The sequence below is a fragment of the Meles meles genome, chromosome 16 (genome assembly GCF_922984935.1).
Source record: "Meles meles chromosome 16, mMelMel3.1 paternal haplotype, whole genome shotgun sequence".
Classification (NCBI taxonomy): domain Eukaryota; kingdom Metazoa; phylum Chordata; class Mammalia; order Carnivora; family Mustelidae; genus Meles; species Meles meles.
In genome coordinates this window covers 98,159-170,247 of record NC_060081.1, presented here as the reverse complement: position 1 = coordinate 170,247, position 72,089 = coordinate 98,159, and positions in this window count along the sequence as shown.

Below are 72,089 nucleotides of genomic sequence, written 5' to 3'. Positions count from 1 at the left end.
TCAAATGTCTGTCTGACGTGAATTTGCACTGACCTTGCTGGGAGCCAGGGTATGTAATCTGCTTGGGTTTGTTCTCAGTAGATTTTGTTCCCTGAAAACTGTCCATACATCTTTGGAGGATAGGAATGAAAATGGTACCCTCCAAATCTCCAGCCCCAGAGGAGCTGAGATCTCAGGGCTCTACTCCTCAGTAAGCCCTCAGAGAAAAGCAATCACTCTTGTCTCCCTCATCTCTGGCAACTGTCTGCACAAACCCAGCCTGTGACTGAGCATTTCTTTTTTCTTTCTTTCTTTTTTTTTAAAGATTTTACTTATTTATTTATTTATTTATTTATTTATTTAACACACACACAAGGAGAGAGAGAGAGAGAGATCACAAGTACCAAAGAGGCAGACAGAGAGAGAGGGAGAAGCAGGCACCTCACTGTGCAGAGAGCCTGATGTGAGGTTCAATCCCAGTACCCCAAGATCATGACCTGAGCTGAAGGCAGAGTCTTAACTCACTGAACCACCCAGGCATTCCCGTGAATGAGCATTTCTATATTTGGCACACAGCCCCATTTGGTGTCTCCAAACCCAGCAGATTCTTTCAGTATGGTTCAGCCCCCCATCCTCCCTGTGGAGGAAGGGGTTATCTCCCCAGATATGCCACTTATGGGGTCCATGCTCAAAGAGAGGTGGCCCGACTTTGCCTTTGATCATTGTTTATGGCAACCCCAAGCTGAGAGCCCACTTCTCTGCTCTGTCTTTGCAGACAGCTTCCCCACTTTGACATCTGGGAGATCTGCAACACTCAGGCACCCCCAGTGACCCCAAGGGTCCTGAGATCACCTTGACCCAGCTAGTATTCCACCACCTGCTCTGCCACTGGAGTGTTGTCCCTCAGCAGAACAGACTTCAAATAGTTATGATTTTGTGCTCCACTTCTCTCTCACTTGCTGGTAGCTGGCTGATGGAGCTTTCATCCCCCATAGTCTATCTTCCTGTATATTGTCTCAGATTCACTTCTCCACAGGTCCTACTGTCCAGAAAGTGGTCGCTTTTTGATTCATAGAATTGCTGTTATTCTTCTTGTCAGTCTCCTGTTGAGTTTGTAGGTGTTCAGAATGGTTTGATAATTATCTAGCAGAATTCCTAGAACCAGCTGAAATTTAGGTCATTTAGGTCTCCTACTCCTCCACTATCTTGATCTCCCCCTGAAGACATTTCTATAGATGATAGATAGATAGATAGATGATAGATAGATAGATAGATAGATAGATAGATAGATATGGATATATCCCTTATTTATAGGAGTTGGCTCATGTGGTTACAGAAGCTAGAATGTTCCACGACTCAGTGTCTGGTCCTCTCCTGAAGGCTCAGAAGAGTCAAGAATCTCCAGTCCAAGTCTGAAGACCTGACAACTTATCTTTATTTTTTTAAGATTTTATTTATTTAGTTGACAGAGGAAGAGAGAGGGAGAAAGAGAGAGCAAGCATAACCAAGGGCAGCAGTGGAAAAATAAGGAGAAACAGGCTCCTTGATGAGCTGGAAGCCCAATGTGGGGTTCAATCCCTGGACACTGGGGTGATGATCTGAGCCAAAAGCAGATGCTTAAGCAAATGAGCCACCCAGGCACCCTTACAAATTAATATTTAAAGAAAAAAAAAACTAACCTGGTCATGCTAGGGAATGATGGTTCATTCACTGCTGAATCACTAAGGCTTCCATGCTATCTTCAACATCAGAAGACACTCCTCTCAGCATCACAGTCCTATCACCACCTCCATGGTGGTGGAGAACATGTCCTTTGGTCCTTGTCCCCTAAAACACTTTCCTGGCTTCAGAACTCATCCTGATGACCACACACACAGGTGAACTGTGGTCACTACATTGGGTCGATTCTGAAAGAGGGAAGGGGTTCAGAGAGGACCCTCCAGGTGTCAGGGAAATGCCCAGGAAGTCACAGGGGCCACCTAACTTGGAGGATCCATTCTGAAGGACATGGGAGGCCACACGAACCCAGACTGAAAACAAAAGTTTGTCCCTTCCTTCTCAGGATGGAGGATAGGAGTGCTGGGTACAACCTGTTAGTGATTCCAGGAAAATCTGCATATTCAAAAGCCTAGAGAGGCCCCACCCTGAGGGGAAGATTCCTCCCTGCTATCAGACCCCAGGAAAACAGATTGAGGAATGGTCACCCAAAACTGGCAGAGGCCTAAGAGTTCTTGGGAACCCTCCCCCACCTAGCTTCCACAACCTTCAGTACAAGATAGCCCAGTTCCTATGCTGTGCTGGTAGATTGCCTCATGTATCCCCCTTTCGCAGTCAAACAGTACTGAAATCAAAGAAACTCTGGCAGGCTCTTCATCTGCACATAGGATGGGGACCCAGAACCAGTGCTGTTTGTTCCCAAACACAAATGCACAAGACCACAGCCCATACTTCCCCTCAGGGATAGGAATGGTGCTCCCAGAGAATCACTAGTTCTGCTAATAAAGTTTGTAATAAATTGGAAAAGGATGAAAGAATTATGAAAGTCACACATGTCTAATGCAATATCAGATGTTTGGTTGTGGCTGATGGAACTGAGAAAACAATTCTATGTCTGAACAAATGGGGATTTAGTATGGGGGGATAAAGTAAGGGGTTTAAGGATCAAGATGACCCATGTAAGGGACAGAGTTTGTTAGTACAGGATTAGCAATCCTACTCTAGTTTTGCTAGCTTGCAAACTCTGTCTCTTACATGGGTCATCTTGATCCTCACAGCAGCTCTGAGTGATCAGAACTAATCACCACATTTGAAGAGTTGTTGCTGAATGCTAGGGTCCTTAATTGCTGCACTGGCTTCACTCAGGACCCAAACCCAAGCCTGGCCTGTGGCACCTGAGCTGGGTGAAGTCCATGTCTACTCCATAGCCATCAGGGGATAAAGAGACACCAGAAAGTGATGGTATCCTGGGAACCAATTATTAGTGAGAGTGGGAATGGGAGTGGGTATGGGAATGGTTGGCAAAATTAAATGATACTGATCACTGTTTAAAGTTACCATAGAACAATGACCTGGATGGAACCAGAGGATATTATGCTAGGCAAAATAAGTCAATCAGAGAAAGATAATTACCACATGATTTCTCTCATATGTGGAATTTAAGAAACAAAACAGATGCTCATAGGGAAAAGGAAGGAAAAATAAAATAAGATAAAAACAAAAGGAGGCAAACCATAAAAGATTCTTAACCATGAGGGGAAAAAATGAAGGTTTTTGGAGGAGAGGAGAGGTAGAGGATGGAGTAACTGGGTGATGTGTATTAAGGAGGGCATGTGATGGAAAGAACACTGGGTGTTATATGCAACTGATAAATCATTAAATTCCACCTCTGAAACTAATTAAAAAAGCTTGTTGAACATTTAACAATAGAGAGAACTATAACCATATCCACTTCCTGTAGTAGGAATGAGAAATCTTTTATGATATTTCTGTACCATGTATTCACACACAGACTGAAGCCTACAAAGACCCTGTAGTCATAAGAATTAAGAACTTTTCTCTAGGTAGTTTTTATCTTTCTCACCCTTGGCCTGACCTGTCAATACCTGAACATGTGTTTGCAGTCACACGTCATCAGTGAGAATGTCAATGGAAGTCATAGCCAGTGATAGGTCAGGGGTGGTGTCATGGGTCAGGACTGTATTTCACATTACTTGTTGCTTCTAAAAGTAAACACAGGTGACATACTAAATAACAGTGTAGTGAGTATCTTCTTGTGAACCCTATTGTTTGAAATTCTCAGTCATTTGAAATGTAAATGCACAATTTTATGAAGGAGTAAAATATGTCCCTAGTTAACAATTATTGTGAATGTGGCCAATTGAATAAAAACAATAAAGTTCAATTAACTAAAAACCAAGGGAGCTAATTGATAGTTAATACAAAAGTGTTAACTATGGATGAAACCTGGACTTTTTTTCTTGAAAAAATGTTTATGAATCATTAAATGATAATGAATAGCAGAACACTATAATTAATTCTAGCACTTGTACCATTGGGTGCTTTGCGAGCTTTAATAGCAAATAGCAAAATTCATACTAAGAATATAACATTAATAAATGTAATAGTTCCCCCTATTTAATTCCTATTTTTCTATATTCAGAAAATGAAGGGAAAGTTGGAGAAAATTAGGAACCCACAATGTATTTCATCCTTACCAATCAAACTTCAGAACAATGCACATCATTAGAGAATTTTAGGTACATTCTATACTATTTTCTGCCCACAAGCAGTGAGTTACTTGTAGTGTTCTTTATGCTACTACTTCACTACCAAGAGGAAGAATAATATTATGTTAAAATTGCTAAGTGCTAAAATCTTTGTTCTCTGAACATTGACTGAAGCTATTAACACCACAGAATGAATTTGAAAGGGAAGAGTGAATGTAAAACTCTATCTTAATTTAAAATTATCAATCAATTTTATTATAATGAATTAGTATTAAATTGAAAAGTTTGAGCTCATTGGGCATATCAGTAATTCTTTTATGCTGTCAGATGTCTGGGGATTCCTTCTGAGTCACCACACTACTCGGGGCAAAATCTGGCCCCTCTCAGCAGCACATGTCAAGAGATTATTGACTCTCTGGGTTCAGAGTCATGAAATCCCAGATACTGATTTTAATAACATATTATCCAGATGGACCTTTTACCCAGGATTCATGATTTGGCAAATATATAACCTAGTCTTACCGGTGATTCACCACACCCATATTCTTTCTTCCTCATAAACAATCTTTCCCATTATTTCTAAGGTTTTATTTGTCTTCCAATGCATTTTTGGTATGTTTCAAGTTTTTACTTAAGTTCTAATTACCTAACATATGATGTAATATTGGTTTCAGGAATAGAATTTAGTGATTTATCACTTACATGAAATACCCAGTGCTCATCACAGTAAGTACCTTCCTTAATACCCATGACCAGTTTGACCCATTCCCCCCCACCTCCTTCCATCAATCCTCAGTTTATTCTCTGTATTTAAGAGTATTTCATCGTTTGCCTCCCTCTATTTTCCTCTTCTATGTTAATCTGTTTTGTTTCTTAAAGCTCACATATGAATGAAATCATATGGTATTTGTCTTTGACTGACTTAATTCAGCTTGGACACATGAACCACAATGTTAATAGGAGAATTATCAACAACAGCTAAAGAATATGTGGTACATATATAAACAACAGGCTACTACTCAGCCATGTGAAAAGACATGGATGGAGCTAGAGTGTATTATACTAAGCAGAAGAAGTCTTCCAATATCTAAGAGCTCATGTAAAAATATTCTTCCCTGGAGACTTTACCATTCTTACTTGCTTCTATCTCTTGCTCTGAACAGACAGCTCTGTTGGTGAATCCTGTTTGATGTACTGCTTCGCTGTCTCAGTTTATATTTGTCCTCTGCACCTGAACATGACTTACACATCTATCTATTCATCCATCCTTGACCTATTCCCTAATGCCTCCCAGGGTCCACTTCTCTCACCTTATTAAACTTTACTAATTTCACAACACCCAAAACAGAACACTGTCGAAGAAATACTTCACATTGAACATACTGGGGTCACTGGCTCCCCAGACTACCCAAAAGCCCCTGCTCATTGGTGCCTATCAATTGCTGAGAATATCAGGGGTCTCCTTCAGTATCAGTTAAGCCAGATTTAATGAGAGCCATTGGTGTGTGCCCAAATCCAGGAATTTTCTCCAAAGCAACTAAGGTTTTGCAGAGGGAAATGGAATAAATAGTTTGGGAGGACCAAGGAAAAACAGGGAAGGCACCTGCCACCTTGGAGCCCTGTGTCATGCAGCTTCTGGGGGAGAAAATACCCATCCTTTAATGGATTATATGGGCTTCCATGTCCCCAGAGCACAGCTGGGGAGGGAAATGAAGGAAATATGAGGAAATTGTGTGGACTGGGATGGGGGCATTGCGAAGACAGGAATTCCTCAGGGTACAGCAAAAAATCCTGGTGTCAGAGAGAGAAGGAAAATGCCTATTTCATATTGATTAAAGAAAGTGAGATGAAACAATTGTTAAAGAAGAAAAAGTTCTGCATTTCTGGACCCTTTCCCATTATACTCTCTATTCTTAGCATATTTTATTCCCATCTTCAGGGCCTGAGAGAGTACATTGTCTGTTAAAGGAACAATGTATGGCCTGCCTCTTGCATTAGATATAAACTTTAGTGAAGGCCACTAGGCTGACCTCTCTTACTGCAGCAATGAGAATCTTCCGGGTGTTTGTGGAGTCAATGAATGAATCTACTTATCCCACACACAGCCTACTACAAAGAGATACATAAAACATGGGCTTGTTTTATCTAAGTGATTATGTTATTTTTATTCTTGATATATTCATAAGTTGACTAAATGATAATGAAATAAACTAAATATGACAGTAAATGTACCAAAACAGTTAATTTACTGACCTTACACATAATTATCATCACAACTACACATTAGTGAGTATTTTTGAATATCAGACAAGACTTTAAGCATCTAGCATTGATTGGCATTTTACAGTTGTTAATTACTTGTCATTGAAGATCTGTGTGGTTCCCACAATATTAAACAACATACCCAGGTTATCTGGATTGACCAAGGGTTTAAGCCCTGAAGTTCTGGTGTCAGAATTCACATTCTAATGTAAAGACCATTTTTCCCAGAAAATCGTACTTATTTAACCAAACAAAGGGGACTAATTGGCAACATTTTGTTCTTTAGGAAGAGAAAGGGTGGTTAGGACATATAGGTTTGTGTGTTGTTTGTGTATGAGGGGAGTTGTATCTACCCTACTTTCACAACTGCCCTTTCCTAACTGCGAGCTGCTTAAAATCAGGTAACTCAATTCAGATCTGTGTGAAGGGGAACCACGAATTTTGCCCAAATGTACCTGTCTACATTTTTCAAAAAGTGAGAACACTGAATGTACATCTGGCTTATGGTAATCATTAAACTGAGAATATGAAAGTGAAATGTTAAGCAAAATTCCCAACATAATTAATGAATGAAAGACATTTTATGTTTATCCTTATTGTTGTTACTTATATCTTATGATGTTAAACTATTTTTACTCCATTTCAATGACAGTTTAAGTAATTCACTTTATATATCTGAATGTGAATATATTAATGCAATATTTAATGAAATTAACCTTGGACCAAAGTACAACAATGTTTAGAGGAACAGACAAGGTTTAAAATACAATCAAATCTTGAGCTCAGTTGGAAATGCTAAAGTGTGGCATTCAGGGTTGAGACAAATTCAGCTAGATCTTTTTGTTTGTTTGTTTTAGTTTTATTTTATTATTTCACTGTTCCATGATTCATTGTTTATGCACTGCACCCAGTGCTCCATGCAGTACCTGTCCTCCTTAATACCCACCACCAGGCTTCTTAACTCTGTAGGTTTCATTTCCAAAATATTGAAGGAACCTCCAAAACTGGAACTTTCCATGTTCCCTGATATTATTTTGTTTTGATTACTCATTTTTCTTATTTAGATGAGATAGAGAATAAATTCCTGAATAAAATGTTGTTTAAAAAAAAGTTACAAATTTGACTTCCAAACCTCTTATTTTAACCTATTGTCTTAAAGTACACTATGAATTTTACTGTTAAAGATTTTGAATGGCACATAAATATAAATTTGTAAATATAAAGATATATTAATAAATATCCATCTACATATCTTTAGATCTATAGATAAATAGATGATATTTATTAATATATCTTTATATATTAAAGATTTTATTTATTTTTTGACAGAGAGAGATCACAAGTAGGCAGACAGGCAGAGAGAGAAAAAAGAGGAAGGTGGCTCCCAGCTGAGCGGAGAATGCCATGTAGGACTCGATCATAGGACCCTGAGATCATGACCTGAGCTGAAGGCAGAGGTTTAACCCACTGAGCCACCCAGGCACCCTAAATATCTATATATTTATAGTTATTTTCCTTGAAAAAAATTCTTTAAAGGTGTCAAATTTCGTGGACAGAAATCATTGTAGGCATATAATCATTTACCAGTAAAAGTCATATATATGTATATATATATAGGTATATAATCATTTACCAGTAAAAGTAGGTATATATGTATAGGTATAAAAATACATGTAGGTATAAAATCATTTATCAGTAAAAGTCATAATAACCTTCTAACCTGAACTTTTTGAAATAAGCACCCGTGTTTTTCCTTTGCTCTTCTATTTTTTAACTTTTTTTAAATGTTAGTTTAGTTTAGTCTAGTCTATTCTTTTTTATTTTTATTTTCTAATATTCATATAGAGTTAAACTTCAAGGTAATACCCTTGCCCCAATCAATGCTACCCCATAGGTAAACGAATTTTTAATCCCCCTTTATCTTAGGAGAGTTGAGTCCTTTAACAAAGATATCAAGATACATCCAGGAAGAATCAAAATAAAATTCCTCGCCCAGGCTTTTTTTTTTTTTTTTTGTGCCTGGCTGGTTCAGTTGGTGGAGCACACAACTCTTAATCTCAGGGTTGTGAGTTCAGGCCGCATGTTGAGTGTAGAAATTACTTCAAAATAAAATATAAAAATAAATTAAAAAATGAATAAAATAAAATTTAAAAAAATTCCTCGCCAATACTGAGAACTTATAACCACTCTCCAATCATTTTCTTCCACAAGTATTTCTGTGTATTTGTGTTTGTCCTGATAGTTTATAAATCTTACACTTGGATTTCCTTTTGATGAGGTTCTTCCCTTTTTTTTTTTTTGCTTTTATATACATACATATATATTTTTTCCTCTTGTCAGATACTTTTATCAGTCGTTTTGTTTGTCTGTTTTTGTCTGTATACCTCATAAATCTTACCTTGGGGCCCATTTGGGCTGGGCCTTCTCTTTTATCTTCCTTTTTTTTTTTTTTGTCTCTCCCTCTCTCTCTCCTTTTTTTTTCCTTCCCTTCTTTTCTTTTTTCTCCCATTTGGGTGGGGAATCCTGTTTGCTCAGAAGCATTCCTGGGTGAAACCTTGACTACACGGCGGTCAATGCATCCAGCTACATCAAATCAGTCATCTCTCACCAAAATGACTAGGAGAAGGAATGCCCAAGAGAAGAAAAATACAGACGACGGGCCTTCTACAACAGAGCTAAAGGCTATCAACAAAGACAATATGTAGAAAGGGAATTCAGGCTAACAATTATCCAGGCAATAGCTAGGTTGGAGAAAGCCATAGATGACCAAATGGAATCGATTAGGGCAGAACTGAAAGCCATCAAGGATGATATTCACAATGTTAGGACAGAACTGAAAGCTACTAGGGATGATGTTCAAAAAGCTCTCAATGAGTTCCAATCTAATCTAAATTCTCTAAAGCTAGGGTAACTGAGACAGAAGATAGAATTAATGATCTGGAGGACAAACAGATAGAGAGAAAGGATCAGAAGGAAGCCTGGAACAAACAGCTCAGAAGCCACAAAAACAGAATCAGGGAAATAAGTGATGCCATGAAACGTTCCAACATCAGGATAATTGTAATCCCTGAAGGGGAGGAGAAAGAAAGAAATCTAAAAGATATAGTGGAACAAGTTGTCAATGAAAATTTTCCCAATCTCACGAATGGAAATAGTGTTCATGTACTAGAGCAGAACGGTTTCCCCCCAAGATTTTGGATTCTCGAAATTCCTCATGACGCCTGATAGTTAAAATGAAGAATTATAATTCTAGGCAGACCCTCTTGAAAGCAGCTAGGAAAAAGAAGCTCCTTACAAACAGAGGAAAGACCATTAGAATAACATCAGACCTGTCCACAGAGACCTGGAAAACCAGGAAGGACTTTTCAGGGCACTAAATGGGAAGAACATGCAGCCAAGAATACTCTTTCCAGCAAGACTGACATTCAAAATGGATGGAGAGATAAAGAGTTTCCAAGACCAGCAAGGCTTAAAAGACTATGCAACCACCAAGCCGAAACTGCAGGAAATATTAAGGGGGGGTCCTATAAAAGAAAAAAATCCTAAGAATATCATTGAACAGAAATATAGAAACAATCTACACACATAAAGACTTCAAAGGTAACACGATGTCAATAAAAACCTATCTCTCAATAATCACTCGCAATGTGATGACCTAAATGTGCCCATAAAACGACACAGGGTTGCAGACTGGATAAAACGACAGGACCCATCCATACGTTGTCTACAAGAGACCCATTTTGAACCTAAGGATACACCCAAACTGAAAGTGAAGGGATGGAGAATCATCTCTCATGCCAATGGGCCTCAAAAGAAGGCTGGGATAGCGATTCTCATATCAGATAAATTAGATTTTAAACTAAAGACTGTAGTTAAAGATACAGGACACTACATTATTCTTAAAGGGACTATCAACCAAGACGATCTAACAATTGTAAGTATCTATGTCCCCAATATGGGAGCACCCAATTACGTAAGAAAACTATTAATCAAGATAAAGAGTCATATTGATATGAATACAATAATAGTAGGAGATTTTAATATGCCTCTCTCAGAAAGACAGATCATCGAAGCCGAAAATTAATAAAGAAATAAGAGCACTGAATGAAACATTGGACCAGATGGACCTCATAGACATATACAAAACATTCCACCCTAAAACAACAAAACACTCATTCTTCTCAAGTGCACATGGAACCTTCTCCAGAATAGACCACATACTGGGTCACAAAGCAGGACTCAACCGATACCAAAAGATTGATATTATTCCCTGCATATTCTCAGATCACAATGCTTTGAAACTGGAGCTCAATCACAAGGAAAAGTTTGGAAGGAATTCAAACACCTGGAAGCTAAAGACCACCTTGCTTAAGAATGCTTGGATCAACCAGGAGATCAAAGACGAACTTAAACAATTCATGGAAACCAATGAGAATGAAGACACTTCAGTCCAAAACCTATGGGATACAGCAAAGTCGGTTCTAAGGGGGAAATACATAGCCATCCAAGCCTCCCTCAAAAAAATTTTAAAAATCCAGAATACACCAGCTGTCTCTACACCTTAAAGAACTGGAGAATCAACAACAAATCAAACCAACTCCACACGCAAGAAGGGAAATAATCAAGATTAGAGCAGAGATCAATGAGGTAGAAACGAGAGATACAGTAGAACGTATCAATGAAACTAGAAGCTGGTTTTTTGAAAGAATCAATAAGATCGATAAACCATTGGCCACACTAATCCAAAAGAAAAGAGAGAAAGCCCAAATTAATAAAATTATGAATGAAAAAGGAGAGATCACAACTACACCAAGGAAATAGAAACAATCATCAGAAATTATTACCAACAGTTATATGCCAATAAGCTAAGCAACCTGGATGAAATTAATACATTCCTGGAAAACTACAAACTCCCAAAATTGAACCAGGAAGAAATTGACAACCTGAATAGACCGATATCTAGTAATGAGATTGAAGCAGTGATCAAAAACCTCCCAAAAAACAAGAGCCCAGGACCTGACAGATTCCCTGGGGAATTCTACCAAACTTCAAAGAAGAAATAACCTCAATTCTCCTGAAGCTGTTCCAAAAAATTGAAGCAGAAGGACAACTTCCAGACTCTTTTTATGAAGCCAGCATTACCCTGATCCCCAAACAAGGCAAAGACCCTTCTTAAAAGGAGAATTTCAGACCAATATCACTGATGAATACGGATGCAAAGATTCTCAACAAGATCCTAGCAAACAGGATCCAGCAGCACATTCAAAAGATTATCCACCATGACCAGGTGGGATTCATCCCTGGGTTGCAAGGTTGGTTCAACATTCACAAGTCAATCAGTGTGATAGAACAAATCAATAAGAGAAGAGAGAAGAACTACATGGTCCTCTCAATTGATGCAGAAAAAGCATTTGACAAAATCCAGCATCCGTTCCTGATGAAAACACTTCAAAGTATAGGGATGGACGGAACATTCCTGAACTTCATAAAATCTATCTATGATAGACCCACAGCAAATATCACACTCAATGGGAAAAAGCTTGCAGCCTTCCCGTTGAGATCAGGAACACGACAAGGATGCCCACTCTCACCACTCTTGTTCAACATAGTATTAGAAGTTCTAAGCAATGGCAATCACACAACAAAGAGAAATAAAAGGTATCCAAATTGGCAAGGAAGAAGTCAAACTCTCTCTCTTTGCAGATGACATGATTCTTTATATGGAAAACCCCAAAGACTCCACCCCCAAACTACTAGAACTCATACAGCAATTCAGTAACGTGGCAGGATACAAAGCCAATGTACAGAAATCAGTGGATTTCTTATACACTAACAATGAAAATACAGAAAGGGAAATTAGAGAATCGATTCCATTTACTATAGCACCAAGAACCATAAGATACCTGGGAATAAACCTAACCAAAGAGGTAAAGGACCTGTAATCGAGGAACTACAAAACACTCATGAAGAAATTGAAGAAGACACAAAAAGACGAAAGACTGTTCCATGCTCTTGGATTGGAAGAATAAACATTGTTAAAATGTCTATACTGCCTAGAGCAATCTATACTTTTAATGCCATTCTGATCAAAATTCCACCGATATTTTTCAAAGAGCTGGAGCAAATAATCCTAAATTTGTATGGAATCAGAAGAAACCCCAAATTACTAAGGAAATGTTGAAAAACAAAAACAAAACAGGCGGCATCACGTTACCGGATTTCAAGTTTTAGTACAAAGCTATGACACCAAGACAGCGTGGTACTGGCATATAATCTCTCTGAGGGTGAACAATCATATGTGGCAATGTTTCCCCACATAAGGAATGAAATTAGAACAAGGATGGACTCTATGCTGTTTGGATACTCTGAGTTAAGTGCACGCCAAGGCTCTTATGCTTCCAAAACATATAAAGGCTCTTAAGTCGAACATTCATAAATGGCAGTATATTCCCACTTGAGGAAAGAAGTTAGAACAAATTTGGACTCTAAGCAGGCTGGATACTCTGAGTTAAGTGCACGCCAAGCCACTTATGCTTCCAAAACACATTATCGCTCTTAGGGCTAACATTCATATGGAGCAATGTTTTCCCAGTTGAGGAAAGATGTGACAAGGACAGACACTAGGCAGGTTGGATACTCTGAGTTAAGTGCACGCCAAGGCCCTTATGCTTCCAAAACCTAAAATCCCGCTTAATACGAAAACGCGTAAAATGACAGTGTTTGCCCAGATGAGGAAAGAGTTTACAAAAAGGAAAGATGCTAAGGAGGTTGGATACTCTGAGTTAAGTGCATGCCAAGCCCCTCATGCTTCTCGAATATGTAATCGATCATAATGCTAACCCTCATATGTGGCATTGTTTCCCCAGTTGAGGAATGAAGTTAGAACAAGGACGGATGCTAGGCAGTCTTAATATTCTCAGTTAAATGCACACTGAAGCCCTTATGCTTCTAAGTCATATAATGTCTCTTAAGGTGAACGCTTATATATGTCCATGTTTTCCCTATTGAGGAAAGAAGTTAGAACAAGTACGGACACCAGACTTTTTGGACACTCTGTGTTAAGTGCATGCCAAGGCCCATATGCTTCCAAAATATATAAACACTCCTAAGATGAACACTCATAAATGGCAGTGTTTTCCCACTTGAAGAAAGAATTTAGAACAAGGACGGACTCTTAGCATGTTGGATACTCTGAGTTAAGTGCACGCCAAGCCCCATATGCTTCCAAAACACATAATCACTCTTACGGCTAATACTCATATGGGGCAGTGCTTTCCCAGTTGAGGAAACATGTTACAACAAGGACAGACGCTAGGCAGGAAGAAAACACTGAGTTAAGTGCACGCCGAGGCCCTTATGCTTCGAAAACATAAAATCCCACTTAATACGAAATCCCAATTGATTGCAATGTTTTCCCAGTTGAGGAAAGATGTTACAACAAGGACAGAAGCTAAGCAGGATAGATATACTGAGTAAAGTGCAAGCCAAGGCCGTTATGCTTCGAAAACTTAAAATCCCACTAAACAGGAAAACCCATTAAATAGCAGTGTTTTCTCAATTGAGGAAAGATGTTACAACAAGGACAGAAGTTAACCAGGTTAGATATACTGAGTTAAGTGCAAGCCAAGACCCTTATGCTTCCAAAATGTAAAATCCCCCTTAATACGAATACCCGTTAAATGACAGTATTTTCCCATTTGAGGAAAGATGGTACAACATGGACAGACGCCAGGGAGGTTGGATACTCTGAGTTAAATGCACGTCAAGGCATTTCAACGTTTATAATCATTCTTAAGGCAAACACTCATATGTGGCAGTGTATTCCCACTTGAGGAATGAATGTACAACAAGGTTGGACCCTAAACATGTTGAATAGTCTGAAGTAAGTGCACAGCAAGCCCCTTATGCTTCTAAAACACATATTCACTCTTACGGATAACACTCATATGGGGCAATGTTTTCCCAGTTGAGGAAAGATGTTACAACAAAGACAGAAGCTAAGAGGGTCAGATATACTGAGTTAAGTGCAATCCAAGGTCCTTGTGCCTCAAAAACGTAAAATCCCGCTAAACACGAAAACCCCTTAAATAGCAATGTTTTCTCAGTTGAGGAAAGATGTTACAAAAAGGACAGAAACTAAGCAGGTTAGATATACTGAGTTAAGTGCACGCCAAGGCCCTTAATATTCCAAAATGTAAAATCCCGCTTAATACACAAACCCATTAAATGACAGTATTTTCCCATTTGAGGAAAGACAGTACAACAGGGACAGACGCTAGGCAGGTTGGATACTCTGAGTTAAGTGCACACCAAGTCCCATATGCTTGCAAAATGTAAAATCTCTCTTAATACAAAAACCCGTTAAATGGCAGTGTTTTCCCAGTTGATGAAAGATGTTACAACATGGACAGACCCTAGACAGGTTGGATACTATGAGTTACATACACGCCAAGTCCACTATGATGCCAAAACATATACTCACTCTTAAGGTGAACAATCATATGTGGCAGTGTTTGCCCAGATGAGGATTGAAGTTAAAACAAGGAGGGACTCTATGCTGGTTGGATACTCTGAGGTAAGTGCACGCCAAGGCTCTTATGCTTCCAAAACGTATAAACGCTCTAAAGGCGAACACTCAAATATGGCAGTGTACTCCCACTTGAGGAAAGAAGTTAGAACAAGGTTGGACTCTAAGCAGGTGGGATACTCTGAGTTAAGTGCACGCCAAGCCATTTATGCTTCCAAAACACATTATCGCTCTTAGGGCTAACATTCATATGGAGCGGTGTTTTCCCAGTTGAGGAAAGAAGTGACAAGGACAGACGCTAGGCAGGTTAGATTCTCTGAATTAAGTGCACACCAAGGCCCTTATGCTTCCAAAACACATAATTGCTTTTACGGCTAATACTCATATGGGGCAGTGTTTTCCCACTTGAGGAAATATGTTACAACAAGGACAGACCCTAGGCAGGAAGAAAACTCTGAGTTAAGTGCACGCCAAGGCCCTTATGCTTTCAAAACATAAAATCCCGCTTAATTTGAAAACCCCTTAAATGACTCTGTTTTCCCAGTTGAAAAAAGAGTTTACAACAAGGACAGACGCTAGGGAGGCTGGATACTCTGAGTTAATTGCACGCCAAGCCCCTTATGCTTCTAGAATATGTAATCGCTCGTAAGGCTAACCCTCATATGTGGCAGTGTTTCTGCAGTTGAGGAATGAAGTTAGAAGAAGCATGGACGCTAGGCAGGCTTGATACTCTCAGTTAAGTGCACGCCGAGGCCCTTATGCTTTGAAAACGTACAATGGCTCTTATATATTTCCATGTTTTCCCTATTGAGGAAAGATGTTAGAACAAGGATGAACTCTAGTCATGTTGGACATTCTGAGTTAAGTGCACGCCAAGTCCCTTATGATTCCAAATCATATAATCGCTCTTACAGCTAACACTCACATGGGGCACAGTTTTCCCAGTTGAGAAAAGAATTTAGAACATGGATGGTCTCTAAGCAGGTTGGATATTCTGCGTTAAGTGCACGCCAAGGCCATTATGCTTCAAAAACATATAATCACGCTTAATACGAAAACTCATTAAAAGGCAGTTTTTTCCCACTTGAGGAAAGATGTTAAACAAGGACAGACACTAGGCACGTTAGATACTCTGACACAAGTGCAAGACAAGGCCTTTATGCTTCCAAAACCTAAAACCCAGCTTAATACAGCAGTGTTTTCCCAGTTGAAGCAAGAAGTTAGAACAAGGACAGACTCTAAGCAGGTTGGATACTCTGACTTAACTACACTCCAAGGCCCTTATGCTTCCAAAACATAAAATCCCACTTAATACAAAAACCCATTCAATGGCAGTGTTTTCCCAGTTGAGGACAGATGTTACCACAAGGACAGATGCTAGGCAAGTTAGATACTCTGAGTTAAGTTCAAGCCAATGCCTTTATGCTTAGAAAACGTAAAATCCCGCTTAATACGAAAACGCCTTAAATGACAGTGTTTTCCCATTTGAGGAAATATAGTACAACAAGGCAGATGCTAGGCAGGTTGGATACTCTGCGTTAAGTGCACGACAAGGCCCCTATGATTCCAAAACGTATAAGCGCTCGTAAGGCGAAGACCCATATCTGGCAGAGTTGCCCCAGTTGAGGAATGAATTTAGAACAGGGACGCACACTAGGCAGGTTGGGTACACTCAGTTAAGTGCATGCCAAGTACTTTATGCTTCTATAACCTATAATGGCTTTTAAGGCGAACCCTTATATATGGCAATGTTGTCCCTATTGAGGAAAGAAGTTAGAACAAGGACGGAAACCAGGCTGGTTGGATACTCTGAATAAAGTGCATGTGAAGATCCTTATGTTTCCAAAACCTATAAACACTCTTAGGGCGAACACTCATAAATGGCAGCGTATTCCCACATGAAGAAAGAAGTTAGAACAAGGACAGTCTCTAGTCAGGTTGGATACTCTGAGGTAAGTGCACGCCAAGCCCCTTATGCTTCCATAACGTTAAATCCCGCTTAGTAAGAAAACCTATTAAATGTCAGTGTTTTACCTGTTGATGAAAGAAGATAGAACAAGGACGGAATCTAGGCAGGTTGGATACTCTGAGTTAAGTGTACACCAAGGCCCTTATGCTTCCAAAATGTAAAATCCCGGGGGTATAGCTCAGTGGTAGAGCATTTGACTGCAAAATGCAAAATCCCGCTATATAAGAAAACCTGTTTTCCCACTTGAGGAAATATGTCACCACAAGGACAGACGCTAGGTAGGATAGATACTCTGAGTTAAGTGCACGCCAAGGCCCTTATACTTCCAAAACGTCAAATCTCGCTTAAAACGAAACCCATTAAATCGCAGTGTTTTCTGAGTTGAAGAAAGAATTTAGAACAAGGACGGACATTAGGCAGGTTGGATAGTCTGAGTTAAGTGCACGCCAAGGCCCCTATGATGCCAAGACAAATAATGTCTTGTAAGGCGAACACTCCTATGTGGCAGTGTTTCCTCAGTTGAGGAATGAAGATAGAACAAGGACGGACACTAGGCAGGTTGGATACATTCAGTTAAGTGCACGCTAAGGCCCTTATGCTTCTAAATCATATAATGGCTCTTAAGGATAACACTTATATATGGCAGTGTTTTCCATCCTGAGGAAAGAAGTTAGAAGAAGGACGGACGCCAGGCTGTTTGGATACTCTGAGTTAAGTGCACGCCAAAGCCCTCATGCTTCCTTAACCTATCATTGCTCTTATGGCTACCAATCCTATGGGGCAGATATTTCCCGGTTGGGAAAAGAAGTAAGAATAAGGATGGACTCTATGCAGGTTGGATACTCTGAGTTAAGTTCATGCCAAGGCCCTTATTCCAAAAGCTATAATCGCTCTTACGGCTAACACTCATATGGGGCAGTGTTTTCCCAGTAGAGGAAAGATGTTACAACAAGGACAAATGCTAGGCATGTTGATACTATGAGTTAAGTGCACGGAAAGGCCCTAATGCTTCCCCAAAATATATCACTCTTACAGCTAACACTCGTATGGGGCAGAGTTTTCCAGGTTGAGAAAAGAAGTTAGATCACAGATGGACTCGAAACAGGTTGGATAATCTGAGTTAAGGTCATGCCAAAGCCCTTATACTTCCAAAACCTAAAATCCCACTTAATACAAAAACCCATTCAATGGCAGTGTTTTCCCAGTTGAGTAAAGAGGTTACAAAAAGGACAGAAACTAGGCAAGCTGCATACTGTGAATTAAGTGCACGACAAGGCCCGTATGATTCCAAAACATATAATCGCTCTTAAGGCAAACACTCAAATGCGGAAGTATTTCCCCAGCTGAAGAATGAAGTTATAACAAGGACGGACGCTAGTTAGGTTGGATACTCTCAGTTAACTTCACGTCAAGGCCCTAATGCTTCCAAAATGTAAAATCCCGCTTTATATGAAACCAATTAATTGGCAGTGTTTTCTCAGTTGAAGAAAGAAATTAGAACAAGGATGGACGCTAGGCATGTTGGATACTCTGAGTTAAGTGCACGCCAAGGCCCCTATGATGCCAAGACAAATAATGTCTTGTAAGGCGAACATTCCTATGTGGCAGTGTTTCCTCAGTTGAGGAATGAAGATAGAACAAGGACGGACGCTAGGCAGGTTGGATACATTCAGTTAAGTGCACGCTAAGGCCCTTATGCTTCTAAATCATATAATGGCTCTTAAGGATAACACTTATATATGGCAGTGTTTTCCATCCTGAAGAAAGAAGTTAGAAGAAGGACGGACACCAGGCTGTTTGGATACTCTGAGTTAAGTGCACGCCAAAGCCCTTATGCTTCCATAACCTATCATCGCTCTTATGGCTACCAATCCTATGGGGCAGATATTTCCCGGTTGGGAAAAGAAGTAAGAATAAGGATGGACTCTATGCAGGTTGGATACTCTCAGTTAAGTGCACGACGAGGCCCTTATGCTGCTAAAACTTATAATGGCTCTTATGGCGAACACTTATATATGGCAATGTTTTCCCTATTGAGGAAAGAAGTAAGAAGAAGGACGGATTCCACGCTGGTTGGATACTCAGAGTTAAGTGCACGACAAGGCCAATATGCTTTCAAAACCTATAAAAACTCTTAAGGTGAACACTCATAAATAGCAGCGTATTTCAACATGAAGAAAGAAGTCAGAAAAAGGACAGACTCTAGTCAAATTGGATACTCTGCGTTCAGTGCACACCAAACTCCTTATGCTTCCAAAACATATAAGCACTCTTAAGGCTAACACCCATATGTGACAAAGTTTTCTTTGTTGAGAAAAGAAGTGAGAACAAGGGTGGACACTAAGCAGTTTGGATCTTCTGAGTTAATTTCATGCCCAGACACTTATGCTTCCAAAATGCAAAATCCCACTTACTATGAAAACCCGTTAAATGACAGTGTTTTCCCAGTTGAGGAAGATGTGACAGCAAGGACACATGCTAGGCAGGTTAGATACTCTGAGTTAAGTGCAAGCCAAGGCCATTATGCTTCGAAAACATAAAGTCCCGCTTAATACAAAAACACATTAAATGACAGAGTTTTCCCATTTGCGGAAAGATGGTACAACAATGACGGGCACTAGGCAGGATGGGTACTCTGAGTTAAGTGCACTACAAGTCCCCTCTGATTCCAAAACGTATAATCATTCGTAAGGCGAACACTCATATGCGGCAGTGTTGCCCCGGTTGAGGAATGAAGTTAGATCAAGGACGGAGCTAGGCAGGTTGGATACTCTCAGTTAAGTGCACGCCAAGCACCCTATGCTTCCAAAACGTATAAGCACTCTTAAGGTGAACACTCATAAATGGCAGCGTATTCTCACTTGACAAAAGAAGTTAGAACAAGGACAGACTCTAGGCAGGTTGGACACTCTGAGTTAAGTGCACGCCAAGCCCCTTATGCTTCCAAAACGTAAAATACCGCTTTATATGAAAATCCATTAAATGTCAGTGTTTTCCCAGTTGAGGAAAGAAGTTAGAACAAGGACGGAGTCCAGACTGGTTGGATACTGTGATTTAAGGGCACGCCAAGGTCCTTATGGTTCCAAAACGTAAAACCCCACTTAATATGAAAACTCATTAAATGGCAGTGATATCCCAGGTGAGGAAAGAAGTTAGAACAAGGATGGACTGTAGGCAATTTGGACACTCTGAATTAAGTACACTCTGAATTAAGTGTTTTCCCAGTTGAGGAAAGATGTTAAAGCAAGGACAGTCTCTAGGCAGGTTGGATACTCTAAGTCAAGTGCACGCCAAGACCCTTATGCTTATAAAACTTATAATGGGTCTTAAGGCAAGCACTTATATATGGCAATGTTTTCCCTATTGAGGAAAGAAGTTAGAACAAGGACGGATTCCAGGGTGGTTGGATACTCTGGGACAAGTTCACGACAAGGCCCATATGCTTCCAAAACCTATAAACACTCTTAAGGTGAACACTCATAAATATCAGCGTATTTCAACTTGAAGAAATAGGTTAGAACAAGGTCGGACTCGAGGCACGTGGGATACTCTGAGTTAAGTGCACGCCAAGCTCCTTATGCTTCCAAAAACTGTAATTGCTCTTATGGCTAACATTCATATGGTTCAGAGTTTTCCCAGTTTAGAAAAGAAGTTAGAACAAGGATATACTCTAAACAGGTTGGATACTCTGAGTTAAGTGCACACCAAGGCCTATATGCTTCACAAACATATAATCCCACTTAATACGAAAACCCATTAAAAGGCGGTGTTTTCCCAGTTGAGGAAAGGTGGTACAACAAGCACAGATGCCAGGCAGGTTGGATACTCTAAGTGCACGCCGAGGCCCCAATGATTCCTAAATGTATAATCGTTCGTAAGGTGAACACTCATATGCGGCAGTGTTGCCCCAGTTGAGGAATGAAGTTAGATCAAGGACGGAGCTAGGCAGATTGGATTCTCTCAGTTAAGTGCACGCAAAGGCTGTTATGCTTCCAAAACTTATAAACACTCTAAAGGGGAACCCTCATAAAGGGCAGTGTATTGCACTTGAGGAAAATGTTAGAATAAGTTTGGACTCTAAGCAGATTGGATACTCTGTGATAAGTGCACACCAAGTCCCTTATGCCTCACAAACTTATAATCAGGCTTAATACCAAAACCCATTAAAAGGCAGTGTTTTCCAAGTTGATGAAAGATGTAAGAACAAGAACAGACACTAGACAAGTTGGATACTCTGAGTTAAGTACACGCCAAGCCCCTTATGCTTCCAAAACATATAATCACTCTTAGGGCTAACACTCATGTGGCAGAGTTTTCTTTGTTGAGAAAAGGAGTTAGAACAAGGATGGACTGTAAGTAGTTTGGATCCTCTGAGTTAAGTGCACGCCCAGACCCTTATGTTTTCAAAAAGGAAAATCCCAGTAAATCAAAAACCCATTAAATGGCAGTGTTTTCCCAGTTGAGAAAAGAAATTAGAACAAGGGGAAACGCTGGGCACGTTGGATTCTCTGAGTTAAGGGCACGCCAAGGCCCGCATGATTCTAAAAGATAAAATCGCTCTAAAGGTGAAGAGTCATATGTGGCAGAGTTCCCCAGTTGAGAATGAATTTAGAACAAGGACGGACTCTCGGCTGGTTGGATACACTTAGTTAAGTTCACGGTAAGGTTCTTAGGCTTCCAAAAAGTAAAAACGCTCTTAGGGGATCACTCATAAATGCAGTGTATTCCCACTTAAGGAAAGAAGTTAGAACACAGTTGGACTCTAAGCAGTTTGGATACTCTGCGTTAAGTGCACGCCAAGCCCCTTATGCTTCCAAAACACATAATCGCTCTTACAGCTAACACTCATATGGGGTAGTGTTTTCCCATTTGAGGAAAGATGTTACAACAAGGACAGAAACTAGGCAGGTTGGATACTCTGTGTTAAGTGCACGCCAAGGCCCTTATGCTTCCAAAATGTAAAATCCCGCTTAATACGAAAACCCGTTAAATGGCAGTGTTTTCACTGTTGAGGAAAGATGTTACATCAAGGACAGACACTAGGCATGTTGGATACTCGGAGTAAAGTACACGCCAAGGACACTATGATTCTAAAATGTATAATCACTCGTAAGGCGCACACTCATATGTGGTTTTGTTTCCACAGTTGAGGAATAAAGTTAGAACAAGGACGGATGCTAGGCAGGTTGGATACTCTCAGTTAAGTGCACGATGAGGCCCTTATGCTTCTAAAACTTATAATGGCTCTTATGGCGAACACTTATATATGGAAATGTTTTCCCTATTGAGGAAAGAAGTAAGAAGAAGGACGGATTCCAGGCTGGTTGGATACTCAGAGTTAAGTGCACGACAAGGCCAATATGCTTTCAAAACCTATAAAAACTCTTAAGGTGAACACTCATAAATGGCAGCATATTTCAACTTGAAGAAAGAAGTCAGAAAAAGGAAGGACTCTAGTCAATTTGCATACTCTGAGTTCAGTGCACGCCAAGCCCCTTATGCTTCCAAACACATAATCACTCTTACAGTTAACAGGCATATGGGGTACTGTTTTCCCAGTTGAGGAAAGATGTTACAACAAGGACAGAAGCTAGGAAGATTGGATACTCTGAGTTAAGTGAAGGCCAAGGCCCTTATGCTTCCAAAACGTAAAATCCCGCTTAATACAAAAACCCGTTAAATGGCAGTGTTTTCCCTGTTGAGGAAAGATGTTACAACAAGGACAGCCTTTAGGCAGGTGGGATAATCTGAGTTAAGTGCACACCAAGCCCCTTATGCTTCCAAAACCTATAAGCGCTCTTACGGCTAACACTCATATGGGGCAGAGTTTTCCCCGTTGAGAAAAGAAGTTAGAACAAGGATGGACTCTAAGCTGGTTTGATACTCTGAGATAAGCACACGCCAAGCCCCTTATGCTTCACAAACATTAATCCCGCTTAATACGAAAACCCATTAAAAGGCAGTGTTTTCCCGTTTGAGGAAAGATTTTACAAGGACAGACGCTAGACACATTGGATACTCTGAGTTACGTGCATGCCAAGCCCCTTATGCCTCACAAACATATAATCCCGCTTAATACAGAAACCCATTAAAAGGCAGTGTTTTCCCAGTTGAGGAAAGATGTTAGAACAAGGACCGATGCTAGACACGTTGGATACACTGAGTTAAGTGCACACCAAGCCCCTTATGCTTCACAAACATTAATCCCGCTTAATATGAAAACCCATTAAAAGGCAGTGTTTTCCCGTTTGAGGAAAGATGTTAGAACAAGGACAGACGCGATACAGGTTGGATCCTCTGGGTTAAGTACACGCCCAGACCCTTATGCTTCCAAAATGTAAAATTCCACTTAATACGAACACCACTTATATTGCAGTGTTTTCCCAGTTAAGGACAGAAGTGAGAACAAGAATGGACTGTAGGCAGGTTGGATACTCTGATATAAGTGCACGCCAAGCCCCTTATAATTCCAAAATGCATAATCGCACTTATGGCTAACACTCATATGGGGCAGTGTTTTCCCAGCTGTGGAAAAATGTTACAACAAGGGCAGACGCTAGGCAGGTTGGATATTCTGACTTAAGCACAAGCCAAGTCCCTTATGCTTCCAAAACATATAATCGCTCTTATGGCTAACACTCATATGTGGCAGAGCTTTCCCTGTTAGGAAAGAAGTTAGAACAAGGACGGAGTCTAAGCAGGTCGGATACCCTGAGTTAAGTTAACATCAAGGCTCTTGTGCTTCCAAAACATATAATTCCACTTAAAACGAAAACCCATTAAATTGCAGTGTTTTCCCAGTTGAAGAAAGAAGGTAGAACAGGGCTGTCCCTAAGAAGGTTGGATACTCTGAGTGAACTGCACGCCAAGGCCCTTATGCTTCTAAAACTTATAATGGCTCTTAAGGCAAACACTTATAAATGGCAGTGTTTTCATACTGAGGAAAGAATTTATATCAAGGACGGACTTGAGCATGGTTGGATACTCTGAGTTAAGTACTCCCCAAGGTCCTTGTGTTTTCAAAACTTATAATCGCTCTTATGACTAATACTCATATGGGGCAGCATTTTCCCAGTTGAGAAAAAAGTCAGAACAAGGATGGACTCTAAGCAGGTTGGATACTCTGTGTTAAGGGCACACCAAGGCCATGATGCTTCCAAAAGCTATAATCCTTCTTATGGCTAACACTCATATGGGGCAGTGTTGTTCCACTTGAGGAAAGATGTTACAACAAAGACAGACGCTAGGCAGGTTGCATACCCGGAGGTAAGTGCACAGCAAGGCCCTTATGCTTCGAAAACATAATCGCTCTTATGGCTAACACTCATATGTGGCAGTGTTTTCCATGTTGAGAAAAATTGTTAGAACAAGGACGGACTCTAAGCAGGTTGGATACTCTGAGTTAAGTGCAGACCCAGCCCCTTTGCTTCCAAAATTTATAATCGCTCTTACAGCTAACTCTCATATGCGGCAGAGTTTTCCCGATTGAGAAAAGAAGATAGAACAAGGATGGGCTCTAAGCAGGTTGGATACTCTGAGTTAAGTGCATGCCCAGACCCTTATGCTTCCAAAACTTAAATCCCGCTTAATATGGAAATGCATTAAATGGCAGAGTTTTCCCAGTTGAGGAAAGAAGATAGAACAAGGAATGATACTAGTCAGGTTGGATATTCTGAGTTAAGTGCATGCTAAGACCCGTATGATTCCAAAACGTATAATCGCTCTTAAGGCGACCACTCATACGTGGCAATGTTTCCCCAGTTGAGGATTGAAGTCAGAACAAGGACGGACTCTAGGCTGGTTGGATACCCTGAGGTAAGTGCATGGCAAGGCTCTGATGCTTCCAAAACTTATGTACGTTCTTATGGCGAACACTCATAAATGGCAGTGTATTCCCACTTGAAGAACGAAGTTAGAACAAGGTTGGACTCTAAGCAGGTTGGATACTCAGACTTAAGTGCATGCCAAGGCCTTATGCTTCCAAAACGTAAAATCCCGCTTAATACGAAAATCCGTTAAGTGACAGTATTTTCCTATTTGGGGAAAGATGGTACAACAAGGAGAGATGCTAGGCAGGTTCAATACTCTGAGTTAAGTGCACGCCAAGACGCTAGAAATCCAAAATATACAATCGCTCATAAGGCTAACACTCATATGTGGCAGTGTTTCCCCAGTTGAGGAATGAATTTAGAACAAGGACGGGCGCTAGGAAGGTTGGATATTCTCAGTTAAGTGCACACCGAGGCCCTGATACTTCTAAAACCTATAATGGCTCTTAAGGCAAACACTTATATATGGCAATGTTCTCCCTATTGAGGAAAGAAGTTAGAACAAGGATGGATTCCAGGCTGGTTGGATATTCTAACATAAGTGCATGCCAAGGTCCTTACGTTTCAAATGTATAAACACTCGTAAGGCGAACACTCATAAATGGCAGCATATTCCCAGTTGAAGAAAGAAGTTAGAACAAGGAGGGCCTCTAGTCAGGTTGGATACTCTGAGTGAAGTGCACTCCAAGACCCTTATGCTTCCAAAATGTAAAATCCCGCTTAATATGAAAACCCATTAATTGGCAGTTTTTTCACAGTTGAGGAAAGAAGTTAGAACAAGGACAGAATCTAGGCAGGTTGGATTCTCTGAGTTTAGTGCACGGCAAGGCCCTTATGCTTCCAAAACATATAATCGCTCTTATGGCGAACACTCATATGGGGCCAGAGTTTTCACGGTTGAGAAAAGAAGTTAGAACAAGGATGGACTCTAAGCAGGTTGGACAGTCTGAGTTAAGTGCACGCCAAAACCCTTATGCTTCCAAAACCTAAAATCCCGCTTAATACAAAAACCCGCTATATGCCATTGTTTTCCCTGTTGAGGAAAGAATTTAGAACAAGGACGGACTCTAAACAGGTTGGATACTCTGAGTTAAGTGCACACCAAAGCCTGTATGGTTCCAAAACATATAATCGTGCTGAAGGTGAACACTCATATGTGGCACTGTTTCCCCAGTTGAGGACTGAAGTTAGAAAAAGGATGGACTCTAGGCTCATTGCATAGTTTGAGTAAAGTGCACTCCAAGGCTCTGATGTTTCCAAAACGTATAAACACTCTTACGGAGAACAATCATTAATGGCAGTGTATTCCCCTTGAGGAATGAAGTTAGAACAATGTTGGACTCTAAGCAGGTTTGATATTCTGAGTTAAGTGTACGCCAAGCCGCTTATGCTTCCAAAATACATAATCGCTCTTATGGCTAACACTCATATGGGGTGGGGTTTTCCCAGTTGAGGAAAGATGTTACAACAAGGACAGATGTTAGGCAGGTTGGAAACTCGGAGTTAAGTGTACGCCTAGGCCCTTATGCTTCCAAAACGTAAAATCCCACTTAATATGAATACCCGTTAAATGGCAGAGTTTTCCCAGTTGAGGACTGCTGTTACAACAAGGACAGACTTTAGGCAGGTTGCATACTCTGAGTCAAGTGCACGGCAAGGCCCTTATGCTTCCAACACATATAATCGCTCTTACGGCGAACACTTCTATGGGGCAAAGTTTTCACGGTTGAGAAAAGAAGTTAGAACAAGGATGGACTCTAAGCAAGTTGGATATTCTGAGTTAAGTGAACTCTAAGGCCCTTATGCTTCCAAAACGTTAAATCCTGGTTAATATGAAAACCCGTTACGTGTGAGTTTTTTTCCACTTGAGGAAAGAAGTTAGAACAAGGACTGATTCTAGGCAAGTTGTATACTCTGAGTTAAGTGCACACCAAGGCCCCTATGATTCCAAAATGTAAAATCGCTCGTAAGGCGAACACTCATATGTGGCAGTGTTGCCCCCGTTGAGGAGTGAATTTAGAACAAGGACAAAGTTAGGCAGGTTGGATACTCTCAGTCAAGTGCACGGCGAGGCCCTTGTGCTTCTAAAATGTATAATGGCTCTATAGGCGAACACTCATATATGGCAAAGTTTTCCCTGTTGACGAAAGAAGTTAGAACAAGGACAGAATCCATTCCAGTCTGGTTGGATGCTCTGACTTAATTACACGCCAAGGCCCTTAGGATTCCAAAACGTAAAACACTCATAAATGGCAGCGTATTCTGACTTGAAGAAAGAAGTTAGAATAAGGATGGACTCTAATCACATTGGATAATCTGATTTAAGTGCACGCCAAGCCCCTTATGCTTCCAAAACCTAAAATCCCGCTTAATACGAAAACCCATTAAATGCCAGGGTTTTCCCAGTTGTGGAAAGAAGTTAGATTAAGGACGGACTTTAGGCAGGTTGTACACTCTGAGTTAAGTGCACGCCGAGGCCGTTATGCTTCTAAAACATAAAATCCCGCTTAATACGAAAACCTGTTAAATGGCAGTGTTTTCCCAGTCGAGGAAAATGTTACAATAAGGACAGATGCTAGGCAGGTTGGATACTCTGAGTTAAGTGCATGCCCAGGCCCTTATGCTTCTAAAATGTAAAATCCCGCTTAATATGAAAACCGGTTAAATGACAGTGTTTTCCCAATGAGGAAAGAATTTACAACAAGGATATACACTAGGGAGGTTGGATACTCTGAGTTAAGTGCACGCCAAGCCCCTTATGCTTCTAAATCGTATAATGGCTCTTAAGGGTAACACTTATATATAGCAGTGTTTTCCTTACTGAGGAAAGAAGTTAGAAGAAGGATGGATGCCAGTCTGTTTAGATGCTCTGAGTTAATTGCACGCCAAAGCCCTTATGCTTCCATAACCTATCAACTCTCTTATGGCTAACACTCCTATGGGACAGAATTTCGTGGCTTAGAATAGAAATTAGAACAAGGATGGACTCTAAGAAGGTTGGATACTCTGAGTTAAGTGCACGCCAAGGCCCTAATGCTTCCAAAACTTCAAATCCGCTTAAAAAGAAACCCATTAAATGGCAGTGTTTTCCCAGTTGATGAAAGAAGTTTGAACATGGATGGTCGCTAGGCAGGTTTGATACACTCAGTTAAGTGCACGCCAAGGAGTTATGCTTCCAAAACGTAAAAACACTCTTTAGGCGAACATTCATAAATGGCAGTGTATTCCCACTTGAGGAAAGAAGTTAGAACAAGGTTGGATTCTAAGCAGGTAGGACACTATGTGTTAAGTGCACGCAAAGCCCCTTATGCTTCCAAAACACATAATCACTTTTAGGGCTAGCACTTATATGCAGCAGTGTTTTCCCAGTTGAAGAAAGATGTTACAACAAGGACAGACGATATGCAGGTTGGATACTCTGATTTAAGTGCACTCCAAGGCCCTTATGCTTCCAAAACCTAAAATCCCGTTGAATACGAAAACCTGTTAAGTGGCAGTGCTTTCCCAGTTGAAGAAAGATGTTACAACAAGGACAGATGCTAGGCAGTTTAGATACTCTGGGTTATGTGCAAGCCAGGCCCTTAGCTTCCAAAAGGTAAAATCCCGCTTAAAAGGAAAACCCATTAAATGACAGTGTTTTCCCAGCTGAGGAAAGATGTTACAACAAGGAAAGATGCTAGACAGGTTGGATACTCTGAGTTAAGTGCACGCCAAGGCCCCTATGGATCCAAAAGATATAATCGCTCATAAGGCTAACACTCCTATGTGGCAGTGTTTCCCCAGTGGAGGAATGAAGTTAGAACAAGGACAGACGCTATACAGTTTCCATACTCTCATTTAAGTGCACGCCGATGCCCTCGTGCTTCTAAAACGTATAATGGCTTAAGTTGAACACTTATATAAGGTAATGTTTTCCCTATTGAGGAAAGAATTAGAACAAGGTCGGACTCCAGGCTGGTTGGACACTCTGACTTATGTGCATGCCAAGGCCCATATGCTTCCAAATGTATAAACGCTCTTAAGGCGAACACTGATAAATGGCAGTGTATTCCCAGTTGAAGAAAGAAGTTAGAACAAGGACGGACTCTAGGCAGGTTGTATCCTCTGAGTTAAGTGCACGCCAAGGCTCCTATGATTCCAAAACGTATAATCGCTCGTAAGGCAAACACTCATATGTGGCAGTGTTGCCCCAGTTGAGGAATGAATTTAGAACAAGGACGGGCAACTAGGCAGGTTGGATACTCTCAGTTAAGTGCACACTGAGGCCCTAAAGGTTCTAAAACCTATAATGCCTCTTAAAGTGAACACTCATACATGGCAATGTTTTATCTATTGATGAAAGAATTTAGAACAAGGACAGATTCCAGGCTGGTTGGATATTCTGACTTAATTACATGCCAAGGCCTTTATGCTTCCAAAACATAAAATCCCGCTTAAAACAAAAACCCATTAAATGGCAGCATATTCCTTCTTGAAGAAATAAGATAGAAATGGACTGACTCTATTCAGGTTGGATCCCTGAGTTTAGTGCACACCAAGCCCCTTATAGTTCCAAAAACTATAATCACTCTTACGGCTAACACTCATATGAGGCAGAGTTTTCCCCACTGACAAAAGAAATTAGAACAAGAATCAACTCTATGCGGGGCGCCTGGGTGGCTCAGTGGTTTAAGCCGCTGCCTTCGGCTCAGGTCATGATCTCAGGGTCCTGGGATCGAGTCCCGCATTGGGCTCTCTGCTCGGCAGGGAACCTGCTTCCCTCTCACTCTCTCTGCCTGCCTCTCTGCCTACTTGTGATCTCTCTCTGTCAAATAAATAAATAAAATCTTAAAAAAAAAAAGAATCAACTCTATGCATGTTGGATGTTGGATACTCTGAGTTAAGGCACGCCAAGGCCCTTATACTTCCAAAATGTAAAATCCTGCTTAATATGAAAACCCGTTAAATGGCAGTGTTTTCCCAGTTGAGGAAAGATGTAACAACATGGACAGACGCTAGGTAGTTTAGATACTCTGAGTTAAGTGCACGCCAAGGCCCCCTATGATTCCAAACCTTTAATCGCTCGTAAGGCGAACACTCATATGTGGCAGTGTTTCCCCAGTTGAGGAATGAAGTTAGAACAAGAACGGACGCTAGGCAGGTTCGATACTCTCAGTTAAGTGCACACCAAGGCCTTATGGTCCTAAATAGTACAATGCCTCTTAAGGGTAACACTTATATATGGCATTGTTTTCCCTCTTGAGGAAAAAAGTTAGAAAAAAGATGGACTCCTGGCTGGTTGGATACACTGAGTTAAGTGCACTCCAAAGTCCTTATAGTTCCATAACCTATCATCACTCTTACGGCTAACACTCCAATTGCGGCAGAGTTTTCCCAGTTGAGAAAAGAAGTTAGAATAAGGATGGACTCTACGCAGGTTGGATACTCTGAGTTAAGTTCACGCCAAGGCCCTTATGATTCCAAAGGCTATAATCTATCTTACGTCTAACACTCATATGGGGCAGTGTTTTCCCACTTGAGGAAAGATGTTACAACAAAGACAGACGCTAAGCAGGTTGGATACTCTGAGTTAAGTGTACACCAAGGCCCTTATGCTTCCAAAATGTAAAATCCTGCTTAAAACAAAAACCCATTAAATGGCAGTTATTCCTACTTGAAGAAAGAAGTTAGAACAAGACGGACTCTAGTCAGGTTGGATACTCTGAGTTAAGTGCACGCCAAGACCCTTATCCATCCAAAAACTATAATCACTCATACAGCTAACACTCATATGGGTCAGAGTAGTCCCAGTTGACAAAAGAAGTTAGAACAAGGACAGATGCTCAGCAGGTTCAATACCCTGAGTTAAGTGTACGCCAAGCCCCTTATGCTTCCAAAATTTATAATCGCTCTTACGGCTAACAATCATATGGGGCAGAGTTTTCCCAGTTGACAAAAGAAGTTAGAACAAGGATCGATTCTAAGCAGGTTGGATCCTCTGATTTAAGTGCACGCCAAGGCCCTTATGCTTCACAAACATATAATCCCGCTAAATAAGGAAACCCATTAAATGTCAGTGTTTTCCCAGTTGAGGAAAGATGTTAGAACAAGGAAGGACACTAAGCAGGTTGGATACTCTGAGTTAAGTGCACGCCAAAGCTCTTACGCTTCCAAAACTTATAAACGCTCTTATGGTGAACAGTCATAAATGGCAGTGTATTCCCACTTGAGGAAAGAAGTTAGAACAAGGTTGGACTCTAAGCAGGTTGGATAATCTGATTTAAGTGCAGTCCAAACCCCTTATGCTTCCAAAACACAAATGTCTCTTACAGCTAACTCTCATATGGGGCAGTGTTTTCCCAGATGAGGAAAGATATTACAACAAGGACAGACGCTAGGCAGGTTGGATATTCTGAGTTAAGTGCATGCCAATGCCCCTTGTATCCAAAATATATAATCACTCGTAAGGCGAACATTCACATGTGGCAGTGTTTCCCAAGTTGAGAAATGAAGTTAGAACAAGGATGGACGCTAGGCAGGTTCAAAAGTCTCAGTAAATTGCACGCTGAGGCCCTGATGCATCTAAAACATAAAATGGCTTAAGGTGAACACTTATATATGGCAATGTTTTCCCTATTGAGGAAAGAAGTTAGAACAAGGATAGACTCCAGGCTCATTGGATACTCTGAATTAAGTGCACGCCAAGGCCCATATGCTTCCAAAACTTATAAACGCTGTTAAGGCGAATACTCATAAATGGCAGTGTATACCCACTTGAAGAAAGAAATTAGAACAAGGACGGACTTCAGGCTGGTTGAATACTCTTAGTTAAGTGCACGCCAAGGCTCTCATGCTTCCAAAACGTATAAACGCACTAAAGGCTAACACTCATAAATGGCAGTGTATTCCCTCTTGAGGAAAGAAGATAGAACAAGGACAGACGCTAGGCAGGTTGGATATTCTGAGCTAAGTGCACGCCAAGCCCCTTATGCTTCCAACGCCTATAATCGCTCTTACAGCTAACACTCATATGTGGCAGAGTTTTCTCTTTTCAGAAAAGAGTTAGAACAAGGATGGATTCTAAGCAATTTGTATCCTCTGATTTAAGTGCACTCCAAAGCCCTTATGCTTCCAAAACTTAAAATCCCACTGAATAGGGAAACCCGTTAAATGGCAATGTTTTCCCAGTTGAGGAAAGATGTGACAACAAGGACAGACGCTAGGCAGGTTGGATACTCTGAGTTAAGTGCACGCCAAGCCCCTTATGCTTCCAAAATGCAAAATCCCGCTTAATATGAAAACCCATTATTGGCATTGTTTTCCCAGTTGAGGAAAGATGTTACAACAAGGACAGACGCTAGGCATGTTGGATACTCTGAGTAAGTGCACGCCAAGGCCCCTGTGGATCCAAAATATATAATCGCTCATAAGGCGAACACTCATATGTGGCAGTGTTTCCCCATTTGAGGATTGAAGTTAGAACAAGGTTGGACTCTAAGCAAGTTGGATACTCTGAATAAGTGCTCACCAAAACCCTTATGCTTCCAAAACACATAATCGCTCTTAGGCCTACACTCATATGGGGCAGTGTTTTCCCAGTTGAGGAAAGATTTTATAACAAGGACAGTGGCTAGGCAAGTTGGCTACTCTGAGTTAAGTGCACACCAGGCCCTTATGCTTCCAAAACACATAATCGCTCTTATGGCTAATACTCATATGGCGCAGTGTTTTCCCAGTTGAGGAAATATTTTACAACAAGGACAGACATTAGGCAGGTTGGATACTCTGAGTTATGTGCACGCCAAGTCCCTTATGCTTCCAAAACACATAATCGCTCTTATGGCTAACACTCATATGGGGCAGTCTTTTCCCACTTGAGGAAAGTTGTTTCAAAAAGGACAGACGCTAGGCAGGTTGGATACTCTGAGTTAAACGCATGGCATGACCCTTATGCTTCCAAAACCTATAATCGATCTTACAGCTAACACTCGTATGGGCAGAGATTTCCCGGTTGAGAATAGAAGTTAGAACAAGGATGGACTCTAAGCAGGTTGGATACTCTGAGTTATGTGCATGCCAAGGCCCTTATGCTTCCAAAACATAAAATCCCACTTAATATGAAAACCCATTAAATGGCAGTGTTTTCCCAGTTGAGGAACGATGTTACAACAAGGACAGACGCTAGGCAGGTTGGATACTCTGAGTTAAGTGCACGCCAGCCCCTTATGCTTCCAAAATGCAAAATCCCGCTTAATATGAAAACCCATTATTGGCATTGTTTTCCCAGTTGAGGAAAGATGTTACAACAAGGACAGACGCTAGGCATGTTGGATACTCTGAGTAAGTGCACGCCAAGGCCCCTGTGGATCCAAAATATATAATCGCTCATAAGGCGAACACTCATATGTGGCAGTGTTTCCCCATTTGAGGATTGAAGTTAGAACAAGGTTGGACTCTAAGCAAGTTGGATACTCTGAATAAGTGCTCACCAAAACCCTTATGCTTCCAAAACACATAATCGCTCTTAGGCCTACACTCATATGGGGCAGTGTTTTCCCAGTTGAGGAAAGATTTTATAACAAGGACAGAGGCTAGGCAAGTTGGCTACTCTGAGTTAAGTGCACACCAGGCCCTTATGCTTCCAAAACACATAATCGCTCTTATGGCTAATACTCATATGGCGCAGTGTTTTCCCAGTTGAGGAAATATTTTACAACAAGGACAGACATTAGGCAGGTTGGATACTCTGAGTTATGTGCACGCCAAGTCCCTTATGCTTCCAAAACACATAATCGCTCTTATGGCTAACACTCATATGGGGCAGTCTTTTCCCACTTGAGGAAAGTTGTTTCAAAAAGGACAGACGCTAGGCAGGTTGGATACTCTGAGTTAAACGCATGGCATGACCCTTATGCTTCCAAAACCTATAATCGATCTTACAGCTAACACTCGTATGGGCAGAGATTTCCCGGTTGAGAATAGAAGTTAGAACAAGGATGGACTCTAAGCAGGTTGGATACTCTGAGTTATGTGCATGCCAAGGCCCTTATGCTTCCAAAACATAAAATCCCACTTAATATGAAAACCCATTAAATGGCAGTGTTTTCCCAGTTGAGGAACGATGTTACAACAAGGACAGACGCTAGGCAGGTTGGATACTCTGAGTTAAGTGCACGCCAAGCCCCTTATGCTTCCAAAAACTATAATCGCTGTGACAGCCAAGACTCATATGGGGGAGAGTTTTCGTGGTTGAGAAAAGAAGTTAGAACAAGGATGGACACTTAGCAAGTTGGATACTCTGAGTTAATTGTATTCCAAGGTCCTTATGCTTCCAAAACATAAAATACCACTTAAAACGAAACCCCATTTAATGGCAGCGTATTCCCACTTGAAGAAATATGTTAGAACAAGGACGGACTCTAGTCAGATTGAATCCTCTGAGTTATGTGCACGCTAAGTCCCTTTTGCTTCCAAAACTTAAAATCCCACTTAATACAAAAACTCATTATATGGCAGTGTTTTCCCAGTTGACGAAAGAAGTTAGAACAAGGACGGACGCTTGGCAGGTTGGATACACTGAGTTCAGTGCTTGCCAATCCCCTTTTGCATCCAAAACATATAATCGCTCTTAGGGCTAACACTCATATGGGGCAGAGTTTTCCCAGTTGACCAAAGAAGTTAGAACAAGGATGGACTCTAGTCAGGTTGGATACACTGAGTTAAGTGCAAGCCAAGCCCCTTATGCTTCCAAAATGCAAAATCCCGCTTAATACAAAAACACGTTATTGGCAGTGTTTTCCCAGTTGAGGAAAGATGTTACAACAAGGACAGACGCTAGGCATGTTGGATAATCTCAGTTAAGCGTACGCCAAGGTCCTTATGCTTCCAAAACGTAAAACCCCGCTACATACCAAAACCCAAAAAAGGGTAGTGTTTTCCCAGTTGAGGAAAGACATTAGAACAAGGAAAGATGCTAGGCAGGTTCGATTTTCTGAGTTAAGTGCACTCCAAGTCCCTTATGCTTCCAAAACATATAATCCCACTCAATACAAAAACCTTTTAAATGGCAGTGTTTTCCCAGTTGAAGAAAGAATTTAGAACAAGGATGGGCGCTAGGCAGGTTGCATACTCTAAGTTAAGTGCACGCCAATTCCCTTATGCTTCCAAAACTTAAAATCCCACTTAATATGATAACCCATTAAATGGCAGTGTTTACCCAGTTGAGGAAAGATGTTACAACAAGGACAGAAGCTATGCAGGTCGGATACTCTGACTTAAGTGCAGGCCAAGCCACTTATGCTTCCAAAACGTAAAATTGCTCTTAAGGCTAACACTCATATGTGGCAGAGTTTTCCCTATTGAGGAAAGAATTTAGAAAAAGGATGGACTCTGAGCAGGTCGGATACCCTGAGGTAAGTTAACGCCAAGGCCCTTGTGTTTCCAAAACGTATAATTCCACTTAAAATGAAAACCCATTAAATGGCAGTGTTTTCCCAGTTGAGGAATGATGTTAGAAAATGGACGGATGCTAGGCCGGTTGGATACTCTGAGTTAAGTGCACGCCAAGGCCCCTATGATTCCAAAACGTATAATGGCTCTTAAGGCGAACACTCATATGTGGCAGTGTTGCCCCAGTTGAGAATGATTTCAGAACAAGGTTGGACACTAGGCAGGTTGGATACTCTGAGTTAAGTGCACGCCAAGACCCTTATGCTTCCCAAATGTATAAACTCTCTTAAGGTGAACACTCATAAATGGCAGTGTATTCCCACTTGAGGAAAGAAGTTAGAGCAAGGACGGAATCTAGGCAGGTTGGATACTCTGAGTTAAGTGCACGCCAAGGCCCTTATGCTTACAAAACCTAAAATCAAGCTTAATACGAAATCCCGTTAAATGGCTGTATTTTCCTAGTTGAGGAAATAAGTTACAATAAGGACAGACGCTAGGCAGGTTAGATACTCTGAGATAAGTGCACGCCAAGTCCCTTATGCTTTCCAAAACTTACAATCACTCTTACAGCTAACACTCATATGGGGCAGAGTTTTCCCGGTGAGAAAAGAAGTTAGAACAAGGATGGGCTCTAAGCTGGTGGATACACTGAGTTAAGTGCAAGTCAAGGCCCTTATGCTTGGAAAACATGTAGTCCCACTTAAAACGAAAACACATCAAATGCCAGTGTTTTCCCAGTTGAAGAAAGAATGTAGAAAAGGACGGACGCTAGGCAGGGTGGATACTCTGAGTTGAGTGCATGCCGAGGTCCTATGATTCCAAAACGTATAATCGCTCTTAAGATGAACACTCATATGTGGCTTCTGCCCAGCAGGGGGCGCGCTGCAGGAGCTCCGGGCTTGAGGAATGAAGTTAGAACAAGGTCAAACGCTAGGCAGGTTAGATACCCTGAGTCAATGTACGCTGAGGGCCTTTTGCTTCTAAAACGTATAATGGCTCTTAAGGCGAACACTTATATATGCCAATTTTTTCCCTATTGAGGAAAGAAGTTAGAACAAGCACAGACTCCAGGCTGGTTGGATACTATGAATTAAGTGCACATGAAGGCCCTTATGCTTTCAAACTTATAATGGATCTTAAGGTGAACAGTTATATATAGCAGCGTTTTCCCTATTGGGGAAAGAATTTAGAACAAGATCAGATGCTAGACAGGTTGGATATTCTTTTTTTTTTCTCATTTTTTTTTCAGCATAACAGTATTCATTGTTTTTGAACAACACCCAGTGCTCCATGCAATACGTGCCCTCCCTATTACCCACCACCTGGTTCCCCCAACCACCCACACCCGCCCCTTCAAAACCCTCAGGTTGTTTTTCAGAGTCCATAGTCTCTTATGGTTTCCCTGCCCTTCCAATTTTTTTTTATAAACATATAATGTATTTTTATCCCCAAGAGTACAGGTCTGTGAATCGCCAAATTTACACACTTCACAGCACTCACCATAGCACATACCCTCCCCAACGTCCATAAACCCCTTCATCTCTCCCAACACCACCTCCCCCCAGCAACCCCCATTTTGTTATGTGAGATTAAGAGCCATTTATGGTTGCTCTCCCTCCCAATCCCATCTTGTTTCATTTATTCTTCTCCTATCCCCTTAACCCCCATGTTGCATTTCCACGTCCTCATATCAGGGAGATCATATGATAGTTGTCTTTCTCTGATTTACATACTTGACTAAACATGATACCCTCTAGTTCCATCCAAGTCATCACAAATGGCAAGATTTCATTTCTTTTGATGGCTGCATAGTATTCCATTGTGTATATATACCACTTCTTCTTTATCCAGTCATCTTTTGATGGACATCTAGGTTCTTTCCATAGTTTGGCTATTGTAGACATGCTGCTATAAACATACGGGTACGCATGCCCATCGGATCCCATGTTTGTATCTTTAGGGTAAATACTCATTAGTGCAATTTCTGGGTCATAGGGTAGTTCTATTTCCAACATTTTGAGGAACCTCCATGCTGTTTTCCAGAGTGGTTGCACCAGCTTGCATTCCCACCAACAGTGGAGGAGGGTTCCCCTTTCTCTGCATCCTCGCCAGCATCTGTCATTTCCTGACTTGTTAATTTTAGCCATTCTGACTGGTGTGAGGTGATATCTCATTGTGGTTTTGATTTGTATTTCCCTGATGCCGAGTGACGTGTAGCACTTTTTCATGTGACTGTTGGCCATCTGGATGTCTTCTTTGCAGAAATGTCTGTTCATGTCCTCTGCCCATTTCTTGATTGGATTGTTTGTTCTTTGGGTGTTGAGTTTGCTAAGTTCCTTATAGATTTTGGACACTAGCCCTTTATCTGATATGTCGTTTGCAAATATCTTCTCCTATTCTGTCAGTTGTCTTTTGATTTTGTTAACTGTTTCCTTTGCTGTGCAAAAATCTTTTGATCTTGATGAAATCCCAATAGTTCATTTTTGCCCTTGCTTCCCTTGCCTTTGCTGATGTTCCTAGGAAGATGTTGCTGCGGCTGAGGTCGAAGAGGTTGATGCCTGCGTTCTCTTCAAGGATTTTGATGGATTCCTTTCTCACATTGAGGTCCTTCATCCATTTTGAGTCTATTTTCATGTGTGGTGTAAGGAAGTGGTCCAATTTCATTTTTCTGCATGTGGCTGTCCAATTTTCCCTGCACTATTTATTGAAGAGGCTGTCTATTTTCCATTGGACATTCTTTCCTGCTTTGTTGAAGATGAGTTGACCATAGAGTTGAGGGTCTATTTCTGGGCTCTCTATTCTGTTCCATTGATCTATGTGTCTGTTTTTGTGCCAGTACCAAGCTGTCCTGATGGTGACAGCTTTGTAATAGAGCTTGAAATCCGGAATTGTGATGCCACCAACTTTGGCTTTCTTTTTCAATATTCCTTTGGCTATTCAAGGTCTTTTCTGTTTCCATATAAATTTTAGGATTATTGGTTCCATTTCTTTGAAAAAATGGATGATATTTTGATAGGGATTGCATTAAATGTGTAGATTGGACATTTTCACAGTATTTATTCTTCCAATCCAGGAGCATGGAACATTTTTCCATTTCTTTGTGTCTTCCTCAATTTCTTTCATGAGTACTTTATAGTTTTCTGAGTATAGATTCTTAGCCTCTTTGGTTAGGTTTATTCCTAGGTATCTTATAGTTTTGGCTGCAATTGTAAATGGGATTGACTCCTTAATTTCTCTTTCTTCTGTCTTGTTGTTGGTGTACAGAAATGCAACTGATTTCTGTGCATTGATTTTATATCCTGACACTTTACTGAATTCCTGTACAAGTTCTAGAAGTTTTGGAGTGGAGTCTTTGGGGTTTGCCACATATAGTATCATATCATCTGCGAAGAGTGATAGTTTGACTTCTTCTTTGCCCATTTGGATGCCCTTAATTTCTTTTTGTTGTCTGATTGCTGAGGCTAGGCCTTCTAGTACTATGTTGAGTAGCAGTGGTGATAATGGACATCCCTGCCGTGTTCCTGACCTTAGCGGAAAAGCTTTCAGTTTTTCTCCATTGAGAATGATATTTGCGGTGGGTTTTTCATAGATGGCTTTGATAATATTGAGGTATATGCCCTCTATCCCTACACTTTGAAGAGTTTTGATCAGTACAAAATGCTGTACTTTGTCAAATGCTTTTTCAGCATCTATTGAGAGTATCACATGGTTCTTGTTCTTTCTTTTATTAATGTGTTCTATCACATTGATAGATTTGCGGATGTTAAACCAACCCTGCAGCCCTGGAATAAACCCCACTTGATCGTGGTGAATAATCCTTTTAATGTACTGTTGAATCCTATTGGCTAGTATTTTGGCGAGAATTTTTGCATCTGTGTTCATCAAGGATATTGGTCTGTAGTTCTCTTTTTTGGTGGGATCCTTGTCTGGTTTTGGGATCAAGGTGAGGCTGGCCTCATAAAATGATTTTGGAAGTTTTCCTTCCATTTCTATTTTTTGGAACAGTTTCAGGAGAATAGGAATGAGTTCTTCTTTAAATGTTTGGTAGAATTCCCCTGGGAAGCCGTCTGGCCCTGGGCTTTTGTTTGTTTGGAGATTTTTGATGACTGTTTCAATCTCCTTACTGGTTATGGGCCTGCTCAGGTTTTCTATTTCTTCCTGGTTCAGTTTTGGTAGTTTATATGTCTCTAGGAATGCATCCATTTCTTCCAGATTGTCAAATTTATTGGCGTAGAGTTGCTCATAGTATGTTCTTATAATTGTCTGTATTTCTTTGGTGTTAGTTGTGATCTCTCCTCTTTCATTCATGATTTTATTGATTTGAGTCCTTTCTCTTTTCTTTTTGATGAGTGTGGCCAGGGGTTTATCAATCTTATTGATTCTTTCAAAAACCAGCTCCTAGTTTCATTGATTTTTTTCTTTTTTTTTTTGTTTGTTTGTTTGTTTCTATTTCATTGATTTCTGCTCTGATCTTTTTGATTTCTCTTCTCCTGCTGGGTTTAGGGTTTCTTTCTTGTTCTTTCTCCAGCTCCTTTAGGTGTAGGGTTAGGTTGTGTACTTGAGACCTTTCTTGTTTCTTGAGAAAGGCTTGTACCGCTATATATTTTCCTCTCAGGACTGCCTTTGCTGTGTCCCACAGATTTTGAACTGTTGTGTTTTCATTATCATTTGTTTCCATGAATTTTTTCAATTCTTCTTTAATTTCCTGGTTGACCCATTCATTCTTTTTTTTTTTCCACTCATTCTTTAGAAGGATGCTGTTTAGTCTCAATGTATTTGGGTTCCTTCCAGCTTTTCTCTTGTGATTGAGTTCTAGCTTCAGAGCATTGTGGTCTGAAAATATGCAGGGAATGATCCCAATCTTTTGATACCGGTTGAGACCTGATTTGTGACCCAGGATGTGATCTATTCTGGAGAAGGTTCCATGTGCACTAGGGAAGAATGTGTATTCTGTTGCTTTGGGATAAAATGTTCTGAATATATATCTGTGATGTCCATCTGGTCCAGTGTGTCATTTTTTTTTTCAGTGTGTCATTTAAGGCCTTTATTTCCTTGTTGTTCTTTTGCTTGGATGATCTGTCCATTTCAGTGAGGAGAGTGTTAAATTCCCCTACTATTATTGTATTATTATTGATGTGTTTCTTTGATTTTGTTATTAATTGGTTGATATAGTTGGCTGCTCCCACGTTAGGGGCATAGATATTTAAAATGGTTAGATCTTCTTGTTGGACAGACCCTTTGAGTATGATACGGTGTCCTTCCTCAACTCTTATTGTAGTCTTTGGCTTAAAATCTAATTGATCTGATATAAAGATTGCCACCCCAGCTTTCTTCTGATGCCCATTAGCATGGTAAATTGTTTTCCACCCCCTCACTTTAAATCTGGAGGTGTCTTCGCGTCTAAAATGAGTTTCTTGTAGGCAACATACTGATGGGTTTTGTTTTTTTATCCATTCTGATACCCTGTGTCTTTTGATTGGGGCATTTAGCCCATTAACATTCAGGGTAACTATTGAGAGATATGAATTTAGTGCCATTATTAGCCTGAAAGATGACTGTTACTGTATATTGTCTCTGTACCTTTCTGATCTAGTACTCTTTGCTTAGAGGAGCCCTTTCAATATTTCCTGTAGAGCTGGTTTGGTGTTTGCAAATTCTTTCAGTTTTTGTTTGTCCTGGAAGCTTTTTATCTCTCCTTCTATTTTCAATGATAGCCTAGCTGGATAGAGTATTCTTGGCTGCATGTTTTTCTCATTTAGTGCTCTGAATATATCATGCCAGCTCTTTCTGGCCTGCCAGGTCTCTATGGATATGTCTGCTGCCAATCTAATATTTTTACTATTGTATGTTACAGACTTCTTTTCCCGGGCTGCTTTCAGGATTTTCTCTTTGTCACTAAGACTTGTAAATTTTACTATTAGGTGACGGGGTGTGGACCTATTCTTGTTGACTTTGAGGGGAGTTCTCTGCATCTCCTGGAATTTGATGCTTCTTCCCTTTGCCATATTAGGGAAATTCTCTCCAATAATTCTCTCCAATAGACCTTCTGCTCCCCTCTTTTTTCTTCTTCTTCTGGAATCCCAATTATTCTAATGTTGTTTCATCTTATGGTGTCACTTATCTCTCGAATTCTCCCCTCGTGGTCCAGTAGCTGTTTGTCCCTCTTTTGCTCAGCTTCTTTATTCTCTGTCATTTGGTCTTCTATATCACTTATTCTTTCTTCTGCCTCATTTATCCTAGCAGTGAGAGCCTCCATTTTTTATTGCACCTCATTAATAGTTTTTTGATTTCAACTTTGTTAGATTTTAGTTCCTTAATTTCTCCAGAAAGGGCTTTTATATCTCCAGAGCTGGTTTCTCTAATATCTTCCATGCCTTTTTGGAACCCAGCTAGAATGTTCAGAATCGTCATTCTGAACTCTTGATCTGACATATTACCAAAGTATATGTTATGTCCCTAGCCTTCAGTACTGCCTCTTGTTCTTTTGTTTGTGGTGAATTTTTCCACCTTGTCATTTTGTCCAGATAAGAACATATGAAGGATCAAATAAAATACTAAAAGGGTGGCAAGGACCCCAGAAAAATGCGCTGTAGCCAAACCAGAAGAGACCCCAAATTGTGGGGTAGAGAAAGGGGATAAAAAGAGGTTCAGGAAAAAAAAGAAAAAATTTTAAAAATAAAACAAATAAAGAATAAATATAAAAAAGAAAGAAAAATATATATATTTAGATAAACTAATCAAAACACGTTAAGAAAGAAAAGGGTAAAGGTTTTAAAAAATTTAGCAGAAGAAGAAAAAAGAAAGAAAAAAAATTGAAAAAAAAAAAATGAATTAACCGCAAGACTAAAGAATCATGGGGAGAAAGCCATGAGTTCCATGCTTTGCTTTCTCCTCCTCTGGAATTCCGCTGCTGTCTTAGGAATTGAACCTGCTTTCCTTGATAGATGAAGTTCGTCCTGGCTGGATATTTTGTTGATCTTCTGGGGGAGGGGCCTGTTGTAGTGACTCTCAAGTGTCTTTACCCGAGGCGGAATTGCACCGCCCTTACCGGAGGCCAGACTAAGTAATCGGCTCGGGTTCACTCTTGGGAGCTTCTGTTCCCTGAACTCTTTCCATAGAGTTCCAGAGGACAGGAATGAAAATGGCAGCCTCCTAGTCTCTGGCCCAGAGGAGCCGAGAGCCCGGGGCCTCATGCCTCAGTGCGCCCCAATCACTCCCGTATCCCCAGCCTCTAGCTGCGCTCCGAGCTCACTCAGCCCGTGACCAGTTCAAGGTAACCCCGAGCTGAGAGTTCAGTCCTCAGCTCTGTCTCTGTAGTCAGCTTCTCTGTTCTAATACCTACGAGCTCTGCGACACTCCGACACCCCCCAATCCTTCTGTGACCCTGCAGGACCTGGGACCAAACTGACCCCGTGTGGGCTTCACCACGGTTTAGCCTCTAGAGCATTGTCCCTCAGTGGAACAGACTTTTAAAAGTCTTGATTTTGTGCGCTGTTGCTCTGACGCTTACCGGGAGCCAGCCCCTCCCCCACGGTCTATCTTCCCGTCATTTTAGATTCACTTCTCCACCAGTCCTACCTTTCAGAAAGTGGTTGATTTTGTTTCTAGAATTGATTTTGTTTCTAGAATTGCTGTTCTTTTTCTCTTCGATCTCCCATTGGATTTGTAGGTGTTTGCAATGTTTAGATAAGCTATCGAGCTGATCTCCTCCTACCTGATGTAGTCTCAGCCTACTACTTCTCCGCCATCTTGACTCTGAAAGCCAGGTTGCATGCCAAGCCTTTATGCTTCAAAAAGCTGTAATCCCTCTTATGGCTAACATTCATATTGGGCAGTGATTTCCCACTTGAAGAAAGATATTATAACAAAGACAGGCGCTATCTGGTTGGATAATCTGAGTTAAGTTCACAGCAAGGCCCTTATGCTTCCAAAACATATAATCCCTCTTTTTTTTTTTTTTTTTTTTTATTTCATATAATCCCTCTTAAAGCTAACACTCATATGGGGGATAGTTTTCCAGGTTGAGAAAAGCAGTTAGAACAAGGATGAACTCTAACCAGTTTGGATACTCAGAGTTAAGAGCACGCCATGGCCTTATGCTTCCAAAACTTCAAATCCTGATTAATATGAAAACCCATTAAATGGCAGTGTTCTCCCAGTTGAGGAAAGATGTTACAACAAGGACAGATGCTAGGCAGGTTAGATACTCAGAACTAAGTGCTGTCAAGTCCCTAATGCTCCCAAAAACTATAATTGCTCTTACATCTAACACTCATTTGGGACAGAGATTTCCCTGTTGAGAAAAGCAGTTAGAACAAGGATGGCCTCTAAGCAGGTTGGATACTCTGAGTTAAGTGCATGTCAAGGCCCTTATTCTTCCAAAATGTATAATCCAGCTTAGAACAAAAACCCATTAAATAGTAGTGTTTTCCCAGTTGAATAAAGCAGGTAGAACAAGGACGGATGCTAGGCAGGTTGGAAATCTGATTTAAGGGCACGCCAAGGCCCTTATCCTTCAAAACATATAATCCCACTTAAAACGAAAACCCATTGAATAGCAGTATTTTCTCAGTTTAATAAAGAAGACAGAACAAGGATGGACACTAAGCATGTTGGATAATCTGGGTTAAGTGCACGCCAAGGCCCCTATGATTCCAAAACTTATAATCACTCATAAGGCGAACACCCATATGTGGCAGTGTTTCCCCAGTCGAGGAATATAGTTAGAACAAAAACGGACGCCTTGCAGGTTGGATACTCTCAGTTAAGTGCACACCAAGGCCTTTATGCTTCTAAAAGCTATTATGGTTCTTAAGGTTAACACTTATATATGGCAGTGTTTTCCCTTCTGAGGAAAGATGTTTGAACAAGGACAGACTCCAGGCTGGTTGGATACTCTGAGTTAAGTGCACTCCATGCCCTTTATGCTTCCAAAACATATAATCGCTCTTACGGTAACACTCATATGGGGCAGTTTTCCCGGTTGAGAAAATAAGTTAGAACAAAGATGGACTCTTAGCACGTTTGATACTCTATGTTAAGTGCACGCCAAGGACTTTATCCTTCCAAAAGCTATAATCGCCCTTACGGCTAACACTCATATAGGGCAGTGTTTTCATACTTGACGAAAGATGTTACAACAATGATCGTAGCTAGGCAAGTTGGATACACTGAGTTAAGTGCACGGCAAGGCCTTGATGTTTCCAAAAGATATAATTGCTCTTATAACTAACCCTCATATGGGGCATAGATTTCCCTGTATAGAAAAGTAGTTAGAACATGGATGGACTCTAATCAGGTTGGATAATCTGAGTTAAGTACACACCAATGCCCAAGCTTCCAAAACATAAAATCCCGCTTAATAAGAAAACCCATTAAATGGCAGTGTTTTCCCAGTTGAGGAAAGAAGTTAGAACAAAGAGGGACCCTAGGTAGGTTGGATACTCTGAGTTAAGTGCACGTCAAGGCCCTTATGATTCCAAAACGTATAATCGCTCTTAAGGCAAACACTCATATGTGGCATGGTTTCCCCAGTTGAAAATGAAGTTAGAAAAAGGACGGACGTTAGGCGGGTTGGATACTCTGAGTTAAGTGCACGCCGAGGCCATTATGCTTCTAAAACATTTAATGGCTCTTGAGGCGAACACTTATATATGGCAGTGTATTCCATATTGAGAAAGTAGAACAAGGATGGACTCTTTGCTGCTTGGATACTCTAAGTTAAGTGCACGCCAAGGCCCTTATGTTTATAAAACGTATATTCCCACTTAATAGGAAAACCCATTAAATGGCATTGTTTTCCCTGTTGAGGAAAGAAGTTGTAGGCAGGGCGGATACTCTGAGTTAAGTGCACGACAAGGGCCTTATGCTTCCAAAATGTATAATCCCGCTTAATACGAAAAACCATTTAATGGTAGTGTTTTCCCATTTGAGAAAAGAAGTTAGGACAAGGACGGATGCTAGGCAGATTGGATACTCTGAGTTAAATGCACAAAAGGCCCTTATGCTTCCAAAACATATAATCGCTCTTAAGGCTAACACTCATATATGGTAGGGTTTCCCCAGTTGAGGAATGGAGTTAGATCAAGGAGAGATGCTAGGCACTTTGGATACTCTGAGTTAAGGGCTCGCCAAGCCCCTTAGGCTTCCAAAACCTATAATCGCTCTTATGGCTAACACTCATATGTGGCAGAGTTTTCTCTGTTGAGAAAAGAAGTTAGAACAAGGATGGATTCTAAGCAGTTTGGATCCTCTGAATGAAATGCACGCCCAGACCCTTATGCTTCCAAAACATAAAATCCCGCTTAATATGAAAATCCATTAAATGGCAGTGTTTTCCCTGGTGAGGAAAGAAGTTAGAACAAGGAGGGACGCTAGGCAAGTTGGATACTCTGACTAAAGTGCACGCCAAAGCTCTTATACTTCCAAAACATAAAAAACTCTCTTTAGGCGAACACTCATAAATGGCAGTATATTCCCACTTTAGGAAAGAAGTTAAGAAAATGTTCTAAGCATGTTGGATACTCTGAGTTAATTCCACGCCAAACCCCTTGTGCTTCCAAAACACAAAATCGCTCTTACGGCTAACACTCAAATTGGGCAGTGTTTTCCCAGTTCAGGAAAGAATATAGAACAAGGACAGACTCTAGGAAGGTTGGATACTCTGAGTTAAGTGCACACCAAGGCCTTATGCTTCTAAATTTTATAATGGCTCTTAAGGGTAACACTTATATATGGCAGTGTTTTCCCTACAAAGGAACTTTGAAGAAGGACAGACGCCAGGCGGGTTAGATATTATGACTTAAGTGCACGCCAAAGCCCTTATGCTTCCATAACCTATCATCACTCTTACGGCTAACACTCCTATGGGGCAGCATTTTCCCGGTTGAGAAAATAAGTTAGAACAATGATGGACTCTAAGCAGGTTGGATACTCTGAGTTAAGTGCACGCCAAGTCCCTAATGCTTCCAAAACGTCAAATCCTGCTTAAAGCGAAACCCATTAAATGGCAGTGTTTTCCCAGTTGAAGAAAGAGGTTAGAACAAGTATGGACGCAAGGCAGGTTGGATACTCTCATTTAAATGCACGCCAAGGCCCTTATCCTTCTAAATCATATAATGGCTTTAAGGGTAACACTTATATATGGCAGTGTTTTCCCTACTGAGAAAAGAAGTTTGAATAAGGATGGACGCTACGCAGTTTGAATACTCTGAGTTAAGTTCACGGCAAGCCCTTATGATTCCAAAAGCTATAATCGCTCTTACAGCTAACAATCAAATGGGGCAGTGTTTTTCCAGTTGAGGAATGATGTTACAAAAAGGACAGACGCTAGGCAGGTTGAAAACTCTGAGTTAAGTACACACCAAGGGCCGTATGATTCCAAAACATATAATCGGTCTTAAGACAATCACTCATATGTGGCAGTGTTTCCCCAGTTGAGGAATGATGTTAGAAAAAGGATGGACTATAGGCTGGTTTGGTATTCTGAGTTAAGTGCACCCCAAGGCTCCTATGCTTCCAAAACTTTTAAACACTCTTAAAGCGAACACTCATAAAAGACAGTGTATTCCCCCTTGAGAAAAGAAGTAAGAACAAGGTTGAACTCTAAGCAGGTTGGATACTCTGAGTTAAGTGCAAGCTAAGCCCCTTATGCTTCCAAAACACATAATCGCTCTTATGGCTAACACTCATATGGAGCAGTTTTTTCGCATATGAGGAAAGATGTTACATCAAGGACAGACACAAGGCAGGTTGGATACTCTCAGTTAAGTGCACGATGAGACCCTTATGCTTCTAAAATGTATAATGGCTCTTAAGGCAAACACTTATATAAGGAAATGTTTTCCGTATTGCAGAAAGAAGTTAGAAGAAGGATGGACTTTAGTCAGGATGGATACTCTGAGTTAAGTGCACACCAAGTCCCTAATGCTTCCTCAAACTAAAATCCCGCTTAATACTAAGACCCATTAAATGGCAGTGTTTTTCCAGTTAAGGAAAGATGTTACAAAAAGGACAGACGCTAGGTAGGTTAGATACTCTGTGCTAAGTGCACGCCAAGGCCCCTTGGTTCCAAAACGTATAACTGCTCATAAGGCGAACACTTGTATGTGCCAGTGTTTCCACAGTTGAGGAATGAAGTTAGAACAAGGACGGACGCTAGGGATGTTGGATACTCTGAGTTAAATACACGCCAAGGCTCTTATGCTTCCAAAATGTACAAATGCTCTTAAGGCGAACACTCATAAATGGCAGTGTATTACCACTTGAGGAAAGAGGTCAGAACAAGGTTGGACTCTAAGAAGGTTGGATATTCTGAGTTAAGTGCACGCCAAGGCCCTTAAGCTTCCATACGTCAAATCCCACTTAATATGAAAACCCATTAAATGGCAGTGTTTTCCCAGTTGAGGAAAGATGTTACAAGGACAGACGCTAGGCAGGTTGGATACTCTGAGTTAAGTGAACGCTAAGCCCATTTTGCTTCCAAAACATATAATCGCGCTTAGGGCGAACACTCATATGTGGCAGTGTTTCCCCACTGAGAAAGGAAGTTAGAACAAGGATGGTCTCTAGGCTGGTTGGATATTCTAAATTAAGTGCACACCAAAGCTCTTATGCTTCCAAAACATTTAAACGCTCTTAAGACAAACACTCATAAATGGCAGTGTATTCCCACTTGAGTAAAGAAGTTAGAACAAGGTTGGACTCTAAGCAGGTTGGATACTCTGAGTTAAGTGCAAGCCAAGCCCCTTATGCTTCCAAAACACATAATCCCTCTTACAGATAACACTCATATGGGGCAGTGTTTTCCCAGTTGAGGACAGATGTTACAACAAGGAGAGATGCAAGGCAGGTTAGAGAATCTGAGTTAAGTGCACGCCAAGCCCCTTATGATTCCAAAACGTATAAACCCTCTTGGAAAACACTCATCAATGACACCGCATTCCCACTTGAAGAAAGAAGTTAGAACCAGGACGGAACCTCGTCAGGTTGGATACTCTGAGTTAAGTGCACACCAAGCCCCTTATGCTTCCAAAACATAAAATCCCACTTAATATGCAAACCCATTTAATCACTGTGTTTTCCCAGTTGAGGAAAGAAGTTAGAACAAGGACGGACTCCAAGCAGGTTGGATACTCTGAGTTAAGTGCACGCCAAGGCCCTTTTGCTTCCAAAATGTAAAATCCCGCTTAATACGAAAACCCGTTAAATGGCAGTGTTTTCCCAGTTGAGGAAAGATGTTACAACATGGACAGATGCTAGTTAGGTTAGATACCCTGTGTTAAGGGCAGACCAAGCCACTATGATTCTAAAACGTATAATCGTTCATATGGCGAACACTCATATGTGGAAGTGTTTCCCCAGTTGAGTAATGAAGTTAGAACAAGGACGGATGCTAGGCAGGTTGAATACTCTCAGTTAAGTGCACACTAAGGCCTTAAGCTTCCAAATTGTATAATGGCTCTTAAGGGTAACACTTATATATGGCAGTGTTTTCCCTATGGAGGAAAGAAGTTAGAAGAAGGACGGACTCCAGTCTGGCTGGATACTCTCAGTTAAGTGCATGCCAAAGCCCTTATGCTTCCATAACCTATCATCGCTCTTACAGCTAACACTCCTATGGGGCAGAGATTTCCCGGTTGAGAAAAGAAGATAAAATAAGGATGGACTCTATGCAGGTTGGATAATCTGAGTTAAGTTCTCGCCAAGGCCATTATGATTCCAAATCTATAGTCACTCTTATGGCTAAAACTCATATGGGGCAGTGTTTTCCCAGTGGAGGAAAGATGTTACAACAAGGACTGACGATAGGCAGGTTGCATACTCTGAGTTAAGTACGCGCCAAGGCCCTTATGCTTAAAAAATGTAAAATCCCACTTAATACAAAAACCCTTTAAATGGCAGTGTTTTCCCAGTTGAGGAAAGATGTTACAACTAGGACACACAAGGCAGGCTTGATACTCTGAGTTAAGTGCAAGCAAGACTCTTATGCTTCCAAAACCTAAAATCCCTCTTAATATGAAAACCGGTTAAATGACACTGTTTTCCCACTTGAGGAAAGATTTTACAACAAGGACAGACGCTAGGCAGTTTGGATACACTGAGTTAAGTGCACGCCACGGTCCCTATGTATCCAAAACATATAATCGCTCTAAAGCCGTACATTCATATGTGGCAGTGTTTCCCTAGTGGAGGATTGAAGTTAGAACAAGGATGGACTATAAGCAGGTTGGATACTCTGTGTTAAGTGCACGCCAAGGCCCTTTTGCTTCCAAAATATAAAATCCCGCTTAATACGAAAACCCATTAAATGGCAGTGTTTTCCAGTTGAGGAAAGAAGTTAGAATAAGGACGGAATCTAAGCAGGTTAGATACTCTGAGTTAAGTTCACGTCATGGCCCTTATGCTTCCTAAATGTAAAATCCCGCTTACTATGAAAACTCCTTAAATGACAGTCTTTTCCCTGTTGAGGAATGATGTTACGACAAGGACAGACGCTAGATATTTTAGATACTCTGAGTTAAGAGCAAGCCAAGGCCCCTATGATCCCAAAACGTATAATCGCTCATAAGGCGAACACTCATATGTGGCAGTGTTTTCCCAGTTGAGGAAAGAAGTTAGAACAAAGAGGGACGCTAGGCAGGTTGGATACTCTGAGTTAAGTACACGCCAAGCTCCTTATGCTTCCAAAACCTATAATTGCTCTTACGGCTAAAACTCATATGGGGCAGAGTTTTCCCGGTTGAGAAAAGAAGTTAGAACAAGGATCGACTCTAAGCAAGTTGTATACTCTGAGCTAAGTGCACGCCAAGACCCTTATGGTTCAGAACATATAATCCTGCTTAATACGACAACCCATTAAAGGGCAGAGTTTTCACAGTTGAGGAAAGATGTTAGAATAAGGTCAGACGCTAGACAAGTTGCATAATCTGAGTAAAGTTCACGCTAAGCCCCTTATGCTTCAAATCTTATAATCACTCTTAGGGCTAACACTCATGTGTGGCTGAGTTTTCTCTGTTGAGAAAAGAAGTTAGAACAAGGATGGACCCTAAGAGTTTGTATCCTCTGAGTTAAGTCCACGGCCAGACAATTATGCTTCCAAACATAAAATCCTGCTTAATACGAAAACCCATTAAATGGCAGTGTTTTCCCAGTTGAGGAAAGATGTTACAACAAGGAAAGACTCTGGGCACGTTAGATACTCTGAGTTAAGTGCAAGCCAATTCCCTTATGCTTCCAAAACGTAAAATCCCTCTTAAAATGAAAACCCGTTAAATGACAGTGTTTTCTCATTTGAGGAAAGATGGTACAAGGACAGAAGCTAGTCATGTTGGATACTCTGAATTAAGTGCTCTCCAGGGCCCCTTTAATTCCAAGACATATAATCGCTTGTAAGGCGAACACTCCTATGTGGCAGTGTTTCCTCAGTTGAGGAATGAAGTTAGAACAAGGACGGATGCTAGGCAGGTTGAACACTCTCAATTAGGTGCACCCCAAGGCCTTATTATTCTAAATCGTATAATGGCTCTTAAGGGTAACACTTATATATGGCAGTGTTTTCCCTACTGAGGAAAGAAGTTAGATGAAGGACGGACTCCAGGCTGTTTGGATACTCTGAGTTGAGTGCATGCCAAAGCCCTTATGCTTACAAAACATATAAACACTCTTAAGGCGAACACTCATAAATGACAGCATATTCCCACTTGAAGAAAGAAGTTAGAACAAGGACGGACTCTAGTCAGGTTGGATACTCTGAGTTACTTGCACGCCAAGCCCCTAATGCTTCCAAAACCTAAAATCCCGCTTAATATGAAAACCCATTAAATGGCAGTGTTTATCCAGATGAGAAAGAAGTTAGAACAAGGACGTACCTTAGGTAGGTTGGATACTCTGAGTTAAGTGCACACCAAGGCCCTTATGCTTCCAAAACGTAAAATCCCGCTTAATACGAACAGCCGTTAAATGGCAGTGTTTTCCCATTTGAGGAAAGGTGTTACAACCAGGACAGAAGATAGGTAGGCTAGATATTCTGAGTTAAGTGCACGCCAAGGCCCTTTGATTCCAAAACGTATAACGGCTCGTAAGGCGAACACTCATATGTGAGAGTGTTTTCCCAGTTGAGGAATGAAGTAAAAACAAGGACGGATGCTAGGCAGGTTGAATACTCTCAGATAAGTGCACGCCAAGGCCTTATGCTTCTAAATCGTATAATGGCTCTTAAGGGTGACACTTATATATGGCAGTGTTTTCCCTACTGAGGAAACAAGTTAGAAGAAGGACAGACTCCAGGCTGGTTGGATACTCTGAGTTAAGTAAATGCCATATCATTTATGTTTTCATAACCTATCATCGCTCTTATGGCTAACACTCCTATGGGGCAGAGTTATCCCGGTTGAGAAAAGAAGTTAGAATAAGGATGGACTCTACACAGGTTGGATACTCTGAGTTAAGTTCACGGCATTGCCCGTATGATTCCAAAAGCTATAATCGCTCTTATGGCAAACACTCATAAGGGGCAGTGTTTTCCCAGTTGAGGAATGAGGTTACAACAAGCCCAGACGCTAGGCAGGTTGGATACTCTGAGTTAAGTGTACGGCAAGGCCCTTATAATTCCAAAACATATAATCGCTCTTACGGCTAACACTCGTATGGGGCAGAGTTCTCCCGGTTGAGAAAAGAAGTTAGAACTAGAATGGACTCTAAGTAGGTTGGATACTTTGAGTTAAGTGCACCACAAGCCCCTTATCCTTCCAAAAGTTAAAATCCCGCTTAATACAAAAAAACATGAAATGGCAGTGTTTTCCCAGTTGGGAAAACATGTTCCATCAAGGACAGATGCTAGGCAGGTTGGATACTCTGAGTTAAGTGAATGCCAAACCCCTTTTGCTTCCAAAACCTATAATTGCTCTTATGGCTAAGACTCATATGGGGCATAGTTTTCCCGGTTGATAAAAGAAGTTAGAACAAGGATCCACTCTAAGCAGCTTGGATAATCTGAGTTAAGTGCATGCCAAGGCCCTTATGCTTCACAAATGTATAATCCCGCTTAATACAAAAACCCATTAAAAAGCAGTGTTTTCCCAGTTGAGGAAAGATGTTAGAACAAGTACAGACGATAGTCAGATTGGATACTCTGAGTTAAGTGCATGCTAAGCCCCTTTTGCTTCCACAACATATAAACACTCTAAGGGCTAACACTCATATGTGGCAGAGTTTTCTCTGTTGAGAAAGAAGTAAGAAAAAGAATGGACTCTAAGCAGTTTGGAACCTCTGAGTTAAGTGCACGCTCAGACCCTTATTCTTCTAAAATGTAAAATCATGCTTAAAAAAATCAAATATAAAATATAAAATCAAGTCTAATACGAAAACCCATTAAATGGCAGTGTTTTCCCAGTTGAAGAAAGATGTTAGAACAAGGACAGTCGCTAGACAGCTTGGATACTCTGAGTTAAGTGCACGCTAAGCCCCTTTTGCTTCAAAAACATGTAATCACTCTAAGGGCTAACACTCATATGTGGCAGAGTTTTCTCTGTGAAGAAAAGAAGTAAGAACAAGGATGGACTCTAAGCAGTTTGGATCCTCTGAGTTAAGTGCATGCTCAGACCCTTATTCTTCTAAAATGTAAAATCATGCTTAAAAAAATCATGCTAAAAAAATCATGCATGCCCAGTCAATTATGCTTCCAAAACTTAAAATCCCACTTAATACAAAAACCCATTAAATGGCAGTGTTTTCCCTGTTGAGGAAAGATGTTAGAACAAGTACAGATGCTAGACAGGTTGGATACTCTGAGTTAAGTGCACACTAAGCCCCTTATTCTTCCAAAACATATAATCACGCTTAGGGTGAACACTCATATGTGGCAGTGTTTCCCCATTGAGGAATGAAGTTAGAACAAGGATGGACTCTAAGCTGGTTGGATATTCTGAATTAAGTGCACACCAAGGCTCTTATGCTTCCAAAACTTTTAAACGCTCTTAAGACGAACACTCATAAATGGCAGTGTATTCCCACTTGAGTAAAGAAGTTAGAACAAGGTTGGACTCTAAGCAGTTTGGATACTTAGAGTTAAGTGCACGCCAGGCCCTTATGCTTCCAAAACACATAATCGCTCGGGGCGCCTGGGTGGCTCAGTGGATTAAGCCGCTGCCTTCGGCTCAGGTCATGATCTCAGGGTCCTGGGATCGAGCCCCGCATCGGGCTCTCTGCTCCACAGGGAGCCTGCTTCCTCCTCTCTCTCTGCCTGCCTCTCTGCCTACTTGTGATCTCTCTCTGTCAAATAAATAAATAAAATCTTTAAAAAAAAAACATAATCGCTCTATGGCTAACACTCATATGGAGCAGTGTTTTCCCAGTTGAGGAAAGATGTTACAACAAGGACAGACACAAGGCCCGTTCGATACTCTGAGTTAAGTGCAAGACAAGGCTCTTATGCTTCCAAAACCTAAAATCCCTCTTAATATGAAAACCGGTTAAATGACACTGTTTTCCCAGTTGAGGAAAGATTTAACAACAAGGACTGACGCTAGGCAGGTTGGATACACTGAGTTAAGTGCACGCCAACGTCCCTATGTATCCAAGATGTATAATCGCTCGTAAGTCGAGCACTCATATTTGGCAGTGTTTCCCCAGTTGAGGAATGCAGTTAGAACAACTACAGGCGCTAGTCAGGTTAGATATACTGAGTTAAGTGCAAGCCAAGGCCCTTATGCTTCCAAAACTTAAATCCCACTTAATACGAAAACCCGTTAAATGACAGTATTTTCCCATTTGAGGAAAGATGGTACAACAAAGGCAGATGCTAGGCAGGTTGGATAAGTTAAGTGTACGCCAACTCCCTTATGATTCCAAAACATATAATCACTCTAAAGGCATACACTCATATGTGGCAGTGTTTCCCTAGTGGAGGATTGAAGTTAGAACAAGGACGGACTCTAAGCAGGTTGGATACTCTGAGTTAAGTGCACGCCAAGGCCCTTATGCTTCCAAAATGTAAAATATCACTTAATACAAAAACCCATTAAATGGCAGTGTTTTCCAGTTGAGGAAAAAGTTAGAATAAGGACGGAATCTAGGCAGGTTGGATACTCTGAGTTAAGTTCACGCCACGGCCCTTATGCTTCCTAAACATAAAATCCCGCTTACTATGAAAACCCCTTAAATGGCAGTCTTTTCCCTGTTGAGGAATGATGTTACAACAAGGACAGATGCTAGGTATTTTAGATACTCTGAGTTAAAAGGAAGTCAACGCCCCTATGATCCCAAATGTATAATCGCTTGTAAGGCAAACACTCATATGTGGCAGTGTTTCCCCAATTGAGGAATGAAGTTAGAACAAGGATGGACGCTAGGCAGGTTGGATATTCTGAGTTAAGTGCACGGCAAGGCCCTTATGCTTAAGTGCACGCCAAGGCCCTTATTCTTCCAAAACCTAAAATCCCGCTTCATACAAAAAACCGTTAAATGGCAGTGTTTTCCCAGTTGAGGAAAGAAGTTAGAACAAAGAGGGATGCTAGGCAGGTTGGATACTCTGAGTTAAGTACACACCAAGCCCCTTATGCTTCCAAAAGCTATAATCGCTTTTACAGCTAAAACTCATATGGGGCAGTGTTTTCCTGGTTGAGAAAAGAAGTTAGAACAAGGATCGACTCTAAGCAAGTTGTATACTCTGAGCTAAGTGCACGCCAAGGCCCTTATGGTTCAGAACATATAATCCTGCTTAATACGACAACCCATTAAAGGGCAGAGTTTTCACAGTTGAGGAAAGATGTTAGAATAAGGTCAGACGCTAGACAAGTTGCATAATCTGAGTAAAGTTCACGCTAAGCCCCTTATGCTTCAAAATCTTATAATCACTCTTAGGGCTAACACTCATGTGTGGCCGAGTTTTCTCTGTTGAGAAAAGAAGTTAGAACAAGGATGGACCCTAAGAGTTTGTATCCTCTGAGTTAAGTGCACGCCCAGTCAATTATGCTTCCAAAACTTAAAATCTCACTTAATATGAAAACCCATTAAATGGCAGTGTTTTCCCAGTTGAGGAATGATGTTAGAACAAGGAGGGACACTAGGCAGGTTGGATACTATGATTTAAGTGCAGGCCAAGGCCCATATGATTCCAAAGCATATAATCGCTCTTAAGGCGAACACTTATATGTGGTAGTGTTTCCCTAGTTGAGGATAGAAGTTAGAACAAGGATGGACTCTAGGCTGATTGGATAGTCTGAGTTATGTGCACACCAAGGCTCTTAGGCTTCCAAAACATATAAACACTCTTAAGGCGAACACTCATAAATGGCAGTATATTTCCACTTGAGGAATGAAGTTAGAGCAAGGTTGGACTCATAATGGAGTATTATGCCTCCATCAGAAAGGATGAATACCCAACTTTTGTAGCAACATGGACGCGATTGGAAGAGATTATGCTGAGCGAAATAAGTCAAGCAGAGAGAGTCAAGTATCATATGGTCTCACTTATTTGTGGAGCATAACAAAGAACATGGAAGACATGGTAAGATGGAGGGGAGAGGGAGTTGAAGAAAACTGGAAGAGGAGATGAACCATGAGAGACTATGGACTCTGAAAAACAACCAGAGCATTTTGAAGGAGCGGGGGCTGGTAGGTTGAGGAACCAGGTGGTGGGTAATGGGAGGGCACGTACTGCATGGAGCACTGGGTGTGGTGCAAAAACAATGAAAAGTATTATGCTGTAAATAGACAAAAAAAAAAGAACAAGGTTGGACTCAAAACAGGTTGGATCCTCTGACATAAGTGTACACCAAGCCCATTTTTCTTCCAAAACATATAATCGCTCTTATGGCTAACACTCATACGGGGCAGAGTTTTCCCAGTTGAGAAAAGAAGTTAGAATAAGGATGGACTCTAAGCAGGTTGGATACTCTGTGTTATGTGCACGCCAAGGCCCTTATGCTTCCAAAAGCTATATTTGATCTTATGGCTAACAGTCTTCTGGGGCAGTGTTTTCCCAGTTGAGGAAAGATGTTACAATAAGGACAGACACTAGGCAGTTTGGACATTCTGAGTTAAGTTCACGCCAAAGCCCCTATGATTCCAAAACATATAATCACTCGTAAGGGGAACACTCATATGTGGCAGTGCTTCCTCAGTTGAGGAATGAAGTTAGAACAAGGACGGATGCTAGGCAGGTTGGATACTCTCATATAAGTGCACGCCAAGGCATTTATCCTTCTAAAACGTATAATCGCTCTTAAGGCTAATACTTAAACTAGGGTTCCGTTGAAGTCCAAAAGTCATGTGAGGTTCCACCTTCTGACCCCTGGCCATTGACCTGGGCGTCTGCTTGGTGGTAGGTGTCTGGCATGTGTGAGAATCCCCTTTCTTTTCATTGCGGCCTACGAAATTGGTGTTGGCCCAGGGTCCTTGCAGTTGTCTCCCAATCTTGAGGTTTTGTGCAACTGTGGCAAGCACAGTTTCCTTCAGGATGGGGGGCAGGGTCCTACGCTTTGGCTTTGGAGGCCCGGTCCTGGAGAACCTTTCAGCCAGGGCTTTGGGGACAAAATTCTGCAAACACAAAATAAGGTTAGTGTGAGGGTCGAGGTGATGACAGGCCCAATCTGCGTACTGTGAGGGCTGTGCCCCGGGATCTGAAATTAGTTCAACGGGGAAGCAGGAGCACAGGCTTTTCTGTCTGGGTTGTGTATCTCGGATGGCCACGGAAATGAGGGGTGGCTTCATGGGGCCATGGGAGATTCTGCCTCTGAGGGGATTCTTCCCGGCTCCCAAGGGATTGGGGGGAAGGGAAGAGTCCTGTTTTCATTCACGGGTCGGGCCATATCAGGGATCCCAGAGTTGGCTTCTGGGTTAGTGCTTCTGGAGAACGAGACCAAGGGTGAGGATTTTTGCCTAGGGGCAAGGCAGGCCCTCTATGCGGGCTCTTGGTCCAGCTAGAAAGGGGGCTTGTTTGAAACCGGGCTCAGGCTGAGAGTCAAAATGCCTGTTTGTGGCCAGAGCCACCCGTATATGTGGGCATGGTATCACAAGTCATGCAGATGGCTCCCATACTGAGGGTTTGACCCTATCCCCACAGCAAGATTTTCCTGCCGTGGGGAAGGAGGATTGTTCTTTTGTGCTTAAGATTCCCCCATAGGCCGGGATTTGAGTCATGGTCTCTGCACAGATGCCTGAATACCCAGGTTAGGTAGAGATGAGAGTCTGGCCTTGGCACGTCCCACTTGCAGGATATGGGGTCCACTACGTGGGGGGCTGATGGGAGGTCAGGGCTCAGACTGTGTCAGACAGAGCATTAGTGCACAGGGCATCCTAGGATATTGGGGTGCCATCGAGGGCCATGCAGGTGGATCCTTTTGTGGGGATTCTGGACAAACCATAGGGCCCTTCTTCTTTCTGGAGGGCATGCAGAAGGCTGTGTTTTCTCTCCAGAATTCCCAATCTGGAGGGCCTGCTGGCCATGAAGTTGAGGAAGGAAATCTGAACTCACAAGTGCTGGTTCAGTTGAGTGACGAGTGCATGGTAATTCCAATGTTGAGCATCTGACTCGAGATCTCTAGGACCCTAGTCAGGGGGAGTGTCGGATGGTTGCTCACGCTGGAATTTGTTTCCATAATGGCAGCCGAATGGAGGCCAGGGCTCAAGATTCCAGGGAGGTTTTCCCAGGCTGGGACTTGTGATCTGCTCCAAATAGCAAGATTTCCTTCTATGGGAGAGGTGGAGTCCGTTTTGATGGATTCAGTGTCCTCCATATGGAAAGTCTTGGTAGTAGAGCTCACTGCATGGATGCCTGGAAATCCCAGCTCAGCTTACACTTGCATCCCAGGAATAAGGCAGTTTCAATCTGGTGGCTCTGGGGCGAATTGCCCAGGGGGCCGTGTTGACAGGGAGCCTCAAGCTGATGGATCACAATATTGGCTTATGTCCATGAGACATAAGTATGTGGTGGAGGCTTAGCGCCATGCAGAATTCTCCACCTCTGAGGGTTTTACTCAGCTCTTTAGAGCCAGGTTGCCTTCTGGGGACAGGAGGTGTGCTGTATTTTGCATAAGGGACCTAGCGTTGGAACATAGGTAAGTACTCCAAACATTCCTCTGGGGACAGATGCCTGCAAACCTAAGCTAGGATTCCATTGAGATCCTAGGGGCATGTCAGTTTCCATCTTCTAACTTAGGCCATTGACCTGGGTGTCTGCCTGGAAGTAGGTGTCTGGCATGTGTCAGATTGTGCATTTCTGACTAGAGTTGCCAAAAAATTGGGTGGGCTCAGGGTCCTTGCATGTGTCTCCCAATCTGGAGGGTTTGTGCAACTGTGACAAGCAGAATATCCTTTGGAAGGGCAGGAGAGTCCTGTGCTCTGTCTCAAGAGACCCCATCTGAGAGGGCCTGTGGCCAGGGCTTTGGGGACAAAAGTCTGCAAACACAAGCTCAGTTTAGGGTGAGGGGAGAGGTGATGGCAGGCCCGATCTGCAGACCGTGAGGGAAGTGCCTCGGGATCGGAAATTAGTTCAATGGGGAGGCACGAGCGCAGGTTCTCCTGTCTGGGTTGTGTGTCTTGGTTGGCCATGGAATGGAGTGGTGGCCTCATGGTCCATGGGAGATTCTGCCTCGGTGGTGATTTTGCATGGCTCCCAAGGTTTTGGTGTCTTACTGGATGAAGGGAAGAGAGCTGTTTTCTGTCTCAGGGGTCCCGCCTTAGCAGGGATTCCAGAGTCGGCTTCTGGGTCCGGGTGCCTGGAAAACCCGACAGAGGGTGAGGATTTGGCCCTAGGGGCATGTCAAGCCCAACATTCGGGCTCCTGTTACAGCTAACGAGGGGACTTGTTTGAAAGCAGGCTCAGGCTGATGGGCATAATGCCTGGTTGTGCCCAGGGCGGACCTCCTGGGTGGGCGTGGTCTCATGGGCTAAGCAGCTGGCTCCCATTCTGAGGGTGTGACCCCCATCTCCACAGCAAGCTTTTCCAGCCATGGGTAAGGAGGAGTGTTCCTTTGTGCTTGAAGTTACCCCATAGGCCAGGATTTGAATTATGGTCTGGGCACAGATGCCTGAACACCCATGTTGGGTAGACATGACAGCCTAGGGCCATGGTTGCTCCCACCTGCAGGAGATGGGGTCTGCTACCTGTGGGGCTGACTAGAGGGCGGAGCTCATGCTGTGTTACACAGAGCATTAGTGCACAGTCGGCCTGGATATTGGGGTTCCGTCTAGGGATGTGCAGGTTATCCTCACAAGGGGATTTTGGGCAGACCCATAGGACCCTTCTTTTTGGAACGCAGGCAGAAGGCTGCATTGTGGCTCTAGAATTCCCAATTTGGAGGGCTTGTTGGCCAGGAGGGTGAGGACAGAATTCTGCACGCACAGCGCTGTTTCTTTTCAGTGCCGAGCACATGGTAGTTCCAATGTGCAATGTCTGACTCAAGATCTCCAGCACCTGAGTCAGGGAGAGTGTCGGATGGTTGCTCATGCTGTAGTTTGTGTGCATGATGCTAGATGAATGGAAGGGTGGCCTCATGAGGCCATGGAGGTTTTCCCAGGCTGGGGTTTGTGAGCTGCTCTGAACAGCAAGCTTTCCTTCTGCAGTACAGGGGGGCTCCATTTTGGTGGCTGCAGAGTCCCCGATATGGAAAGACATGGTAGCAGAGTTCACCAAAAAATCCAAACCAAAATTATTTTAGCCCAGGAACAAGGCATTTTGGATCTGGTGACACTTGGGCAATTGGCCAGTGGTCTGAGGTGACAGGGATCCGCATGCTTATGGGTCAAAATGCTGGCTTGTGTCCAGGGAGACTTTAGAATGTGGCGGGAGCTCAGGCGCCATTCAGGATTCTCCTCCCCTGAGTTTTGGAAGCAGCTCCCAAGAGCCAGGTTGCCTTATGGGGACAGGATGTGTTCTGTTTTTTGGATCAGGGACCTAGCATTGGAACATATGTAGGCACTAATATAGGGGCCTGGTTAGCCAGAGGAACTTACTTGTAAACCCCGGATACTGGGGCGGGACTGGCCAGATTGCCTTATCCAATCAGTGGGGTGTGCATATATTAACTGTGCTGAGCTGAAATCTCATTGGCCACCTGTGTGTGGGGCTAGCTCAACCACCTCTATAAAGGTTAGTCTGTGAGGCTGGGGGGGGGTGAAGTAGGAGGAATTAGAATAGCCTTCAAGATGTAGGAGGAGTTAGAATAGCCATTAGAGAAGTAGGAGGAGTTAGAAGAGCTTTTAGAGAAGTAGAAGGAATAAGAATAGCCATTAGAGTAGTAGAAGGAGATAGAGTAGCCATTAGAGTAGCCATTGGGAGCTGTTAGGGTAGTTGTAGGAGAGATAGCGTCGGGGTCATCAGGAACGTCAGAGCTTCAGGATCATCCGGATCATCGGGAGCAGCATTGCTGGGAGCTGCCCCACCCCTCGCAGCAGCACCACCACAAGTGGCCTCGCCTCCCCAGGCAGCAGAAGAGCACGAGAACTGCCTCACCATGGCCCCGACGAGACTGGCCTCATTTCCCCGAGACGCAGCCTCGCCAGAGCGGCATCATTCCGGGGAGCCGCATCATTGGCATGCAACCTCATCTTAGAGTGGCCTGGTCAATAGCGGCCTTTTTATCATCGGGTGCGGACTTCGTGCAGCGTGTAGCCTCGTCCACAGCAGCCTCGTCTGGGGAGTGGCCTTGTGAGAGTGGCGTCATGGGGAGCAGAGTCTGTATCGTCAGGGTTGTCGTCCTCGTCATCAACGCTTTTTTGTCATCAGGAGTGGCGTCCTTGTTGTCATTGCTAGACGTAAGAAATGGCCCCGAACTGTTGGTTTGATTTTCGATGCTTGGCCTGGAATAAAGCGTGGCTTGATTTTTGCTTTGTGTAGTCTCGTAACATTGATCATGGACCTTACACTCCAAAATTTCCACTGGGGACAGATGCCTACAAAACTCAGCGAGGGTTCCGTTGAGGTCCTAGGCGCATGTCATTTTCCATCTTCTGACTCAGGGCCATTGACCTGGGTGTCTGCCTGGAGGTAGGTGTCTGGCATGTGTCAGACTGTGCATTTCTGTCCTGAACGGCCAATGAAATTGGGTGGGATCAGGGGCCTTGCAGGTGTCTCCCCATCTGGAGGGTTTGGGCAAATATGACGGGAAGCGTTTCTTTTTGGAGGGCAGGCAGAATCCTGTGCTGTGGCTCCAGAGGTCCCATCCTGGAAAGCCTGTCGGCCAGGGCTTTAGGCACAAAAGTCTGCAAACACAAACTGGGGTTAGGGTGAGGGGCGATATGATGTCAGACCCAATCTGCAGACCATGAGGGCAGAGCCTTGGGATCTGAAATTAGGGCGACGGGGAGACAAGCGCACGGGCTTTTCTTTCTTGGCTGTGTGTCTCGCTTGGGCACGGAATGGAAGGGTGGCCTCATGGGCCCATGGGAGATTCTGCCTCGGGGGTGATTTTGCACGGCTCCCATGTTTTTGGTGTGTTTCTGGAGGAAGGGGAGAGATGTTTTCCATCTCAGGAGTCCCTCCATAGCAGGGATTCCAGAGTCAGCTTCTGGGTCCAGGCGCGTGGAGAACCTGACCTAGGTTAAGCATTGGACTTAGGGGCATGGCAGGCCCGATATCTGGGCTCCTGGTCTAGCTAGTGAGGGGGCTTGTTTAAAGCAGGCTCAGGCTGATGGTCAAAATTCCTGTTTGTGCCCAGATCGGGACTCCTGTGTGGGCGTGGTCTCATGGGCCATGCAGCTGGCTCCCAAGCTGAGGTTTGGACACCCATCCCCACAGCAAGATTTTCCAGCCATGGGGAAGGAGGAGTGCTCTTTTCTGCTTGAAATTCCCCCATAGGTGGGATTTCGCTTATGGTCTATTCACAGATGCCTGAACACCCAGGTTGGGTAGACATCACAGCCTAGGTTCCTGGCCGGTCCCACCTGCAGAAGATGGTGCCCGCTACCTGGGGTCTGACTGGAGGTCGGGGATCAGGCTGTGTCACACAGTGCATGAGTGCACAGTGCGGTCTGGATATTAGAGTTCCGTCTAGGGCCCTGCAGGTTGATCCTCACATGGGGATTCTCGGCAACTCATAGGACCCTTCTTCTTTCAGGAGGGCAGGAAGAAGGCTGCATTGTGGCTCCAGAATTCCCAATCTGGGGGTCTTTCAGGCCAGGAGGGTGAGGAAGGAGGTGTGAATGCACAAGTGCTGGTTCAGTACAGTGCCGATTACATGGCAGTTCCAATGTACAGAGTCTGACTCGTGATCTCCAGCACCTGAGTCAGGGCGAGTGTCGGATGGTCGTTCACACTGGAGTTTGTGTCCATGATGCCTAATAATGGAGGGGTGGCCTCATGAAGCCATGGAGGTTTTCCCAGGCTGGGGCTTGTGAGCTGCTCAGAACAGCAAGCTTTCCTTCTGCGGTACAAGGGGGCTCCATTTTGGTGGTTGCAGAGTCCCCCATATGGAAAGACGTGGTAGCAGAGCTCACCAAAAAGAGTCTGGAAATCCCAGCTCAGATTATCATTCTAGCCCAGGAGCAAAGCATTTTGGATCTGGAGACTCCAGGGCAATTGGCCAGGGGGCTGAGTCGACAGGGAGCCGCATGCTTATGGCTCAAAATGCTAGCTTGTGTCCAGGAAGAGTTTACAGTGTGGCGGGGGCTCAATCTCCATGCAAGATTCCCCTACCCTGAGAGGTGGACACAGCTCCCAAGAGCCAGGTTGCCTTCTGGGGAAGGAGGTGTTCTGTTTTGTGGCTCAGGGATCAAGTGTTGGAAAATATGTAGGTATTCCAGAGTTTGCGTCTGGAGACAGATGCCTACAAACATAAACTATGGTTCCATTGAGGTCCTAGGGTTATGTCATTTTCCTTCCTCTGACTCAGGGCCATTGACCTTGGTGTCTGCCTGGAGGTTGGTGTCTGGTATGTGTCAGACTGTGCATTTCTGTCCAGAGAAGCCAACGAAATTGGGTGGACTCAAGGACCTTGCGGGTGTCTCCCAGTCTGGAGGGTTTGTGCAAATGTGACAGGCAGAGTTTCCTACAGGAGGGCAGGCAGAGTCCTGTGCAGAGGCTCCAGAGGCCTCATCCTGGAGGGCCTCTTGGACAGGGCTTTGGGGACAAAAGTCTGCAAACACAAATTCAGGTTAGAGTGAGGGGCGAGGTAATGGCAGGCCCAATCTGCTGACCGTGAGTGCAGTGTCTCAGTATCAGAAATTAGGGTGATGGGGAGGCGGGAGCTCAGGCTTTTCTGTCTGGGTTCTGTGTCTGGGTTGGCCACGGAATGGATGGTTGGCCTCCTGTAGCCATGAGAGATTCTGCCTCTGTGAGAATTCTGCCCGGCTCCAAAGGTTTTGGTGTCTTTCCAGGGATGGGAAGACTGCGGTTTTCCTTCTCAGGGGTCCCGCCATAGCATGGATTCCAGAGTCAGCTTCTGGATCAGGGCTCCTGGAGAACCTGACCGAGGGTGAGGATTTGGGCCTAAAGGCATTTCAGGCCCTATATGCGGGCTCCTGCTCCAGCTATTGAGGGAGCTGATTTGTAAGTGGGCTCAGGCTAAGGGTCACAATGCCTGTTTGTGGCCAGGGCAGCCATCTTGGGTGGGCATGGTCTCTTGGGCCATGCAGCTGGCTCCCACCCTGAGAGTTAGACCCCCATCCCCACAGCAAGCTTTTCCCCTCTTGGGAAAGGAGGAGTGCTCGTTGATGCTTGAGGTTCCCCCATAGTTTGGGATTTGAGCTATGGTCTGAACACAGAAGCCTGAATACTCAGGTTGGATAGAGATGACAGTACCTGACCTTTTTACGTCCCACGTGCAGGATATGGGTCCCACCACCTGGGGGGGCTGTTGGGAGGTTGGGTCTCAGTCTGTGTCAGACAGAGCATTAGTGCACAGGGAGGCCTAGGATATTGGGGTGCCATCGAGGTCCATGCAGATTGATCCTCACGTAGGGATTTGAGGCAGACACCTAGGGTTCTCCTTTCTGGAGGGCAGGCAGAAGAGTGTGTTGGGGCTCCTGAATGAACAATATGGAAGACTTCAGGACCAGGAGGCTGAGGACGGAATTCTGAACACACAAGTGCTGGTTCCATTCAGTGCGGGGCACCTTGCATTTCCAATGTGCAGCATCTGACTTTAGATCTCCAGCAGCTGAGTCAGGGTACATGTCGATGATCGCGCACAGTGGAGTTTGTGTCCATGATGGCTGATCAGTGGACGGTGGCCTCTTGAGGTCATGGAGGTCTTCCCAGACTGGGACCTGTGAGCTACTCTGAACAGCAAGCTTTCCTACTGCAGGACAGGGGCAGTCCGTTTGGATGGCACCGGGGTAACCCATATGGAAAGAAGTCTTAGCAGAAGTCACTGCATGGATGCCTGGAAAGCCCAGTTCCGCCTCGCCTTCTAGCCCAGAAACAAGACCGTTTGGATCTGGTGGTGACTCTGGGGCAAAGTGCCCAAGGGGCTGAGGTGACAGGGAGCCTCATTCTGATGGTTCACAATGCTGACTTGTGTCCACGGAGACCTTAGAATGTGGCGGGGTCTCAGGCACCAGGATTCTCACCTCTGAGGTTTGGACACAGCTCCCAGGAGCCAGGTTGCCTTCTGGGGACAGGGCATGTTCTGTTTTCTGGCTCAGGGATTAAGTGTTGGACCATATGTAGGTATTCCAGATTTTGCCTCTGGATACTGATGCCTGAATACCTAAGCTAGGGTTCGGTTGAGATCCTAGGGGTATGTCAGGTTCCATCTCTGACTCAGGGCCATTGACCTGGGTGTCTGCCTGGACGTAGGTGTCTGGACTGTGTCCAAAGTCGCCTTTTGTCCAAGGCGGCACACAAATTTGGTGTGGGCTCAGGGGAATTGCTGGTGTCTCCCAATCTGGAGGGTTTGTGCATATGAGACGGGCAGAGTTTCCTTTGGGTGGGCAGGCAGAGTCCTGCGCTGTGGCTCCATAGGCCCCATCTGTTGGGGAGGGCCAGGCAATCTAGATGGAGGTGGCCAATCAGTGTGGAATGCATATATTTACAGAGGTGAGTTGCAATCCCATTGGCCACCTGTGTTTGGGTCGGGCTCAACCACCTCTTTAAAGGCTGGTCTGTGAGGCTGCAGGGGGTGGGTAGCAGGATGTGTTAGAGTAGCCGGAAGCAGGAGTCATTAGAGTAGCCATTAGGGGAGCCATTGGGATCTGTTAGGGGTTTGGTAGGAGTGGTAGTGTTGTGGTTGTGGAGAGTGACAGCGCCCTTTTCATCATCAAGGGCGTCGGAAGTGGCATTACTGGGAGCCTCATCCCGGGAGTGGCCTCATCTGCCGCAGCATCGCTGCCCCAGGCAGTGGCGCTGCCGCGAGTGGCCTCGCATCCCAAGCAGCGGCACTATCACTAGACGGTCAGGGAGCGTCCTCATCTGGAGAGACTTCACCGCCCAAGCAGCTGTGCTCTCACTAGACGGTCAGGGAGCGGCCTCGTCAGGAGCGGCCTTTTGTGGGGGAGCGGTCCCATTGGCAGCAGCCTCGTTGTGAGCTGCCTCATCTGGAGCGGCCTCTTCAAGAGCTGCCTTGTCCCAGGGAGTGGCCTGTGCTACAGTGAGGGTGAGGCAGGGAGCCTCCAGGAGGGACCCCAGGGCAAGGATGTGGTGGCCCCCAGCAAGGCTCGGGCACCTACCGGTCAGTTTGATTTCTGATGCATGGCGTGAAATAAAGCTTTCCTTGATTTTTGCTTTCTGTCAGTCACGTTCCTTTGATCACGGACCCCAACATTGGGGGCTTGATCCGGGATCAAATGACGAGAACTGAGCCTGCATTGGAATTTCTGGAAAAAGCCTCTATTGAGATCTTCTCTGTCTGTCTGGTTGCAGAGCTCCAGGGTATAGCGCACTGGGGATAAGCTGGACACGACCCTGCTCCCCAGGGCTGGAATGGATGCAGGGATGCCCCATTCCTCTGCTGGTAGATTGACAGGGGTCTCGAGTCCCCCTAGGTGTATGGGGGGTCTGAGTTCCCCTAGACATATGGGGGTTCGAGTCCCCCTAGATGTATGGGGGTTCGAGTCCCCTAGACAGTTGGGGGTTTGAGTTCCCCTAGACGATAGGGGGTTCGACTCCCCCTAGACAGTTGGGGGGTAAAGAAAGCTCCCAGCAGTGGCAGCTTCTGGGTAAGAATCATTGGGCCTGCAGTTGTATGTGCCAGGATCTTTTGTTTGTTGTGTTTGCAGGGACCAAGGAAGTCCCCACCAGCAGCAGGCTATGGATGGGGATCGCTGGGCCTGTGGTTGTGTCTGCCTTGTTTTTTTAATTGTCTGTTGCGTCGTTTGTTGTATTTGGAGAAATGGGACAAGCAGGGAGTGAGGGACCTGTAAAACCTCTAGGTCTTGTTCTTGAACATTTCAAGGATTTCCAAGGTAAAGCCACTCAGGTGAAAATGTTTACCCAGGAAAACTAAAAACACTTTGTTAATTAGAGTGGCCCACTTGCTCCACAGGATGGCTGCCGGAAGGAACATTTGCCTTGACTCAGATCTGTTCTACACTGAGGGAGGCTTCTATCTACATCGAGACCAAATACCGTACATTGTGGCCTGGTGATACCTGATAGAAGAGCCACCGTCATGGCTCAAGTACCACCTTCCCCTGCTAATGAAACCATCTCTCTACCTCTAAGGCAGGTCAGGGCACCAAAACCAGAACAGACAGATGATGGGGAGCCAGGGAAGAAGACCGTCCTACCTCCATCAGATGTGGAGGATGTGGAATTTCACTCCCCCCACTTTATCTCTCCCCTAAATCTGACTCTTGGTCCCGAGATGTCTTTACCAGTCCATCTCATATGCGGTCGAGATCTACCTATGGGACCACCAAGCAGAGAGACCACCCTGATCCTCCCCCTTTCCTCTATCCCCCTCATCCTCCATTTACTTCACCAGTACTGTCAGCGCCAATGCTGCCTCTCCATGAAGTTGCTCTATCGGATGGGAGAGGGCGCCCCCACCTAAGCTATATCCCGTTCTCCTCTTCTGACATCTATAACTGGAAGACCCAACATTAATCATTTTCTGTCTACCCTCAGGATTTAATTAGTCTCTTGGAGACAGTTTTTCTTACCCACCAACCTACCTGGGTGGATTTTAAGCAGCTCCTTAGGCTCTCTTTAACACAGAAGAGAGGGATTTCAACATGCAAGAAACCCATAAGGGGTTAAGGGAGAGACTTGGCAGGGACCTCGATCCGTGCTGAATGGAAGACTACTGATCAAGGGGACCCCCTGACTGGGATCCAAATTGCGATGAAGGTAAGGAGAGTTTACATTTCTACAGCCAGGCTCTACTGGGAGGCCTCCGTGCAGCTGCAAGGAGACCCATAAATTTCTCTAAAATTAGTATGGTGACTCAATGTAAGAATGAGTCTCCAGGAGCTTTCCATAAAGGCTAATTGAAGCCTATAAAATGTATAGCCCAATCGACCCTGAGGCACCCGAAAATAAGAGGGCAATGAACCATGCATTTATTAGTTAGTCATCCCCAGATATAAGGAGGAAATTTCAGAAAATCGAAGGGTTTGAAGGGAAGAATCTGACTGAGTTAGTGGGAATAGCAGAAAAGGTGTTTAACAAGAGGGATGCACAAGAGGATGAAAAAACAGAACAAAAAAACTGGTTAAGGTTTTGGCATTACATGAGATGGGGAGGAAACAGGTTGGGGATAGTAAATGGAAGGAAAAGCCTAAGCACAGAGAAGGCAGGCGGGAAGACTTAGATTTGGATCAGTGCGCTTACTGTAAAGGAAAAAGGTGGCCCCAAAAGGAAGACAGCAATGCTCGCCATCAGAGACTGAAAGGGCCATGGTATGGAGACCCTCCCCGAATCTCTGGTAAAAATTGAAGTGGAGGGGAAATCAGTTGATTTTTTGGTGGACAGGGCAGCCCAATATTCATCATTCCTTAAACCTATGGGAAAACTATCTGGAGAAGAAGTCTGGGGACAAGGAGCAAATGGCACAGAGAGACATAAATGGGCAACAGAAAGGACTTTAAATTTGGCCTCAGGAGTAGTTAAACATCGATTTTTGGTCCTCCATAATGCCCCATATAACTTGATGGGAAGATATCTCCACCCTAAGTTACGAGATGGCATTCAGTTCTCGGAAGGAGACTTGACTGTAACCCTGAGACAACCCACTGTTCAGGTGCTTATGGAAGGAGTAGATGTGTACCTCCTTTAGGAGCCAGTCTCAAATCCAGAGGAGAAAAAGGGGTGGAGCCTTCTCCAAATCCTACAGGTCGAGTTTCCCGAGGTCTGGGCAGAAGGGAAGCCCACTGGCTTGGCCAAGGATCAACCTCCTGTGGTGGTACAATTAAAGGCAACGGCTACTGCTATTCACGTTCGGCAGTACCCCCTTCCCCCGGAAACAAAGGAAGGGATCAGAAAACAAATTAACCGCCTCCGCGGAGATGGGATCCTAGTTCCTTGCAAATCTCCAAGGAACACAACTTTGCTGCCCATCAAAAAGGCCAAGACTGGGGAGTACTGACCTGTTCAGGACTTGCGGGAAGTTAATAAATGGGTTGAAGATATCCACCCAACAGTGCCTAACCCCTATACCCTACTCTCCCTCCTGGGCCCCAAAAGAACTGTGTATACCGTCTTAGATCAAAAGGATGCATTTTTCTGCATATCTTAAGCAAGGGAATTCAGCCCCTTTTTGCTTTGGAGTGCTCCAACCCACAGAAAGGGTTTCAAGGCCAACTCACCTGGACAAGAATCCCCTAAGGATTCAAGAATTCTCCCACCATTTTTGATGAAGCCCTACACGAGGATTTGTATGAGTACAGGACCTCCAACCCAGGAGTCACTCTTTTACAGTATGTTGATGACATGCTGATAGCCGCTGAGGACTATGAGTCATGCTTGCAGGAGACAAGAGCTCTCTTACAGACTCTGCAGGAAAAAGGGTATCAGGTGTCAGCAAAGAAAGCACAGCTCTGTCAGAGCCATGCCACTTATCTAGGCTTTGATCTTCACGAGGGAGTGCGTTCAGTGTCTGAGTCCAGGAAACAGGTGACCACATGATACCCTCTCCCGACCATGCCCCGACAAGTGAGGGAGTTTCTTGGGACAGTGGCCTACTGTAGGCTGTGGATACCGCGGTTTGCAGAGACTGCCTGACCTCTCTACGAACTGGCAAAAGGGGGGCTCACTATGATAGAGTGGACAGCTGAGGCCAAAGGAACATTTTGGGAATTACAAACAGCCATACTGCGTGCCCCAGCATTGTCTATCCCAGATGTTACCAAGCCCTTCCTCTTGCATGTGGATGAAAAAGCAGGGGTGGCCAAAGGAGTTTTAACTCAGACCCTGGGGCCTTGGCAAAGGCCAGTAGCCTATCTTAGCAAGAAAGTAGATGCAGTAGCAGCTGGGTTGCCCCCTTGCCTCCACATAATTGCTGCCACGGCCCACCTGGTCAAGGAATCAAGTAAATTGACTTTGGGTCAAAATCTCATCATAACCACCACACACGCTATCGAGGGACTTCACCAGACTCCACCAGTCCGATGGATGACAAATGCCTGAGTGACGGGGTATCAGGCCCTCCTCCTCAATGAGCCAAGAGTGACCTTCCGGCCCCGGCTGTGCTAAATCCAGCCATGCTGCTGCTAGAGAAGCTGACTGACCACAAACATGGCTGTGGGGAGGTACTAACCCAAGTGGCAGGAATAAGGCCGGATTTCAGATACATTCCCCTGCTGGATGCCGAGATGGCTCTGTTCACAGATGGGAGTAGATACATGGTCAATGGAAAGAGGTATGGGGGGCCTGTGGTAGTTTCTCCTGAGCATAAACTCTGGACAGCAGCCCTGCCACATGGAACTTTGACACAAAAAGTGGAACTGATTGCACTCACTAAGGCACTGCAGATGGCCAAAGGTAAAACCGCCATATATACAGACAGCAGGTACGCCTTTGTTACTCTCCATATACATGGGGCTATTTATAAAGATCGGGGCCTATTAACAGCACAAGGAAAAGGAATTAAAAACAGAGGAGAAATATTGGCTCTCCTCCAGCCTATTTGGGACATGAAAGAGGTGGACGTTATGCATTGCCCTGGACACCAAAAGGGGACTGATCTGATTTCAAAAGGAAACCAATTAGCAGATCAAGCCGCAAAGCAAGCAGCTTGAGAAACAGTGCAAGAACTGGTTACACTCCAGGCTGCAGACCTACCAGAAAAACCGAACTATTCAGAAGAAGATTTAAAGTATTTACAGAAATGGGTTAAATTGGACTATGAAGGGGACTGGGATAAGACTGAAGCAGGAAAAATAATTCTTCCTTGAAGACTGAGCAAAAAGTTAGTAGACCAAATACATCAGGGTACTCATTTGAGGATGCACAAACTCAAGGAGCTTATCGGCAAGCAGTTCCAGATTTCTAAATTAGGGCGTATGGTTCAGGATGTAGTTGATAGATGTGCTCAATGCCAGATAGTTAATGTGGGAAGAACAAAAATGGGAAGAAGGAAAAGAGAAAGAGGTAAGGAACCAGGAATTTATTGGGAAATAGATTTTACAGAAATGAAACCTGGAAAATATGGGCACAAGTACATGTTAGTTTTTGTAGATACTTTTTCAGTCTGGGTAGATAATTTTCCCACCAAACATGAGACAGCAGAAGTGGTAGCCAAAAAGATACTAGAAGTAATAATTCCAAGGTTTGGGATGCCTCTCGCAATTGGGTCAGACAATGGCCCTGCATTTGTGAGTTCAGTCTCACAGGCATTGGCCAAGGCCATGGGCACTAACTGGAAACTATATTGTGCCTACCAGCCCCAGAGTTCCGGGCAAGTAGAGAGAATGAACCGGACTCTTAAAGAGACCTTGACAAAATTAATTCTGGAGACTGGCGGTGGAAGGGTGGGTCTCCTTCCTTTCGCCTTCCTCAGGGCACGATGTACACCCTATTTAAGCAAGGTGACCCCATTTGAAAAAATGTTTGGGAGACCCCTCAGTCCTCAACTACAGGAGGTTGCCTAGCAGAAATGACTAATCAATATGTACTCCAGTCACCGCAGGCATTACAGTCTGACTTAACAAAAGCCCACTCAGGGATCTGGACTGCCCACACTGGGATGGAGACAGAGGTGGAACCACATCCTTACCAACCCGGGGACTTGGTTTGGATACGTTGCTATCAAGTGGGAAACTTGAAGTCTTGCTGGAAGGGACCATTTACTGTTATCTTGACCACCCCCATGACAATAAAAGTAGAAGGCATTAGGGCCTGGATTCATGTGGGTCATGTCAAATGAGCCGAAGATGAGGACGTGTCGTGCCCGCACGACAAACAGCAAGGGGAAAAGAAAGGGGAAAAAGAGGGAGAGTCCCGGCGGAAAGGGAATGCGAAGAACACGCGAGGGACACCAGGCCGATTGACACAAGTGACAGAGTTCTTTATTAAGCACATACTCTTATAATCTGTTTCATAAGTGATTACCATAGCATATTTCTGTTTCATAAGTGATTACCACAGCATTTTTGCGCAAAGACGAGACATGTCTCATGTACAGGATGTGTCAGTCATAATTATAGAAAATGCAGGGGCGCCTGGGTGGCTCAGTGGGTTAAAGCCTCTGCCTTTCACTCAGGTCATGATCCCAGGGTCCTGGGATCGAGCCCCGCATCGGGCTCTCTGCTTGGCAGGGAGCCTGCTTCCTCCTCTCTCTCTCTCTGCCTGCCTCGCTCCCTACTTGTGATCTCTATCTGTCAAATAAGTAAATAAAATCTTAAAAAAAAAAAAAAAAGAAAATGCAGCTGCAGGGTAGACCACAAGGTCCGCTTTCGGAATGACAGCAGAACATGGGAGAATAATCTTAAGGCAAACAACAGGGCCTTAACGAGCCCAGGGGATTAGCCATGAGTGCCCTCTGACCAAGGAC